We start from the raw sequence: 72,089 nt of genomic DNA, 5'->3' as shown, positions 1-72,089 counted from the left end.
AAAACCAAAATCTTTAAAGTAAATCTCCAACTTATCTCTTGACAAAACAGTTCTTCACTTTTTCTAAAAATTTTGGGCATGTCCCTTGCCTAAAAATCATGGTTTTGTCCCTGTATCAAATTGAATCTGATCCAAACCCGATTTTGACGATTTCAGGGTCCATCCCTCTAGATAATCGAATATTATTTAATATTAATCATGATTTGCATGTAAAAACTTGTAAGCTTGTATTAAAATATGAAATTTATGGGTTTTTAAAAAATTAGGATGTTACAGTTTATCTGAACCACCATATTAAAAACCAACATGGTATTGATGAGCACATCACTTGACCAAACTTGAAAAAAAAAGGACTATGATATATTGTTGGACTCCAATTTGGATGGCATTTGCTCTCTGAGAACTGTGACAGATAGTATTATCCATCTAATGTTTGGTAGCATTTGCTCGCTCTCTCTCTCTCTCTCTCTCTCTCTCTCTCTCTCTCTCTTTATATATATATATATATGGGAAGGGGAACCCCTCAACTAAATTAAACTGCAGCATCTATAACCAATGATGATTGGGCAAATTTTTTTTTATCGATCAGGCTCTACATATAGCATTTTTATCATTTATTTAGTAAGCAACATATTTTAGTTTATGAATTTTTGATATTTAGATGCATTTTTTATGGTGCTAAAAATCAAGGGTTGACAATACTTTGCATTATATTCTTTCAAAAAAAAAAAGACAATACTTTGCATTGTAAAAATGTGAGCAGTCTATTTTTTCATATTTCAAAAAACATGTCATGTGGTAAAATCTTTGTGCAAAGCATATTTCTTATTAAACATATTATAAAGAACAAATATATAAGGTCTAATCAATGCAACGCATTGAAGAGGGAGAGTTGTCCAATCACCATTGATTATAGATGTTGCACATTCCTTTGGTTGCACAGTCCCTTCTCTATATATATATATAGAGATAGATAGATAGATAGATATATATATATATAGAGAGAGAGAGAGAGAAATGAAAAGCTGCTAACTCAAAAATCTACAAACCCCGCTAAATAACTTTGGACCGTCTGATCATTTTAAGTCCAGATTGGTAATATTTATAAAGAAAAAATCATGTGCCCTAACCCTCTTTTCCCTTTCCTATCTCCCATTCTTCGTCCCTCTCACTCTGGCAACTTCTACAATGGCATCCCCCTCCTTTGCTGCTCACTCCGATGACCCCCCGTTCTGCTCCCTCTATCATTTGCCTCCCTCTTCACTGGAGTGAGCACCGAAGAGGGAGGGGGATGTCGTCGGAGAAGTCGCCAAAGGGAGAGGAGGGAGACAGGAAAGGGGAAATAAGGATTAGGGCACATGGTTTTTAGTTTATAAATAGTACAAATATGGACCATCATTTAGCAGGGTTTATAGGTTTTCCAGCTAGCGGGTTTTCATCTCTCTCTCTCTCTCTCTCTCTCTCTCTCTCTCTCTCTCTCTCTCTCTCTCTCTCTCTATATATATATATATATATATATATATATATATATATATATATATATATATATATATATATATATATACACATGTAAAAGAAATGCAAACCTACAAAATGAGCATAATGCTAAATGAAACATGCTATTAGATTTTTGGTGTTTTTTTTATATTGTGACCGTATAGATGTGATCTATATGCTTGGTTTTATAGGAATTACTTCTTAGAGCATTTGATTTTGATTCATGGATAGGTTTTTATATGGATTCAAAAATCGATGGTTGTGGATTCTTGAATTTTTAAAAGGCTTAAAAACACAAGTTTTTCACCAAAAAAAATATTTTTAGACAACAGTCCTAAAAAAGGATTCGAATTTGAAAAAATATGGGGTACATTTTTTAAGATAAATTGTCATTCCTCCTCCATTAAGCAGGGATCAACCTAACCAGGAACTCTTTGATTATTATTTTTATAGCAACAACATTGCGAAAGCTCGTACCTTATATGCAATCCTATGAAAAAATAAGTTTGGTGATGGAAACCACCAAGTCTCAAAAAATACACGAAACAAGCAATATATGAATGTTAGGGCTATCAAAATTTAGAAAAAATGTATGGAATAAACAAAATACGAACTGACAATAGAATACCAAACCTCATCTTGAGCTTAGGTATCCCTTTCTATGATTGACGAACATGAGGGAGCACAGGCGATACTTCGGCTAGGCGTAGGATTCAAAAAAAGGTGAGACTGGGGATCTGGGTCCTAGGGTAAGCAAGGCCTTATAAAGACTCGAGCAGAGTAAGGACGTAGACACAAATGAACTCCAAATACTGAAATAGGGGAAATGTCTTCCTATTTATAGTTTTTTAGGTAGATTTGGATATGTTTTCTACGTATTCAAGATCTATCTAGATGGATGGCTCTTAAACGGTTACCTTTGAATGAAAGGCTGGGATTGCATGACTTACCCTAAGGAATCATTTTAAAAGGATTACAAGAATTATCTTAATGTTTTGAATGGCCTAAACTCAAGAATCCATAATTTAGGTAAGTTTGATTGGGTCAAGGCATATTTCCCTAGGCAAAACAGGTCTGAAATGGCAGGTTTAAAATAGCTTTCACCATTTTTATCATATCTCTCAAAATATAATTGATATTAATATAATTTTTTTTATTTAAAAGCTAACATGTTTATCTACAACTTTTGTTTAAATTTAAAGACCTAAAAACATAATTTGATAGGCCAAAAATCTGATCTAAGTAGGTCACAATTGAAAATCAGGGTCAACCTTAGACAAACTTTACAATTTTAGCCATAAATCCCTCTCAAAGCATCCATTTTGACCCAAATTTGTTTTGTTTGGAAGGTAAGACATTCTAAAACATTTTTTTTCTAAAAAATGTCCTCTTGTGGGTTAAAATCATGTTGTAAGTTAATGTTTCTCTATTTTAGACCTTAAATGACCCGTTTGAGGAATCCAATCCAAGATCCAATTTTTCAAGATCCAAATGGGTCAAAATTGGGTGTCTATATATGCCCCTCTTTGTTGTTGAGCATGTGAAGCTTAGTCGATAACAAAGAAGTAGACACACTGGCCTTTGAAAAGAATAAAAGATCAACTCTAACAAAGCATTTTCAAAAAGAGATCTTTGACAAAAGACATGGACAGATTGATGATTGACGTTAGCTAAAGACATGCACGTAGCTCAACACGAGGGTCTTTCTTGGATGCCTGGCACTATATAAGTAGAGAGGTCTATCCAAATATAGGTTAGACTACTGACTAAGCTAGTACATTATTTCACATCAGGGTTTTTTCTTGAACTCGTTATTTTAAGCAGGAAGTCTTGTTGAATGAGGTCAGATAAAGGCAAAACAAGTGTCTTGTCGTTAAAATCGCATGAAAGATGGTTAATGATTTTGATAAAGACAAATACTTTTTTTCTAAAAGACGAAGACAGAGACAAGCTTTTTGGGGCAAAAGCATCAAAAAGGCAAAGACATTTTTGACTTTTGATGGAATAAAATGAAGTGAAACATTTTGACTTTTTGATGGAATAAGACAGAGACCAATTTTTTTGAGAAAACAATGCAGAAGACACTTGCTATTAGCTTGCTTGAAGTTGATATTGTTATCTTTGACAAAAATGCATTTTTAGATGTTCCTCACTCTCTGGCTTAATGATCAGTCGTTCAAGGCGAGAGGTCTTGCTGATGACCAACCATAGGTCTCAAGACAAAGAAGAAACATTGTTTCACACGATGGTCTACCCGACGTAATGAGTAGCCATGTAAAGTAAAAGGTCTTGTCGACGACCAACAATCAGTCTCAAGATGAAACAAGCAAGACAAGATGTAGTCAGATAAAGACGTTTTTTTAAAAGATTGACTCAAAATGACACTTCTTGCGAAATCTATGACAATGATCCGAGCATTGTGAAAAACCCAATTTGGATAAAATTGATAAAGATTACAGAAAATTTTTGTCAAAACAATCTTGTTGTAGGACCAACTTATAGACATTTGTGGGTCAAATAAGATTACATGAATGAATGACGACAATATAAATGCTATAGATGAGACAATCAAATCATGATGTTAAAGAACTTCCTGACAAACAAGTGACAAGACAAATGATGCATGACATAAGGCTAATTGTCATGGTGGGATTTATAAAATGCAATGCGCATGATGATTTAAATCTAAGAATGATGCTCTATTTTTTTTAAAATAAAAAAAGGAACTACCCTTTGCTAAAAAAATGTAAAATAAATTTTGGAAATACAAATTTTCATCTAATTGGATACTTGCCATGAAAAGTGTTGTAGACATGACACGAGTGAGTGCATGAGTGTGTGAAACTTGCATTACTCAGTAGCAGTTTGATTTTTTATGAATATTGATTTGATTTCATTTTACAATTTTTTTCCTTAATTGAAGTCATTATAAAATAGACACGCTCGCTCTTCTTCACTAGAATAAATCTTATGTTTGACTTTCGAATTTTGAAGCAATTAATTATAGAAGCACAAGTATAAGCTCATGCTTCAATAGATGTCAGCCTAATCTCACAAAGATTAAGACTCTAGGAACTTTTAAATGATCAAAACTCCTTGGCCGCATAGGCTTGAGAATGAGAGTTCCAATCACATAAAAGCTTGGGACTTTCCAATCTGATGCACTTTAACCTCCTCACTCTAAGACTCACATCAAATTGATCCATATTGAATATTTTCAAGTGGCCAATCATTTTTTAAAGACTTTGAAGAAATCAAATAGGATAAATAATGATGGCAAGGGATGAAATGATAATGACTTTATTTTTTATTTTTTTCAACTTTGGGTTTCATAAGATTTATTCTTCTATTTCATTGTAAGTCCAATCATTTTATATTGTCTTCTAATAAAGGGCTTGACCTTTAAGTTTTTTTCACAATAATAGAAAAAATTTACTACTGCTAATGATGCAATAAGTGGGATGAGGCGCACATGAACTTCTCATAAATGCAATGAATTCATGACAAAATCCATTCAAATGACAAATTTTGCAACGAAAAGGGAAATCCTTTTGAAAATTTTGAATTTTTTTACTTTTTTCAAGAAATTTCCATTTTTTTAGTTTTTCCAAGATTTTTAATTTTTTAGATTTTTTATTTTCTATTTTTTTGGGGATTTTTTAAATGACTATTTATAAAGAGAATCAAACAACTTATTTGTATTCCCAAAAGATGTGGGAATGGTGGACACGTGGCTTTAGAATGCAAGAGGTTGAGAGCAAACCTGATCCAGATGGTGCAGTCTTACCACTTGTGACTCTATAACGCGTGGTAGAGGATGGGGTGCACTTTGGATTTGCCCTGGCAATAAACTGCAGCTGCTTTGAGGATAGGTCCATGACATTTTTCTCTTGGAGTTGACCCATATTTTGATTTTGTCCTCCTTTCCAACTTCAATCTTTTAAAAGATTGGGATTTGGATTTTTTTTCGATGTTGCCCTAGATGTGGCTCTATGAAATGACAGATGATGTCAATCTTCCACATTATTGAAAATATTTATTGACCTTTTGGCTCTCTTGACTTGGCATAGACTTGTTCTGTGTGGTGTAAATTGCAGGTCAACCCTTCACCATTTTCAACATTAGAAGCAGAGGTTCGAGATGAATGTGTGAGGATCTTAGTTACTTCATGAATACTGCTCAAGGTCCAAGTCGCAATCACAAGACTAAGGAATAACATGAGCATAGGCAAGACAATATTGCATCTTTTATGACAAATTTTGAGTTATCTTGAGAAATCTCATTAATAGAGCTTTCTTCTTCCTCAATGGAGATGTGGAATTTCAACTTTTTAAGAAATCTCCACAATATAATATGGATAGTTTATTCCGACATAATCAAGAATGTCTCTTGAGTTGGATGAGTCAAAATCTTTCATCGCATCAGGATATTAAGGATCTTTCTCTTTAATGAGATTTTCAGACACATTTTCTTCTTCCAAAAGGTGAGTGTCAGATGTCAACTCAAGCATAGTATGAGCTTCTACTTTTGAAACCATGGGAGGACCTTCCTCTTTTGGAGCTTTCACAAGGCCTTTATCTTCTAAATCCATGGCAGAAACTTTTTTAAATCCTTAGTAAGACCTTTCTCATTCTCCTTTATAATGACAACCTTAGGGGATGACTTAGGCACAATCTCCTTTTTTGGGACTGGACAAGAAGCATTCTGGACTTGAGTCTCACATTCGTGGACCTAAGTTCAAGCAGACTGTAGTAGTTCTGATTGTTGTGAGGCTCTTTTATGATCAGCAAAGTCAATGTAAACTCTAGAAATTATAGCAAAGCTTTTCAAAACTGGTTCAGCTTTGCGAATCACGTGGACTTCCTCTTCTTGAACGCAACTTGGTTCCTCTTAAGCTTCTTTATTTTTCAAGATAAGTTTACCTTTTTCAATGTGGTCTTGGATTATGTGCTTAAAGAAAATACACTCTTCAATGTCATGACCAAGAGCCTGATGATATCTGTATAACTTTTTTGGGTCCTTCCTTTTATCTGGGGAGGGTTTGACACTTTAGGAAAATCAAAATCATCATGTTGCAACAAAATATCCAAGACTTGAGATTGAGTCTATCGTATCTCGGTGAACTCTCTATCACTAGGCCATCTTGGACTTTGGGCTTGCCCCTGGTTTTGCCTAGGAGACCTTGACTTTTCCTTTTCTTTTCAAGGAGTAGTAGCACTAAATTGACTTTTGGATGACTCGTCCATTTTGGATCTATCATTTTCAGATCCATTATTGACCAGCATCCCATCATGCATTCCTCTTTTGATGTTCGACTCTATCCAAGTAATAACATTGATCAAATCCATGAAGGTCTCACACCTTTGGGTGGCTAAGAGACCCTTGGGGTTGATTAAAGTTGTTCATGATGAGGGTAATGGCATGGAACTCCCTGATTGGATATTTCATGTGATTATACATTGATCTCCACTGGTTATTGAAGTCCTAAACGTCCTCATCCTTCTTTTGCCTAAGATCATAGAGTTGGTTGATAGTTGGCAGAGCATCTATATTGTACCAGAATTGCTCAATAAAATTTTTAATCTGATGGATATCTAAAGTTGAAAACCAAGACAAAGCTTCACCTTCAAGACTTCTCAAGAACTATCAAATCAAGACTCGATCATTGTTGAGGCAATCAGAGTAGGTATCTTGGAACAAAGCAACATGAGTTTTTGGATTTTCTGTTCCATTGAACTTTATGAATTTTTGAGGAGTAATCCTCATAGGCACGTTATCTTGGCTCTGAACAAAGTCCAAAATTTCATAGGGCTTTTGGAAGTCTGATAGATATAGCCTTCTTGGGTTAAACATTCTGGACCAGGCCACTTTGGACTTTCTCCTTGTGACTCTGCTCGAACCATCTTAATTGAGCATCATTCTCTTGAAAAATCTGTGATATATGTTGCATCAAGGTTCTCAGAATAACATTTGAATTTCTCTTCTCTTCCAGAGCAGATATGTTTGAGAGTTTATAGGTTATTCCTTGACTTTTGTCTGTTTCCACATATTGAACCTCATTTTCTTCCTTATCTTTAGATTCTATTTTTTGTCTAATTAGCTTATTCAATTCCTCATATGTGAGATGACCGAGGGATTCGGGCGAAAAGCCCCCCAGTCCTTGAAATGCCTCCTCCATGATTAAGGATGGAAATTTTCAAGATCCACTGAGTAGCTTTCCTAAATTCCTAAACGGATTTTGAGTCGCATACTCAAGTCGATTAGGGTTCTAGGAACTCTGACCCATCTGAGTATTCGGGTTCGTATTCAGATTCATAGAATCTTTTTGTGGAACCAAGGCTTAGGATTTATAAACAAACAAGAGTCAAAGTCAAATAAATAGCACACGAATTAAGATTTTGAAAACAGGGTTCCTAGATCACCTTGAAAGCTTCCCAAATTTATGAGGTCACTTCAAATGGAATCTAATGGGACATATTTTCTACGTACCAAACATTTCATGATATACTCGAACTAAGGTCCCTGGTATTGTTCCTTGAAACAACCTGATATACCCGAGTTGATGGCTCCGGGTAGTAGTAGGGGGATTTGAAGATCCAAATAATGGAATGGGATAGGGTTTTTGAAAAACCAAACAGAAAACAGTAGCCCTACAATCAGAATCCTAAGAGATAGAAAATAAAAATGGAAAGGACATGAATAAAGCAGACAATGTCTCAAACAAAATGAAGTTTTCTAACTTGTCAGGGGTTGAAATATTAATAAAAAGAAAAAGAAACTAGGTGACATGCAATTTTCTTAACAAGAGTTTCTAAATTAGATATCTAAATTCTAAGACAAAAGGAAAGACCCAATCTACTTAAGATTTCTACCTAAAATAGAAAAAAATCACACAGAAAAATGTCATGGTTTTGTATCCAAAATAGGTCTTTCGCACGAAGAAGGAAAGTGAATCGAGTTTTGTATCCGGATATGGATCTTATCCAAAAGATATATTTGAATCTAAATGACATAAAGAGCACAGAAAAATCAGGATGCAAACATGGATTTTAAAATCGGGACCTCAAAATCTAAACAAAATCTGACCCAATCTGAAAAGAAAAAGCTTTCCTCAAAAAAAAAAAATTTAAGTCAGGAAACAGCATCAGAGCTTGCTACTGATTTTCGACTAAAAAAATGGTAGAATTAAAAGAAAGTTTCAATAGAGAAAATATAAAGAACAAAAATACATTTTCAATGGCGTATAGCATGCCAAATTTTAATAGATGGGTGATGAGATTTAACCCTAAAATCACCCCTAAAACAAGTATCAAACAGGCGCAGCTGCCCCTGTTTCGGCTAAAAATATCTATTTTTTAGCTACTTTCACCAGAAATCGAGAAAATAGTCTTAAAAAAAGAAAAAGAAAATTTTGCTACATTTTTAATGCCACTAGAATCACAATGATCCGGTGAGCGGTTGGAGAGATATGCTTTCGAAAAGGCAGACTTTTTAAAAAAAATTATTTCAAAAGAATGAACAAAAATTCATTCGTACCTTATAGAATTTCTTCCTGATGCGAAAGTAACTTAAAAGCCTATTGTTCAAGAGAGTAGTAATGCACCTAACTTTTCTTTAGTATAGATGAATGGCATGAAATCCAACTCTGATTGGGTTAAAATGTCATTCATTGTACAGATGAATGGCATCAGAGTGACCACTAAAGGTAATCTATTAGTACCCTTCACTTGAACTTGCACATAACTGGCACGACAATAAAATTAACTTAAAGATACCTTAGTGAACTACAAAAACACAAAAAAGAGTCATTAGCTCATTGCTTCATTATGTAATGGAGTCAACTAACAAATGAAAATATAGAATAAATAATTGAAAAAAAATATGGGATACCAAAATCATTTTTGTATTTCAAATTTTCCATGGTTCAATTAAACTGTACTTGTTTATAAAAGTTTAATATGTTGCATCAAGAAATATTTTGGACAATCATTTTCCAAAGCATGTGGACCTCCCAAGAAAAACTCATAATTGATTCTCATAAAAGAATCAATCACATGTTATATAAACAACACACAACTTTCTTATCTATTATATACACAAGTCATTATCATAAACAAATCAATCACATATTACAAATAGGTAAATACATGGTAAAAAATCTACATAGTCATCTACGTTCATAGTAAAAAATTTGCATAGACACCACATAAATTTAAAATTTTATGTGCAATTTTTTACATTCATAGTCAATACATAATACATTATCTACATTTATAATCTAAAATCTACATAGTCATCCACAAGGTCCTTATTATATATACAACTATCAGCAAACAATGCCCATGATTGCCTAGAGCTCCTATAATCTCTCATTGTTATCTGACACCTTATTGTCTGATGTCGTTAATACATCCTCAAGATCAAGGGCATCCTCTGACATAGACTCTTCATCAACTTTCATTGTCGCAAGCTCAACCCTTTTTTTCTTCCACTCACAAACGAACGATCTTCTTTTCACATTTATAAACCTTTATCAATTGATGCCTAACTATAGTTACATTAGCCTGAAAAAAGGTCACTCAGTAAATGTGTGACAAATATCACAAAAAAAAATATGATCAACAACATGATGTACCTGTATAAAATTTAATAGTTTGCCTAATCCTAAGTATTGTATATACAAAAAGACATATTCCTCAGTCATACTTGTAACATTCATATACCAAGTGAACAAACATGTACAAAATAAGTTGATAAACATGTACAAAAGTAATTATTAGTTTGATTACTTAGGAATGTTTTTTACAACAGTGGCTGACCATTCTGCGTAAATATTATACCTAATTTATCTTGAAAAAAAATGAACCTATAACACAACATTAAATCGCATGAGTACTTGAACAAAAGAAGCACAATATTGAATAGACAATAACATTACGTATCATATTTACGGTGTTACTATTAACAAGTTCTGTAATCCTCATCGAATTGTACAACCATATTTCCTTTGCTTTCATATTCATTTACCAAAAAACCCAGCGATAATTTCCCCAGTTGACAAGAATCAAAATTTGCAACATAAATCGATTTTAAGAAAGTTGTGCAGTTCAAATTTTATGTTATGTAAGTGTAAACCTTGTCACATTCATAGAATGGATATGGCACACGATCAGAATCTAAGCTTGTGTGTGCCCTGTTTCAATGTAGGAGAGTTTTGAATATTTGCTGTGAATTTCAATATTTAATAATTAATTTTTATTAGAATAAAGAAAAGAAGAGAAACATTGCTTTATAGACTCACAAAAAAGTACAGGGTCATGTAAATGGTCTTCGGCAGATCGTACCCTACTATTTTTTTTTGGTGAAAACTACTAAGTCTTAAGTATGAATTTTTTTAGGTGTTGCAGCGAATAGGTAAATACACTCATGTTATTTTTAAAAGAATCTGCATACGATCAGAACAAACAAACACACTTAAAAAAAATTGTAATATACTTACTTCACTAACCAAAATAGTTTCTTCCAAAATTAGTAGCACTTCACTATATTTTGGCTTCATCATATCCTCTTCAGTCTCAACCACTACAATTATGTCGATGACTGGTTATTGACTTATTTGCTTGCATTGCATTTAGACATCACAAGCTACCTATAATTTAAATAGCAAATATTATAAAATAGAGCATTTAATTGAAAAAACATTATGTAAACTACAAAGGTTTGTTAGGATAACCCAATATCTAAAAAATAAAATTCAATAAGTGCATTCAGCATATACAAAGTTCAACATTTTTATGAAGATTTATTGAACAACTGAGTTTGATGCTTTCAAGAAACTATGAATTCTAAAACAAAATGGACAAGTAGCAAGAATTGTTGTTTGTTGATGAGCTCATGCTTAATTTAGAGATCATGCACATGTATTAGCATAGAAATAAGAGCCTAATTGCAAGCTCTAGGAATCCATGCATGATCCTAAAAACACCTTGAAGCCATCAAAGTATTTGGAGGAGCTCAAGTTCTCATCTCATGGATACCACAAAAGGTAAGGTCTCCAACTCCAGTCTAGAATAAATGCAAAAACAAATGTCATTCATAGAAAAGTTTCATGGTCAAACAGCAGTAAAAATTATTCATATGAAGAATTAATATGCAAATATCTTTATTGCACATCTCTTCATGTAGCAACATACTACTTAAAGGCAAACTCCATGATGCATATTAGTGTTCACTTTTGCAGGTGGAATCAAGCATATAGCCTTCATTTCTATATGCTAATGTTGATAAAACCATCGAATCTTGACATGCAATAGAAAAAAATAAGTAACTATATAAAAAAATCTTTAAAGATCGTAAACCTTAAACGATAAATCCAGTGACAAATATTACATGTTTACATAAGGTAAGATCCACAACAACGAAACATACATAATAAGTTTATAGTAACAGCCAATAAAAAAGAAGAAACTACGTTGTAAAGAAAAAATAATAATACAATAATAGATATATTGTATGAAACTCACTTTAATAGCTAATCAAAGAAGTGGAGGAGAAGGATACGGAAACCTTGCACAAGATAGAGCAAATAACTTTCACGAAAATCGCCGAAAGGGTTAAGGTTCTAGAGAGAGAAGTATTGGGGGTTATCGCTCTTTTCATATACAAATAAGAAAAAAAAACTAACATGCATTTATATAGGATAGAATTTCACAATACATATGCGATGCGAATAAAAATTTCACAATATCAAACTTTCGCAAATATTTTAAAATTTCACAATACTTCATGTGATACTCTTCCACAATTATCTGACTTTTGCAAATTTTATTATTTTCGAAGGTGATCGCGGGAAACTCATCATGAGTTTCGCAAATTGTTTGAAATTTCAGAGTTTTTTTTTTTAATTGCAGCATCAGATGTGATTTTGTTGATGAGTTTCGTGAGTGTTATTTTAACGTAATGACATGCAAAAATCAAAAATTTGCACCTACAAATGGTAAAAATGTAAAAAAAAATTTAAAAACCTACGATATTGTCCATTCTACAGATTTTTGTAAATTGCAAGGCATCTTTTAAAACACATCATTTTTTCCTACAGTAGTCATTTTCTGATTCCAAATAGCATTGACTGAAACCATTCTAAATCTGAATAAAAAATGCTTTGTTGTTCATGTAGTGAAACAGGATGATCACTTTGATAGTATAAATTCCTCTAGGTTGGTATCAGAAAAGGAAAGAGATTGGGTATTAGCTTCAAAATATCTTGATGTGGCTTTACGTTCCAACATAGAATTCAAACAACCAGGAGAGAGAGAGAGAGACCTATCCAAAGTAGGCTACGCTTCACTCTAGAAAGAACTTGGAAGCATACAGACTGTCTGAACATACAGGTGATAAATTGGCTGAACATTTTTATTAGCAAAGTCGATGAGCAAATATCAAAACTGAACCTGTCACTAAGAATAGTTTCTTTTACAATTTCTAGTACAAATAAATATTATGGCTTTCCTCCCCCTCCCTTAAATCCTTCAGGCTTGCACGCCATAGATGATTCATGAATCATAGCGCAAAGCCTTTAGTTTCAAGACCCAAAGCTGTTAAGAGGAATCTGTCTTGGCCATTACAACAGAATGGAGGATAAAAAAAGAACAGTACAAATTTAGATGGAGGCAACACCTAGTGGGTTATTGATCGACCCTCCTTCCTGCCCAAATACCGCAAAGGAGATTTTGGTTTTGTTTCGGAACCAACATCCTTTTCACTGGTCAAGTCTTCTTGTTTAAGGCGAGGCGTAATTCTCAATGGGTGGGCCTCAGTGTTGAATACCCACTCATCGAAGGAGATAACAGAGGGTGGTGAGAAGAGAAGATAAAGATACTTAAAGGTCTCTGCAAGGAAGAAGCTTTGCATCATATTGTCCTTTACTCCTGTATTCACCTGTACAATGGAAAGCACAAGGAAAGAGATCTGATCAATATTTAATTGATTTTTGCAGCATTAATACAAATTTGCAGAAAGGAAAAAGTCACCCTTAAACAATTTGCAGAGGTGCAATTTTCCAGATACCATGGTTGGGGCACAATAATGGGGTGCTTAAGCATAAGTTTTGAAAAATGCAAACCATTTGCTTATCTTAATTAAAGAAAGGTGTTTCTGATGAATCTGATAATCTTCATGTATGCCAAAGCATCCGCAACAAGGGAAAAGAAAATTTTGATGCAGATTAGAGTGAAAATCAGACAGGTGAGATGGCTTACATCCCTAAGTCCAACATAACCCGAATCGACTCTGGAATTCTTTTCAAATGCTTGAAAAATATTCCAACCCCATTCTTGATATGTCTTGTTTCCAGTAAGACGCCAGAGGTACGTAAGTGATTCAACAGTCTCAGGCCGCAATATGTTCCATGATGTACCAACACTCATGTCCTGCAATTTGAGAGTTGGAACAATGTGAACATGACCACATAAAATAATAGCAAAAGTCGAAGAAATGAAATAACAAACCTGTCCTGCATAAAAGTGGTAATTTTCCCCAGCCAATTTTGTAGGAGTGGACTGATAAAAGTTGTAACAAGTCCAAGCAAGCTGCACGCAAATATATGTTCTGAGCCTATGTTTGTTGGCAGAATTTGTGGCCAGAATACATAGCCGGGAAATAACATTTATGCAAACAGATCACAAAAAGGCAAAACAGCCAATTGCTAGTTACATTAATTAAAATTCTTAAAAGAACAGCAAGGGAAGTGGATACATGTAGTTTAATAAGAAACTGATGATTAATCTAACCACTGGAATGAAAATGTTGGCTGTCAAAATCAAATAAAATATTAATGGGGAAAGCATACCTCTTTTGCAAGTGACATAAATTTCTCAGCATTTTCAGGATCATAACCAAATGATCCTAAGGCCAGCATCCCTGGAGCAAAGCATGCTAATTCATCCATCTAGAAGAAAAGAAAAATATCAGAACAGATGACGTGGATATCTATAGACAACTGGCAGTAAAAATTTCTTAAACGTAAGGATATCAAGCAATACACTTACCTTATCTGATAGTGAATCACCATTTTTCTCGCAAATGTATGAGAAATTTGAAGGTGTAGATTTCCTGACCAAGCTCAGCAATCCTTTCATTGAAGTCTCCCACATCTGCCTATGGTCAAAGGCATAAGCTAGTTAACAAGATGATCATGGTCAATAGATCATGATTGGCATTACCAGAAAATGGAAGTCTTCATCAAACATTACTGAGTTACATACTGTGCTTATGTTAAACTTTCAACAACAAGAGCAAACATTTACCTATAATGTTTTACAGCTTCAGTTTTGTTTCCTTGTATCCAGACTTTAAGCAAGTACTCATAGAAACTGTAACATACCAGCAAAGTGTCAAGAACCAGCTGAAATCTAGAAGAATGTACTGTCGATTCTCCACATTTAAAAAAAATCAAAGAAAGAAAAGAACTCATAGTTTCTCCATATTGTCAAAACTCCTACATTCTCCCTTTCCAAAACAAAGAGCTAGTCAAATGTTTCCTCAAGTTACATAAATACCAGAAAGTTAATGATCCAATCCAATGTCATCACATACACAATACATTCTCAGAATTGCTGAAGTAGAGATACTCTAATTTACGAATATCAAATAAATAAGTCCCCATAAAAGCATCAAAAGGATAAACTAATATGAATTCTGGTTTCATTATTCTATGCTATTCATGCATTCATTTTCACGTTATAGACTTTCTTTTCGTGCCACTTCTTAGTTGTCCAACACTCAGCACCATATAAGAGTGTTGGTCTCAAACCAATCTCATAGAAACATCCTTTGAATCATAAAGGCACTCATATCCTATGTCACAAAGACACGGGTACATATGCATACGTGCACAACACGGATTAAAAAAAATCAAAACTGACACGTATGTGTGCATGTGTGTGTATAAAACATACTTGAAAAATTCTAAGTTACCCTCTCATAATTCATGAACAAGTAACAACATGATCAAAGTAATACTAAATTGGACTAAGTTATTGCATGAACATAGTTCACAATAGGTCATGTCAATTATTAAACACTCAAAATCTAAGAAGTTCATGTCGTCCTTAGTTGTCAAAAGAGCTAGGCGAAAGACCCCGGAAAGACCTAGGCAGGACCAAAAGAACAAAACATAAAAAAGTAGAAATATCATAATACATTGTTAAATTTAAGTTGGAAACATATGGCAATGAAGTAGAAGTGTGAACTTCAGTGAAATATATCGCAAACTTCCTACAATTGCATAACATTGAACATTAACAGAAACAATTGTGAATAAAGCAAATATAACACAAAAAACAATTATGAACGAAGCAAATATAACATAAAAACAAACAATTATGAACAAAATAAACATCACATAAAAAAGACAATTAGGAATAACGCAAATATAACATAAAAGCAGAAAATTATAATGAAGCAAATATAACAGTAAAACAATCAATTAAGAATCAAGCAAATATATTATAAAAACAGACAATTAGGAATGAAGCAACAATAACATAAAAACAAACAATTACAAATCAAGCAAAGATACTACTGCAGTATGTGTGTGTGTGTAAAAATACTGACTCGTCCATTACAGATTTATATAATTAATCTGTATATATAAGTGAGTATAAACTAGTGTGTGCATGTGAAAAAAGATACAGAGAACAGATATATATAATTATGTGTCAAAAAAGATAACACACACACACACACACACATATATACATAGCTGTGAAAAAATACACAGTATGGTAGGCTTGACAACAAAATATAACATCCTAAAGTGTATGCATATCTGTTTTCCACACAAATACACACAAGTTTATATAATTAATTAAATATATAACATACATATAACTGAGAGACAGATTATATAACTGAGAAACTGATTATATAACTCACAAATAGATTATATAATATATATCTGTGAAAACACAGATTATATATAAATTATATAATATATATCTGTGAAAACACTGATTATATATTAAAGAATTATATATACACCTGTCCAAATACAGAATATATATATAACTGGAAAACAGAAAAAAGGAAAAAGGAAGGAAAACGAAGAGAGTCGAGGGCGAGAGCTCAAAGGAGGAGAAAAAATAACAGGAAAAAAAAAGAAAAGGGAAGGGGAAGGGAAAAGAAGAAAAAAAGGAAAACAGTAAAAAAGAGAAGAGATTGCGGAGAAAAAAAAGAAGAAAAAGAGATGGTGGAGAAAATGAAGAGAAAGAGAGAAAGATAAAGGAAAAAAGGAAAAAAAAAATATTTGCATACCTCGGGCTTGTTAGATTTAGGTTTTCTGAGGTTCCTGCAAAGAGAAAGAAGACGAGAAAGGTTTGGGCTGAACTCTCATGATTCCCAATATGAGAAAATTGTGCCTCATTGTGACTATTTGTATTCACTTTATACTAAAATACATCTTTACTAAAACACCCTTATTAACACAAAATACAAGACTAATAAAGAGTATTTTAGGAACACAATATATAATATAATAGAATAGGAAACTAAGAACCGTGACGTGAGTGATATGGATATGGATCAAGATCCAGATCCAACCACCTCAAACTTCATGCTCTAATAACCTCCCTCAAGTTGTACATAGTTAACAACCATGGACGACTTGCTTTTTAAATACGAAAACCTATGTCACACGGACTCTTCTAACAGGGCACCGCACCCACGTCACACCCAGGCGGGTGCAACACTTGAACACAACTTCCTTTGTGTTAGATGAAGTCAACCATACAGAGGTCCATTTCTATCCAAAAGTAGATTCAGTTAACCCTAATCAAGTCCATTTTTATCTATATTATATATAAATACATAAATGCACACAAATACACGTAGTGTTAACTTAAAACTGTTAAAAATTATATATATATCCTCTCCGCACCCCTACACCCAAGTTTTTTTAAAGTGCCGCATCGCCGAATCTGCACCCACACCCACATCTGCACCCGCACCTATGTGACATAGACAAAACCTATTCTTTGTGAGGCCTTTAGTGAACAAGTCAGCCACTTAGTCTTCAGTTTGGACATAGTTGGTCTCAATCTCCTGATCCTCCACTTTTTGATGAATAAAATGTTGATCAATTTTGATATGGTTTATCTTTCCATGTTGAATGAGATTTATTGAAATCTTGATAGCTCATTGATTATCACACAGTAAGAGTGACTTGGGGATGACTTCTCCCAAATCATACATGTGTTTAATCCATGTCATCTAAGTTGTAACTGCAGCCATAGAACGATATTCAGCCTTTGTACTAGACCTCGCAATAGCCTTTTGTTTCTTACTACTCCACGAGACCAAATTTCTTCCAGGAAAAACACAGCATCTAGAAACGAACCTTCTCTCATCAGGATCTCCTGCTCAATCGGCATCTGAATAAGTTGTAACCATTGACATGTGGTGCCCTATTTCTGTAAAGCAAGCTATCTTCGGTAGTGCCTTTTAAATATCTTAAAATTCTTTTCACACCCTCCACATGTGATGTTCTAGGCTGATGCATGAATTGTGACACCTGATTAACAACAAAAAAAATATTTGGATGAGTGAAAGTGAGATATTGCAGCATTCCCACTATGCTTCTGAATTGTGTCGAGTCATGAAACAATTCTCCATCATTTGTGCCCAATCTCTGATGAATGGGAACTGAGGTTGTAGCAGGTCTATAATCTTTCATGTCTGTTTTATTTAGGAGATCCATTGTGTATTTGTGTTGAGTTAAAATAAAGGAATCAGCTTGCCAATCTACCTCTATCTCAAGAAAATATTGTAACAGACTAAGATCTTTCATCTTAAAAATTTTGTGCAAGAACTTATTCACTTCTTCAATATGTTCACTACAGCTGTCAGTAACAATTATATCATCAACATAAATTAGTAACACACTAATAAAATTGTTACCTTTGTAAATGAAAAGTGAATGATCTAATGAGGACCGATAAAACCATAGCCTTGAATTGCAACCGAAAAACTCTCAAACCAAGACCTTGAAGCTTGTTTCAGTTTATAAATAGCTCTTTTTAACCTGTAAACATGAGTTTTTGGATTCTTTTCACTATACCCTAGTGGCTGCTCCATATAAACTTCCTCCTTAAGATGCCCATGTAAGAACGCATTATTTACATCCAACTGGCTTAGTTGCCACCCATGATCAACTGCTAGAGAAAGGGTGATCTGTATAGTGACTATTTTGACAACAGGATAGAAGGTCTCATCATAATCATGCCCATATTACTGAGTGAATCATTTTGCTACTAGGCGAGATTTATCTCTCGATAGTTTCATCAGGTTTATATTTTATTTTATACACCCATTTCGAACCAACTACATTTTTATTAGGCAGTCTTTTCAATCTCTCTCATGTATGGCATTCATGCAAGGCCAGCATTTCTTCATTCATAGCTTTTATCCACTCATTTGACTGCACTGCATGCTGAAATGTTTTGGGTTCTTAATGTTGTCCGATTTGAGTAAGAAAGCACTGAAAATCTATGTTGAATTTTTCATAACTCACTCATCTTTCAATCAGATGTCTCACCCTGAGTGATCATCTTATTGACTAAAGTTGTCTCTTTTGATGTGACGATTATTTTTGTTCTTGCAAAATCGGCTGGCTTTGATTACGCCTTGTATAAATGCATCCTTCTTTGAATCTTCCTTATGTGCTTTCTACATTGCCTGAATCAGTTTCTATGTTATAATAAAATTCGGCTGGTGAATCTTCTAAGACATCTTGGCTTTGATCAGGAAAAGATCTAGTTGTTGTACTCTATCATTCATGGCTGAAAATAGGCTATTATCCAGCCAAGGCTGATATACTTCAATATTATTCTTGTCCTGCAAAACATAATGACTGCATTGATCATTAGAAAAGTTGCACTCATCAAACACAACATTTCTAGATATTTTAATTTTGCCTGACCTAGAATCATGGCAGTAACCTTTGTAATCATCAGCATATCCAACAAAACAACAAACATGGGCTTTATCCTGAAATTTGTTTCTTAGTTGGTTGTCTACATGAACATAACATACATCCAAATGCCTTTAACTCGTTATAATTTGGGTGCTTCTTGTATAGCATAAAATAGGGAGAATTGTTTTGTGAAAGTTTCATGGGCAATCTGTTTATGACATACAGTTGTATGAAATGGCTCGGTCCATAACTTTATGGGAACTTTACTCTCATGAATCATGGACATCACACTCCCTACAATATGGTGATGCTTTATTTTAACAATGTCATTTTGTTGAGGTGTCCGCAGGCATGAAACTCTTCGACCAATTCCATTATTCTGTAAAAATTCAACAAATTTCTTTAACGAGTATTCACCACCACCATCACACTAGAGATTTAGAATATTTGATAAAAATTGAGTATGAACGTAGGCCCAAAAGGTTTTAAACACACCAAAAACATCATACTTATGCTTTAAGAAAAATATCAAAGAGTAACGAGAATAGTCATTAATAAATGATGCATGTTTGCTACCAGAAAAGGAAAGAAGTGGAGATGGTCCCAGACATCAAAATGAATAATATCAAAAGGTCTTGAAGCTCTTTTATTATATGAATTAAATGGCAAAACATGGCTCTTACAAACTTAACAACTAGAACATAGTGTTAAAACATATGTAATAATATGTAATTATACATCTATATATATATAAATATAGATGTATATTCACCATAATACCTGATAGGGGTATTATGGTCTTTTCACAAGTACCCAATAGGGGTACTTGTTTTATTTCTTTTATTTCACTGTTTTTTGTTTTTTATTTTTTAAATGTAATTTTGGATACCGAAAAGGGGCCCCACAATGGAGTCGTTGGGGCCCCCAACGGTCACAATTGTGACCGTTGGGGGCTCCCAACGACTCTATTGGGAGCCCCTTTGGTCTCCTTTTCTTATAAATAGGGGGAACCCCCCTTGTATGTTGTATTGCTCTTGAGAGCTCCTCTTCAATAATAGTGATATTATTTTTCATGTGTGTAGCCTTTTTATAAGGCCCTTCGTATATCCCTTAGTGGATTTCCTCTCTTATGCTTGTTGCATTTGTCCGTGTGGGACATAGTGAATGCTTTAGCATTCTTGGATTCTTCCGCATATTTCATTACATGGTATCAGAGCCATACGATCTTCTAAGGTAAAATCGTGTATCTCTCTACTTCCTTTTTTTTCTCACACCTCCATTTTGTAGCAATGGAAGTCAAGATCGATCTATCATTCAAGCTCAATGGGAAAAATTACATGATGTGGGCATCCGCAATGGAGAATAATCTCAAAGGTAAGAAGCTTTGGGGTTATGTAATGGGAACCGTTCCGGAACCCCAACTTAAGCTCACAAAGATGGAAGAAGATCAAGAGAAAGCACTTGAAGGCGATGCTCGTCTCAAGGCTATTAAAGATTATCATCACCAAATGGAAGATTGAGAGAGAAACCATGCAAAAATCCTAGCATGGTTTATGAATAATGTTGAAATTAAGGTATGTGCAAATATTGCAAAATTCCGCCGGGCAAATGAAGCTTGGTTTTTTATGAAGGGTATGTTTACCCAAAAGGATCTTGCAAGAGCTTATTTTTTGCAAGAAAAAGTGAGAACCACAAAACAAGGTGACATGAGCATACAAGACTATTATAGTGCTTTAAATCCTCTGTGGGATGAATTGGCTCTTTTAGAGCCTAAATGGGTGTCTATGGAGGATGTGGTACTAAGACAAAAACAAATTGAACAAGATAGATTGTTTCAATTTTTATTTGGACTTCGTCCCGAATTTGAACAAGTTAGATCCTCACTTCTCCATAGATCTATGTTTCCTCCCTTAGAAGAGGCTATTGACGAGATTACTCAAGAAGAGACTCGGCATAATATGGGTAAAAGCATTGATGAAGTTCTTGCCGTATCTAAACCCGGCAATCATGTCAAAACATACAAACCACCTCATTTTGGTAAGCAAGGGAGTGGTGGAAGAAAAATGATTATATGTCATCATTGTTATGAGTCGGGGCATATTAAACCCGTTTGCCCAAAGCTAAATGGAGCATTCAAGCCAAAGGTGGCTTCCGTTGAAGAATCATCCACCAAAGAAGATAATGGCAAGAACGGGGATCTCAAAGATACTCTTGGACAAATTTCCTTGGCTCTCCAACAAATTCTAAAGGCTACTTCTTCCACCTCCGGTGCCGCCATTGCCTTATCATCACCTCCCGGTACGTACTCTTGGATTTTAGATTCCGGAGCTTCTTTTCACATGACTCCTCATGAAAATGCATTAACCAATGTGCACACCAATTCAAAAATATCTTGTGTCTCTACGGCCGATGGAACTTTTCTCAAAATAAATGGTGTTGGAACTCTTGATTCTAAAAATGTTCAAAATTTCTTTGTTCCAAAAGTTAGAATAGTTCCAAAATTAAATCTTAACCTCTTTTCCGTCTCTCAAATAGCCGACCATGGATGTGAAATATCTTTCTCATCCCAAGGGTGCTTTGTGCAGGATCTCCGGTCCGGGAAGCGGATTGGGCAAGGCCATAGGAAGGGAGACCTTTATTTTATGGATAACTTAATGCTTCCAAATACCTCATTTTGTACTTATGTCCAAGACAAAAATATTGAAACTTGGCATAAAAGGCTTGGACATTCAAGTTACTCTAAAATGTATCTTTTTCCTTTTGGACACAAGTTTTGTAAAGAAAAAGATATCAATTGCAAAGATTGCATTTTTGGAAAAATGAAGTCTACTCCTTTTCCTATTAGAACCTTTGTGACAACAAGACCTTTTGAATTGGTGCATTCCGATGTTTGGGGACCATCTCCGGTTCTATCCAAAGGTGGTTATTCGTATTATGTTACTTTTATTGATGATTATACTAGATATGTATGGATTTATTTTCTTAACTTTAAATCGGAAGTTTTTAACTTCTTTAAAGAATTTCATGCAAAAGTTCAAAATCAATTTCAAAGTCAAATATCCATTCTTAGATCCGATTCGGGTGGAGAGTACTTATCAAATGATTTTCAATCATATCTAAAACAACATGGCATTTGTCATCAAAAATCATGTCCAAGAACTCCTCAACAAAACGGTCTAGCGGAAAGAAAACATAGACATATTTTGGAAACCACTAGATCCTTACTCATTTCTAAAAATATTCCTAAAAGGTTTTGGGCCGAAGCCATGTTAACCTCCACCTATTTAATCAATAGGATGCCATTTTCAAAATTGAACAATATCTCTCCTTATGAAAAACTTTTCAATATGACACCCGACTACAATCGTCTTCGTATTTTTGGGTGTAAATGCTTTGTTCTTTTACATAAAAGAGATAAATTGTCACCTAAAGCAATAGAATGTGTATTTTTAGGATATGGTGAAAATCAAAAGGGCTATAGATGCTTTGACCATAAAAACAATAAATTATTTGTCTCCAAAGATGTGACCTTTTTAGAAGATGAAAATGGATTTGAAATATTGGAAAAACCAAATGAAATTGATTATATGCTTATCAATGATCTTTTAGAAGATTCAAATGATGACTCTTTGAGTCATCCGGAAGTTTTAGAAAATACTCATGATTCTCATGATAATGATGTATCACCAACTAATGGTGACAATCTCCAAGTTTACACTCGGCGTGATGAAGCCCAACCTATTAGTGCTTTAGAAAAATTCTTGCGGCTTAATGAACCCCTAGAAGAAACCTCTCTTAAAGACTCTTCACCCAAGACAGATTTGGGTAACAATTTATTTGAAATTAGTCGTTTAAGAAAAACTCCACCACAATGACCTAACCTACTATGTCAAACATTTGACTAACTGGACTTTGAAATACTGAAAACACACGTAGAGGACTCAGGCTTCGAGTGACTATCCAATGTAGCTCGAACAGTCAAAGGATCTTCTTTGAAAACGTACATGTTGTCACATCTTTCTCCCTCAGTGAACATGTTCCTCGTTTGAAGATCTTTGACATACATAAAAGATAGAGTAAATTCAACATACAAATTGGTATCATCAACAAGCTTAGAAACACAACCTATATTATTTTTGATATTAGGGGAACACAATACATCAGAAATTGGACAGAATGTGATTTAGACAAAGGAAAGACATGGCGTCTACCATCTCCAACAACAATGTTATTTTTACTAGAATAAGGAATCGGTTTAGAGAATTTACCTGTGTCACTTATGACATGGCTGACAGCTCCTGAATCAACGTACCAAATACCCTGATCGTTTTGCTTGAAACTGGGTTCGAAAAGGGCAGCCAACAAAAGCTCCTTGTCAGGGTCAGTTTGCTCCTTGTTTTGCCCTTGATCCTTAGGTAAATATTTGTCTTTAGCTTCAGGATTGTACCTCGGATCATCTTTGAAGCAACACTTTGCTTGTACACATCATTTCTTCTTGCAAATTCAGCATGTAGGAATGTTATTATTGAATGCACATCTTCCTCCTAGAGTGATGTTGGGAGTAAGAAGAATACTTTGGCCTCCTTGATTGTAACCTTTGCCTCTACCACGTCATCCTCCACATCCATAGCCCGAAAAGGATCCCATAAACAACACATCATGAGAATCTGCTTTAGTCTTTTCTGTATTTGGCATCCCCTTAACAACATCCCAGTCATCAAAAGTATAAATTGTCCCAGTATAGTGTAAAGTAGTGGACAACACATGCAATTCGGGTCCCAAGCCAACTAAAGCTTGCTGGATTTTGTCCTTCTCTGACACTTGACATCCATTTGTAATAGATGTGATCTTGTTGAAATATTTCATAATAGACATGGATGTCTCCTTCTTCAACATCTGAAGTTCTCTTTTCAAATAAATGATCTTGCCTCTGAAATCTATGAGTAGGCATGTTGTAATGTATTTCATAATGTCATAGCCGTGCAATCATCTGGAATTCCCACTAATACCTCCTGAGATAGGGCTGAAGTGATGTAGGCTACTAAGGCTTGATCCTTCATCTAGTTGATAAAATCTGGATTCCTAACGGTCTTTGTTGCAGTTACAACCCCTTTGTCATCTTTATCTTTTTGCATAAGAAACTCAGATGGAGCAGCAACTGATCCATTAAGGTGACCATCGAGATCCCGACTCCAAACAAAAGGAATAATTTATCTTTTTCAGGTAAGGTAATTAGAGTTATTCAGTTTTTCAAAAATTAATTGGCCAAGAAAGTTAGTAGAGATGGATCATAAAATTAACGACACTAATTGGCAGCAATAACAGTCACATCATCTTTTTTTTTTTGCAAAAAGGAACGTGAACAATAAATCAGATATGCTGCTGCAAATAGAATATCTTAATGAAATCACACGTCAAGGTCAACTTGGAATCCCTTTTTTTGTTGAATGACGCAAAACAGGAATCGCTAGCCTTAGGTGACGTCAATCTGTTTTTCAGATCTAATAAATCTAGTTTGACCAGAAAGATGCGACCCAAAACACAAACGAGCCGAAATTTATAAAAAAGATTTCAAATCCAAGATCTTGGGAAGAAAAGAAAGAGTCAAGAAATACGCATATTTGATTTGTAGGAAAAGAAATAACGAGAAAACAAAGATAAAGAGAGATTAGGGAATCAAGAAATACGCAAATATGATTTAAGAATCAAGAACCAAGAGAAGAGACGTAGATTTGAGAGAAAAGGAAAGAAAAGAGAGGAAGAGAGAAAAGAATAGAAGATTTAACCGTTACCTAGAGAAAAAATGATTGAATCTTAAGGTTACAAGATTTTCTAGCCCCACTCTAGATCATGGCTCTGATACCATGTTAGATTTAGGTTTTCTGAGGTTCCTGCAGAGAGAAAGAAGACAAGAGAAAGGATTGGGCTGAACTCTCACGAGACTTTATATTCACTCTACACTAAAATAATCTTTACTAAAACACCCTTATTAACACAAAATACAAGAAGACTAATAAAAGGCATTTTAGGAACAGAATATATAATAAAATACAATAGTGAATTAAGAGACGTGAACAGTGACATGAGTGATATAGATCTAGATCTAGATCTAGATCAAGATTCAGATCCGACCACCTCAAACCTCATGCTCTAATAGGGTTGATGGGTTCCTTCTCGCTGGCAGCGAACTAAAACCCTACCTCTCTCTCTCTCTTCTCATTGCCTTCGAACAGAGAGAGAGAGAGAGAGATAAGGGCATCTAGCCTTCCCCCTTTACATTTTCCCTAAAGGGCAACAACTTTATTATGTTGATCAGGTTTGGACATGTCCTAACCTGGTCAACAAAGTCAAAGAATTAAAAAAGGGATGCAAATGTTGTTGGCTCCTACGCGAGCACAGCTTATGTGCCATGATGGCAAGCTAGGCGGGCAAAAAAGGGCCCCATCACCCAGATCCATAAACCCAAGCAGTGGGGTTGTGCTAGGTGCTGCCTTTGACAACTAAGGCATCGTCAATCTTAAATGTCTTTGTTTCCACCATCAACATTGTTGTAAACCCCGTGATTTAAAAAAAAATGAATCCAGGTTGGATCCAACCCTAACCCCCCCCCCCCCCCCCCCACACACACACACACCCTGTGTTTTCTATTTAAACCCTGCAGAGGGGGTCCCTTTAAAAAAAAAGAAGAAACCCCCTTGCGTCTCTCTCTCTATCTGATTACCCCTCTCCCCTGCTCTTTCTCTCTCCTCCCCCCTGTGCTCATCTTTGCCCCTCTACCGATGCTCACCCCTGCTCCCTCTCCCCCCTCGATGCTATCTCTCTCCCACCTGCACTCGCTCCCTCTCTTTTCGTTGGAGCCGCCAGCCCTTCGCTGGAGCTGCCTGACCCCACAGGTAAACAGCAAGGGAGGGAGAGACATTGGGGAGGTCCTTGGGGTTTCATGCTGCAACCCAAGGAGCCCCAACACTCTCGTTTTCTTTTTTCTTCTTCCATGTTGCCGCCCCCAAAGAGAGAGAGAGAGAGAGAGAGAGAGAGAGAGAGAGAGAGAGAGAGACATTGGGAAAGGAAGAGGGAGGAGGGTTTCTAAACCCACCGCCCAAGGGACCCTACACATGGGTCTTTGGCCAACGGCTAAGGATCCAAGACCCTAGCTGGATCCAGACCCGCCAATGGGATTCCAGCTTAGCCTGGATCCGAACCAACCTGCCAACAAGGTTCCAGCATGGCCAAGAAACAAAACCAACCCGCCAACAGGGTTCTAGCTCAGCTAAAAATAAAAAAATATAAAAATAATTAGAAAAAAATTATTTAAAAAACTACCCGAAAAACCCACATACACCCGCTGATGACCCAAACGGATCCTAATGGGCCATCGGAGCAAAAACCTAACAAAGAAAATTTTACAAAAACTCAAAATAAAAATCTAACTATTCAAAACCTATTTTCGAACAAAATATTATCGAACACGCTAAAAAAGAAATCCGAAAATTCTCAAAAATTTCAAGAATAGGCATTTTGGACCTGCGGCTTAATTTACGTTGGGCGTGAGCTAGGTTGGTGCGTTTGGGTTTGCCGTTATTCTTTTCCCGAATGTGTCTTCATCACGTTCTTCTCGAGCTTGCCCAGATGCGCTGCATCACAAGTACTCATATTGACTTTTGAAAACAAAAACAAAACACGTACACATAACTAACATGTGCCAAACACTGGATTTTTTTACATTTTTTATTTTTCATGATTATTCTTGTAATAGTGTTAAAATATGTGTACTCGTACACATATATGTATGTTGAAATATAATCCTTAAATGTACATATATATATTTATATATATATAAAGATACGTATACATATATATATATGTATACGTATCTCTATTTATATATATATATAAATATATATGTTTTCTCTTCCTAAAATACCCTCAAGGGTATTCTTGTAATTTGTCATTTTACGCATATTCCAATTGGAATATGCATTGTAATATTCCTTTTATTTTCTGTTTTTTTATTTTTGTTTTTCATATTCGTACCATATTGGGGGCCTCCCAATAGAGACGTTGGGAGCCCCCAACGGTCACAAATGTGACCGTTGGGGGCTCTCCAACGTCTCCTTTGGGAGCCCCCAAGGTGGTCCCTTTTTGTGCTTATAAATAGGGGTTTTCCCCTTTGTTTTCTTCACTCCAATAAGAAGCTTTTGCTCCATGTAATGGGTGTTACACCCTTATTTTCTTCAATGATATTAACTTATGCCTTATAGGCATTTTTGCCCCTTTGTGGGTTTATGTGTTAGCACATTATGTGCTTTTGTTTTCCCTTTAGTGGGTATATTCGCACTTCATGTGCATGTGTATTGGTTCATTATTGAACTCAATATATTCAAAGTCGCTTCTTTACATAGTATCAGAGCTAGGTTACGATGAGGTTGTCTCTTGGTGCAACGGAAAGCGTGGTGCTCAAGAAATGGTGAAGTATTTATTGTTAATCTCCTTTTTAGAAGTTTTCGGTATGTATCTCTTTTCTTAACATATTATGCATTATGAAACTATTTTTCTTGCACATTTAGTGTTTTTGATAGTTGAATCATTTCCTTTCACATTTCGCGTATTCGTATATTTTAAAATATCTCCTTTTAAATTTGGTAAATTTGTTTATTATAATTCTTGGTTATATATTTATCGATTTCTCATCACATATAATAGTAATTTATGTTTTGCAAAATTGTTTTTCAATTATGTGAGATTTATGATTTTTCATAAGAATTTCGTGATTAACCTATAAGTTAACTTTTTATATAATTTCTTGCTAAATTAATGATCTTTGCTTAAAAACTCTTGTGTATGGTTTTTAGTGCATTTTTTGTGAAAACTTATATAATTCTTGTATAAGTTAATGATCTTTGCTAAATTTTTGATATAATTCTTGTATGAGAATTTCTCATATCTAAATCTTTGTAGTTTACTTTTTTATGAACCCTAAGTAGTTCTTGTTAATGATAAATATTTATGAACTCCTAAAAGTCTCTCAATGGTTTTGGTTTATTTAAAGAATTTTGAAAAATTATTTGTGATAAATATGTTGTATGAACCATTGTGTTCATTAGGAAAGATCTTTTAAAAATCTTTTCACACTATATAGAATGCATAGTGTATCTATTTCATCCTTTGGTATAAAAGATTTCATTAATTTTTTATTTTTCTTCTAATGATGTTTGTTTGTATTTTTCACATAAGGTTTCAAAACCTCTTGATTGTATCTCTAAGGATGCCTACATTGGCCATAATATGGTCTTCTTTGTCTTAAATTGCATTTATCAAGCATTTAATTGCATAATTAAAGCCTGAGAGACTCAAGCATTTGTTCCTTTTTATGAAATACATGCATTATTGCATGTTTGCCTTTATTACGCTTTTTGTGTATTTTGTTCAAGTGATTGTGAGAGTGTCTTCGTACACTTCTTTTATAAAATATTTATGCTTATATGCGTATTGTCTATTCATAGACATTTTCACATGGTACTCTCTTTTCAATAAAGAGATGTTTTTATTGCCTTCTTTAGGGCTTGTGTTTGTTTTTATCCCTTAATGGACTTGTAAGATTGTTTCTTTTATCATTATAAATGCTTCCGCAATATCTTGGTACATGTTGTCCTAAATTTGCACATTTAAGATTATTGTCATTTTACATCTTGGTATACATATAATTGCAAATTATAAAGGCTTGATTTGTTTCTTGGATTATTCCAATTCCTTTCTCACACATGACATAGCTTAAATATTGCATGTTGTGTTTATTAAGTCTTTTTATAATGATCATGATTGAAAATAATTTTGTATATATGCAACATTATTGTTATATGGCATATTGTTGTGATTAATTATGTTGGACCTTTGATTCGGCCCTCTTTGTAAAATCACATATTTGGAAAATGTTTTCCCTAAGAGTTCATTGCCCTTTTATGGCATTTATCTTCTATCCATCACAAGGTATATGATGCATCAATCCTTTTTTATGGCCCTATTGTTATATTAGAGATAATTGTTAAGGTGAGTTATGGGCACCTTGTGTTATGTCATTTTAGATTGTCCACTTGCCATATTATAGATGGTGGTTGAGGTGAGTTATGGGCACCTTGAGACTCTAGAATGATTTGGTATATAATCTCTAATTATGAGTGTGTCACTCGTTTGATTTTGGCCATTGATCTTATGGATGCTCTTATTTATATATGTGATGGAAATATGGTGTTTTGAAACCTTAAATGTTTTAAGGTATATTAAAATCAAAGTTTTAGGGATTATTGCTCAACCTTTTATTGTTTATGAAACTTATGAGTGCATTTGCACATTTGTGATTTCGTGCTTTTGTGCACAAGTGTTCTTGGTGTGCGTATGTTCACACATTTATTCTCAATAATATTGTTCTATCGGTTGTAGTATCTTGTTAAAGATACTTTTACATAATTTATTCCAAAATATGGGTATTCTTTTTTGAAAAATATTGTTCTATTGATTCAAGGTTTTATTTATATGTTTGTCATTACAAGTTTTATTGCCTCAAAAGTCTTCTCATTTTATAACTCATATCTAAGTGTCATCATATGTAGACAAGAATTTTATTACACCTTTGTGTGTTGGTAGCCCTTTGTTGGTTTTTGTTCTCTTGGTCTAGTAGCTGAAGACACTTGTCTTGAGTGTTATTATATGTAGACAAGGCACGTTGATTCACACCATGGTGTGTGATTTTAGTCCATGTTGGCATTTGTGTCTTTGTTCTAATCGCTGAGATGTATGCCCATGGTTGGCTTCTTTCACTCAATTCAAGTGTCATTTTATGTAGACAAGAGATGTATTGTGTTTTTAGCCCATGGTTGGCTTGATACTCTTGTTCTAGTAGCTGAACATACTTGGTCTTGAATGTATTTTTACGTAGACAAGAGATGTTTTTGGTCCATGTTAGCGTGTATTCTCTTGTTCTTATCGTTGATGCACTCATTTCAAGTATTATTACATGTAGACAAGAGGTTCTTTTGCACACCTTTGTGTGTGTCATTTGGCCTTTAATAGCATTATATTTATATTCTTGATCTAGTAGCTTATACACTTGATTTATGGAGTTTGAAGGACTAATGAGGTAGTTGCTTGTAGTGGATGAACTATTATTGAAAGTTATAAAATTACATTCATTTTTTGCTTTCTTTTTACAAGTGAATCATATCTTTGATATGCATATTTTAAAATCAAATCAATATTTTGGCATTTAATCTATATATTAAGTGTTTATGGTTTTTTGACCACTTTTTTATATGCAAAATGAGTTTTTTTGTCATTTGAGTGAGATTTTCCTAAAAGTGTGAGGTTCTCTACTTAAATAACACTCATTATTTTGCCTCTTAAATGGATTTAAAATCTTTTTGAAATCTTGGGATTCATACACTCTTTTTATGCTCTTGAAGCATTTCCCTCTTGAAATCGCTTTCAAAGAAATTGCTAAAATCAATAACCCTTGTCTTTCTATATGTTTGGAGCATGTTCATTAATGTTTCTTTTAAGTGTTGATTCATTTCATGATAGTATATGCATATGTTCATTTTGGCCTTTTAGGCCCTCATTCAATGAAGTTTATATAACTTATGCCTCTTCGTAGGCTTCTTGTGGTGCCCCTTAGTGAACCATTGTGTTATTCCTCATTATGGGGTTGTGTTTGTCCAATGTTGGACCTTATGAATGCGTTATGCATTTTTGCAATTTGTTTCCGCCCACTATTTAACATGATATATGATTTTGAAACCTTGGTTTTCTAAACTTTCTTTTCATGCTAAAGTAATTATCCTATATTGTGTTTCAAATTTCTATGAATAAGTTATAATTTTGCACCTTGTTAGGAATGTTACATTTGAGTAAAGTGCAAAGATATTTTTAACTTGTTCTTTGTTATTCCACAGGATCTTGGACATAGGATAAAAAGAAGTACCCTGGATGGATCGGGAAATGTGTTCACCATTAGAAGGCAATTGGAAGAAGGCATTTTCAAGTTTCAATAGCATCCTTACCAAAGCCTCTTGGAGTCTTGCCCTTTTTTCAATCTTTTTGTTTCCCCGCAAAGATTGAGGGGGGTGTTAAAATATATGTACTTGTACACATATATGTATGTTGAAATATAATCCTTAAATGTACATATATATATTTCTATTTATATATATATATATAAATATATATTTTCTCTTCTTAAAATACCCTCAAGAGGTATTCTTGTAATTTGTCATTTTACGCATATTCCAATTGGAATATGCATTGTAATATTTCTTTTATTTTCTATTTTTTATTTTTGTTTTTCGTATTCGTACCATATTGGGGGCCTCCCAATAGAGACGTTGGGAGCCCCCAACGGTCACAAATGTGACCGTTGGGGGCTCTCCAACGTCTCCTTTGGGAGCCTCCAAGGTGGTCCCTTTTTGTGCTTATAAATAGGGGCTTTCCCCTTTGTTTTCTTCACTCCAATAAGGAGCTTTTGCTCCATGTAATGGATGTTACACCCTTATTTTCTTCAATGATATTAACTTATGCCTTATAAGCATTTTTGCCCCTTTGTGGGTTTATGTGTTGGCACATTATGTGCTTGTGTTTTCCCTTTAGTGGGTATATTCGCACTTCATGTGCATGTGTATTGGTTCATTATTGAACCCAATATATTCAAAGCCGCTTCTTTACAAATAGTTTTTATTTTAGATGTTAGCTTGCAACTTATACTTCAGAAATTTAAAGCTTATATATAGTAAATATATTTTGCGTATAAAATTATTAAATAACAACTCGTATAAATATTAATAAATTAAACACTTAAAACATGTCCTTATGTCACAATTTTCAAAAAAATCACATATTTGAATGTCATTTCCATATCATGGCTGCGGCTGCATCTCTGTGCATGTCACATAGGTAGCTAGTTTTTGCAATACATTTAAACGTTTTTCTCTATTTTTGAATTTATAGAAGGTACCCAACTATAGAAGCCAATGATGAAGCATAACTTTAGTATCTTCGGACGTTAAGGGATCTTTTCCAAAAAAACTACCTTTTCATCATTATTACAAAATAGAAAGAGATCTCTAGCAACTTATCGGTGATATTCCAAGTCAAAACACTCTCAGGAACACAGCATTTTAAACAAGGATTGGATTAGTGACTACACAGAGAAGTAGACAGACAGGATATAATGTGAAGTGAGATATGAAAAGTTTCATATATGCTCTAGAGATCTTTTAAAACAAAATGCATTATAGAAATATACATAATTTGTAATGGAAGTATATCCTAACAGATAAATTTATGTTATTAAAATTGGACCAACCTTTTTTTATCAGTTCAACCCAGAAACCCAGGTTAGCTGACCCAATTTACAATGTAATGCTTTACATATCAACCAGGCTGAACAACAAATCTTTTAAAAAAGATTAGCAATATCAGTCACAAAAATGGCATGTGGATATTAGTGGATTTAATCCACAAACTTAGTTATTAAGACTCAACATGTCCGAAGCTCTGTAACCCTGTCTGACATAAACACTTGTATTCATGGCTAGGTAATGCAGGCTCCTCGAATACCTTAGGAAACCATTGGGTCAAGTTGGGATGTACATCGTAAAATCCACAAGGAAAATAAAAGTAATTGGAGCAAATAGTTCCATAGATTCCATAATATGTGCATGTGTGTGTAATCATGATTCACTAATAGACCAAAGAATAAGTAAGCTGACCTATTCACATGTTGATCATAAATATTTGGAATTCATATAATGCAAGGAGACATTAATTTTGCTAACTCCAATGGAAGGGTGATCTCAAATCATACAATTTTCGGCGCATATTGAAAGCTAGAATTGCAAGAATGCATGAAATTTCAAACCCACTCCTAAATCAATCAAACACAAATGTTGCAACCTTATTCTAGCAGTATAAAAAGGAAATGAAACAAGAACTCAATCAACCAAAATAAGCAAAGTAGTGGCCTAGAAACTTAAGAAACATGCAAAAGGAGAACAACCAACGTAGATTCCAGAGAAATGTACAAACAAAAAAAAATACTAGCAGACTTTTGTACCTATCACCCATAGCACCAAATGTGATTGTTGAATATGATGTTTGGCCTGTGTGAGGATTAATGTATATCGGAAGTAAACCATCACGAGGGTAAATTTTCTCAAGCTGTTTGATGACATTTTCCACCTGCATAGGAAGGATGGAAAAAAAATGTTCAACCTAAAGACAGGTAAGTATGAGCTGTAACGCTCCAAAAAAAACAACTTCAATCAGGACTCCTTTTATAATAAATCTAAAGACGTGGATATGGCACAACTCGTTGATGTAGCATGCAAAAACATTAATTGTCCAATTGTAAGCCAAAGAATCAAACAAGGTACACCACATTTTTCATTTCTACCTTCATTGCATCCAAAAAAATACCAGAAAAAAGCATTTCCCTAATCGCAAGCCATATGAACGTGATCAATTGTCTAGTTAACAAAGAAAAACTATGGATATCCAAATGACAACTTCAAGAATCCAGACTTTTAAGACCTTTTCTTCAAAGCATTTCTAGTAAGCAGTTAACTCTTCAATTGAACCAAGCATGTACAATTTTAACACATCCATTTCAGCCCATTCCCTTGATCCCATAAACTTCTTTAATCCTCTCCTGGAAAGCATTCAATGCACAAGAGTAAACCATGAAAAGCTAAGACCATGGCCAGAACAAACCTTTTGCTGGTACCTTGGGTCTCCTGTCCTCTGAGATAAAACAATGAATTCTAGTTGCTCAGTTCCGGAATCTGCTAGAATGCTATTGCCCTGTCAATAAAAAAATCATAAAATTAAAACAAAATACTTGGTTAAATAAATATAACTGCCAAAACATAAATGACAATTTGACAAAACAAACATATCAACTTTGACCTTGCATCAAACAGATGAACATAATGACATGCACCATTGGTGTCACTGGAAGCAAAGGAGCAGCACAACTGATCCTTGTTATAAAGAAAATACAATGAGGAAACATGCCCACAACATCCAAGTTATCATTTTTGAAACCATGCTCAACTACATGGCCTCGAGGACCATGTTTCTCCATTCATCCTGTCCAAGTCCAAACACAAAGGACTCCACATTCTTCTGTGACACCTATATTTGCCTTCCTCTGTCTTCATTGGACTTCCCCATCTTCCTTTAATCCACATTTCACATCCCCCATTCATATAAACATTATCCCAAACCCCATAGAATCACACATGAAATTAATTCCATGTGTGATTAATCAATATATGATAGCACTTTCTAGGATTTTGGTATCTTTTAATGTTTGCACAATTCTCTATATTCTATTTACTAACATTTTTTAGGATTTGAATGTCTCTCATGAATCCCTTTAGAAAAAGTGAACTAGAAAGTTTTAGGGGTCCCCATAAGATCTTGTTTCTTCAGCATCTTTTCTTTACCATTTTATCAATGCTTTACAAAGACTTTTTGACAGTTTTATATTTAGATGACCAGCCAAAGTTTAACTTTTTTTATCTATATTTTTTATTTTTCTAAATACTCCCCTTTTGTAATGCTTTCTTTTTAGTATGATACAGGAATTTTTTATTTCTATTCTAAAGATCCAATTCCACTCCGATGATTTGATGTGACTAGATTTTAATACTTGAATTAACAGAGAATGGTTGTGGTGGACATTTTACAGAAAGCACACTTCCTGTAAATTTGGCTGAACAGCCTTGGTATTGTGCACATAGTAACACCACGACATTGGCTTGACTGAAACAAAACTTTGTTTCAGTTAATATACAACACTCTGGTGACACAAGAAACAAGCAGTACCAAATATATTGCAATCCTTAAAGGAAGCCAAGACAGACACCAACTTAGTTTTTGCATCTAAATGTAGATATTAGAATAGAAGAATCTGAAGAATAGGGTTTCCTCCAGATGAAGGTTTATTGCAAGAGAAATTACATACAAAATTCAAACCTTCCAGATAGATGAAAAGCATAAAGAGAAGGTTTTGAGAATGGTAAAGGTTGAATTGTACATGGTCTCCCTAAACCCTTCTCCTTTTTCAATTTTTCTCTTTTTTTAAATAAAAGAATATACAGGCCATGGGCACCAACCCAATGCCCACTCCTAATGCAAGAACAAAAGAGGCAATTGAGAACCTTCATCTCAACAATTTAGAAAGCATTAATCTTCTGGGACAACATCAATAACAGCCACATATCCGGCCACATTCTGTATAGAGGATGAGGCATGGATGGAGGTGAACACTGTAGTCTGTACACATGGTCGAGTTCATGCAGTTGAAATTAATAGATGCTATAGACAAAGAAATATAATATCTGTGAACGAGTAATTTTTTTTCAAGAAGAATCTTCAAGCCTTCTACCGTGCCAAAAGGTCCCACAATAACATCAAGGGCTTTTTGGGGAGAATTTACAAATAGTGGCTTTCTACGAAAAATCTTGGTTTTACAAAAATGAAAATAAAGAATTTGAACAACGACTTAAAGAAAACCCATGCAAATGTTGCAACACTTACAATATCTTTATCTTAAACTTTTTTCCTCTGTTTGTTGTGATATTTTGGTGTTCTTATTTTATTTGAAAAGTCTTTAAAATTACAAGAAATTGAGAATATTGCAATATCTTGGAGATTATCCAGAGAGGAGAAAGAAATTCAAGAGAACACCTATAGATGAATATACCACAAATTAAGGTGGAAACATTTGGAGGAGAGCATCTAAGAACATAGACGTCATACCAGCCATGAAGAGAACTAAAATTTTGTCAACGTCTGTGCAACCAATAGGTAACCAAACATGACAATTTATGTTCAAACATGAAACATAGTCCATTTATAGAACCTAGATCTAATATAAATTAAGGAAAAAAGAGCTCAAAAAAATTGCATGACATAGATAAGTAGAAAAGAAAGAAGCTACCCCACTCCATCCTGAATTATATGCATGTCCGCTTGCCAAATTAATCCGGTTATAAGGAATTCCTGAAGGAGTATTCCAAGCAGGAAGCAACCTATCGGCAATGTCTTTGGCTTTTTGAAGAAATAGCTTGTCACCCGACAGGTCATATGCACTTAAAAGTCCACCAACAACTCTGAAATCCAGTGGTGTTGGAAACATAAGACACTAACTTAACAAATGAGAATCAGATCTACAATGCCTAGTAATGACATTTCAGATCCCTTCACAATAACATAACTCTACACTTTAGATATCCAAAAAATAACTGAACTAGAAAATTAAACCTTATAATGCAACCTTATGGTTGTCTCAAAAACACTAGCTTCACACTGCTTATTGAAGTCCAAAGATTGTGCAACCCACCTGTAGTCAGAGAAAAAAAAATGAAATATGTACAACAGAATATCAAAGAGAAAAGGCTACAAAAATATAAATGGCTAATACCAGAGAAGCAATTCACTCAAATGTTCAGACCATAAAATTTCATGCTTGATCCATATATAACCAAATATGAAAGATAATGAAGTATTACATCATCACTCAGAAAAGCCTAGGGAGGTCAGAACTGGAATTTTGTAATAGTTCAACTTGCAATGTGGGTCGTCTTTTTCTGAAGAGAATCACAAAAGAACAATTCTACACTTGGTTATTTGTTATTTTTTCATATTTGTTCAATGAAGCACAAGTAACTAATATTAGTGTTGAAAAATAAAAGGGCACCAATATGTGACAAAAGACTTAGGAAGAACATGAAATCAATAACTTGAAGACATTCCCTGTCCACAATTCACGAAAAAGGTTTCTTACGAAGACATTCACTCCACATGCTCACTCGACCCAAAATTAGAGAACAAGAGTCTTAGTATCTGATAGGATTCTTTTTGCATGCAATGCATGAAATTTTGTTCTTCAATTGTATCACTCATTTACACAGGTGAAGCTAGGCCTTGTACTACAGGAGCAGCGATGCTTTCTTTCATGTTGATCCATTTGAATACATATCAGGGTCCCATATTTAGCACCCCATCACCATATTTACTTACTATTGGACTTAATCCAAAAAAGTCAGTCCACTGATAACAAGCAAACTTTAAATGACTTAAGTGAAAATGGTTAAGTAGGGATTGTTAAAATAATTACACTTTGTGTGTATGTGTATATATGTGTGTGTGTGTGTGCATACATATGTATGTATATATATGTATACATACATATGTATATAGGGATACACACAGCCAGGTTCGAGCAGAGCTTGGGCTGGCTTGGCTCGGCTCGAAAAGAAGATTTGGTTGTTCAAGCTCAAGCCAAGCTTGAACAACCTTTGCCTAGGATCGGCTCGAGTCCTGCTCGAGCTGAACACCTTTATAAAAAGGTTTTTAAATTTTTTGAAATGTGTGTCAAAAGCCTTTTTCGAAAGAAAGGAAAGCGCTGGGATTTGAACCCATGCCACTTCTAAAGAAGTCCAACAACTTACTCATTAAGACCTCTCTTTTTGACCATGTAAAGAAAAATAACATACATATATAAAATCTATCTTCGGTATATAACTATGTGAGCTGAGCTTAATCGAGCTTACCAAGCCTATCCGAGTTGGACTGCCTGTTCAAGCTCAGCTTGTTTACATGTACCAAGCCTCAACCCTTGTTCAAGCTCAGCTCATTTATTTTTTTGAACGAGTTCGAGCCGAGCTTAAGCTGGTCGAACCCGAGTTAGCTCGGCTCATTGTGCATCCCTATATATATAATATAACATATTTTTTTTATCGTATGTAATATTTTTATTTTTTGTTGGTCAATGACAGTTGACTAGACTAGCCGTTAGACTAGGTCTAACGGCTAGTAGTCCCCATCTCTCTTCTCTCATTACTCTCTCTCCTCCCTCTATTTTTTGTGTATATATAGAGGTTCTCCCCTCATTGTAAAGTATGCTTATTGCATACTTTATGAATCAATAAAATATTATTTTTATATTGTGATCCTTTTTTGGTGTGTGCCCATAGTGGCTCTTTGTGCTTGTTCATTTTGGCTTCTTTGGTGGACATTTGTTCTTGCTTAAAGGCTCCTCTTTCTTTACATGGTATGAGTCATAATGCTCTTGATCTTTGAAGTTGACAATCACATTGTTCATGTGCTCGTGGATCACTTCTAAAGTGTTCGTAGTGCGGTGTTTGTAGTGGCTCAAGTGGGTCTCTCTCTCTCTCTCTCTCTCTCTCTCTCTCTCTCTCTCTCTCTCTCTCTCTCTCTCTCTCTCTCTCTCTCTCTCTCTCTTTGGAGGACAAGGAGAGTGTCACCGTTGTTTCCATCAAACTAAATGACACTATGTAATGTAGTCTTCATTCATAAAACACCATATTTGCAGCAAGGACTTAGGGGATTAGTGAATGGATCCAATCTGGAATCTAAACTACTCTTCACCAAAGTTGAGAACAGGAAGAATGTTGCACTTCAAGATTACAAGAAGACCAAGGTCATAACCCATTATGAAAAAAAATGAAATTAATGGAGAATGGGACACACAAAATATGTCTTGACTTATCGATAGCGTAGACATAAAGAAATGTACTAGCTTAGCTAGCATGCCAATGATGCATGGGACTACCTCAAAAATATGTATTCTCTTAAAGATATTGCACATGTGTACAATCTACAAGATAAGATTAGAACCATAGCTCAAGGGGATATGAGCATTAGAGAATACTATAATGTTTTATCCGAACTTTTGCAAGAATTGGCTCTTCTTGAACCAAAGTGATATTGCCCTTTCGACATAGAACTCCAAAAAAAGCAAATTGATGCAGAGCATTTCTACCGATTCATAAATGGGTTGCAACTCGAGTTTGAAGTCACCAAATCAGTTCTTCTCCATAGCGGAGAGGTGTCCTCTATTGTTGATACGATTGAAGAGCAAATATAGAGGGAAATATGTTGAAGAGACACTCTCAAGAATGATGATGAATCCGTCTTGGCTGTATCTAAGTCAAGAACTTATACTCGTACATACAAGCCACCTCACTTTGGGAGACAAGGCAATGAGTATGACAACGAGAGAAAAATCATTTGTCACTAACCAAGACACATTAAACCCTTATGTCCCAAGTTGAGAAAAAAAGATGAAAAGAAGATGGCTTCGGTTGGTCCACCTCAAGAGATTAAGGACATGAACAATCAAGACACATCCGTTGAAAGCATGTCACTATCTAAATTGTTGGAGGCACTTCAACCCATTCTTAAAGGATCATCTTCCTAAACCAAAGTTGCGGTCTCATCTTACTGTGATCCTGATAAGCCTTCTTGGTTTCTTGATTCTGGTGTTTTATTTCATATGACTCCTAACCAGAGTTACCGGAAGCGCCTAGGTAAGTGGGGAAGCGTGAAACGTCGCGCTTCCGAAACGTGCGGGGAAGTGCCCTTTTTTAATGGGAAGCGCGCTTCCCCCATTTTTTTAATTTTTTGTATTTTTTATTTATTTATTTTATTCTTTTCGCTTCCCCCTCGCTTCCTAGGTCTCTTCCGATTCGCTTCCTAGGTCGCTTCCGAGACTATTCCTGATTCACTCCTAAGTGGTCCCACGCTTCCCGCTTCCTAAAATTTTGAAAGTGCCTCGCTACCCGCTCCAGCTTCCTCAACTGGCAACCATGCTCCTAACCTTGATATTTTATTCGAGTGTCATACTAATTCAAGCATATCTAATGTCTTCACTATCTCTTGAAATCAAAGGGATAAGGAATTTTGAAAGAAATCTCCAAAACGTTTTCAATTCCAAAAATTAGATACATTCTTAAACTGAATTTAAATCTTTTGTAAGTTTCTCAAATATCGAACCATGGATGTAATGTCTCATCATTAAATGGTTGTTGGTTATCGTCAGTCACGGAAGCTGATTTAGAAAAGAGAATAAGGTCTCTACTACATGGACTTTTTGGAAGTACCCAAAAATATATTTTGTTGTAATGTTTAAAAATTAGGTTTAAATTTGTGGCATAAAAGATTGGAAATCCAAATGTATCCAAAATTCCATATTTTCCAAATTTGAAAAAATTTTGTGACATTGACAATTTTATTTGTAGTGATTGTATTCTTGGAAAAATAAATAAATTGACATTTCATGAGAGGACTTTTGTTTCTACTAAACCACTTAAGTTAGTCCATTCGGATGTTTGGGGTCCAGGACCAATCATATAAAAAGGTGGATATGCATATTATGTGATATTTGTTGATGATTTTTCTAAATATACTTCGATTTACTTCCTTAAACATAAGTCTGAAGTCTTTTTGTATTTTCAAATTTTTCATAACTTAGGCAAAAATAAGTTTAAATTTGACATTTGTATCCTTCGCAGTGATTCAGGGAGAGAATTTTTGTCAAAAAAAATTGAAAATTATCTTAATTTGCATGGCATTACACATCAAATATTTTGTCCACACACACCACAACAAAATGGTTTGGCTGAAAGAAAACATAGACATATTGTGGAAACCACGAGAACTTTACTTACTGCAAGTCATGTACCTAAAGTTTTTTTGGTCGAAGTTGCTTTAACCGCTATCTTCTAAACAAAATGTTATCTTCATCACTACAAAACACATCCCGTGTGGAAAAAAATTTCAAACTTACTCTTGATTATTCTAGATTACGAGTCTTTGGATGCAAGTATTTTGTCTTAACCAACAAAAATGACAAGCTTTTAAAAATAAAAAATTATATGTTTCAAGAAATGTCTTTTTTGAAAAATGAACTTTTTTATTGTTAAAAATCGAAGTAATTGAGTATTTTTTCTATTTGATTTCATTTCAAAGCATGATATTGATAATTGTGATTGTGAGTTTGGTCATAATAATGGCAATGAATCAAGAGATGAAATTATCAGTGAAGAGCAACCCCATGGTGATAAAACCTATTTGGAATACACTAGACATAGGATTAAAAAACTCTATGTGCACTTGAGAAATATTCAAGCATTGAAAATGAACATGAGATGCAATCTAGGAGATCATCTAGAGCACCAAAGCCCCCAAAAAAATTGTATCTTATGAGTCATTTATCCTACGCAGAGATGTTGTTGTTTTGGGATGAAGGCGTAGTTGTTGTTGTTGTTGTTGTTGTTGATGAGTAATTTATCCAAATACAAGGCATGTATTGAGTTAATTCATTCCTACGCAGAGCTTTCATTTTATGCCCAAGTTAAAAAAACATTATGAGTGGGTAGAAGACATGAGAATAGAATAGAATTAGAAACCTTAAAGAAAGCCAAAATTTGAATACTTCAAGATCTTCTACTGGGAAAGAAACCTATAGGATGTATGTGAATATATAAAGTAAAAACCAAGAGTAATAGAACCCTTGAGACGTATAAAGTCATATTAGTAGCCCAAGGATATTATCAAGAATATGAGATAGGTTATGAAGAAACTTTGTCCATGTTTCCCGAATGACCACTCTTAGGACCTTTATAACAGTTCCTTACATTAAGAATTGGCCCATATACCAAATGGATGTTAAGAACACCTTTCTTAATAGAGAACTAGTTGAAGAAGTGTACATGAAGGCACCACTGTGTATGAGCATTCTTGAAGGGAAGGAACTTTTCTTGAGTAAAGTCTTTTATGGCTCGAAGCAAGCACCAAAAGCATGGTATAATAGATTTAATAAGGGTATGTTTGATATTGGTTTTAGATCTTGTTTTATTGACACAACTTTGTTTGTTAAGGAATTCAATGCAAGAATTGTCATTCTACTCCTATATGTGGACGATATGATCATCACTGGGGCAGACAAACAGAGTTAAAATATTAAAAAAAAATTAAAATAATTTTGAAATGATTGGTTTAGGTTTTTTAAGATACTTTTTAGGAATTAAAGCTGGAATCCTACTCCTAGAGGGTATGTGTTATCTTAGTTTAAATTTGCTTATGATATTGTTTTCAGGTTTGGAATTACGGATGATAAGAGAGTTGTTATTCCTAAGGTTACTAATGGAGAACCTCTTGAAGACCCAACGCGACAATTAATTGGATCACTCTCTTACCTATCAATCGCTAGACCAGACATAGCTCGCATTGTTCATATAACTAGTAAATTTTAGGATGCTCCTACATCCATTCATATAGGAACAGTCTTATGAATCATTAGATACATTAAAAATTCTATTTTTAGAAGCCTTTTTTTATCTTCTTTATCTACATTGGATTTAATTGCTTATATTGATATTGATTGGGGTGGTGATCCTAATAATAGGCTCTCAACCATGAGTTTTTGAGTTTTTCTAGGTAAATCTCTGATCTCATGGAGGTGCAAAAGCAATAGGTCTCACTTTCATCAGCAGAAGATGAATACCGGGTCATGGCCATGACTACGATGGACGTGGCCTGCCTAAGAAGATTGTTGGTAGACATGAGAATTTAAATAATAAGGGCTTTGAAAATGTGTTGCGACAACAAGAGTCTGATCTACATTGCCAGGAACTATACGTTTCATGAACGAACAAAACATATTAAGATGCACTGTCACTATATATGAGAAGAGTATCTTCAAGGCAACATTAATCTGCCCTATGCCATATCAGAGTATCAATTGGCAGACCTCTTCACCAAACCCAGTGTTGCAAGTATCATATTGTATCGTATCGTACGATATGCATCGTTACTTTTGGATTTTGTGATACGATACACACTCGTATCGTACCAATATCGGGTGTATCGTATGATACACCCTTGTATCATGTCGTATCATACTACGATACACCTTCGGTGCACTTTAAAAAGGCCGAAAGTTATTTTTTTATTTTGGATTTTAAATACCTTTTAAGGGTCGATTTCTCTAATTGTCTAGAGGCCATTAGAAGTGCATTTCCACCATTTTTCCCCCAAAGTGGGTTAAGGTAAAAAAATTTGCATTTTCACCATTTTTTCACTCAAGAAAATGGGTTAAGATAAAAAATAATTATTATAAGTATAATTACAAAGCTACTCTCTAAAAAAAATCGCCTCAGGGGGCGTTGCCCCCTACACCCCCCCCCCACCAACTTACCGCAAAGTTATCTACGAAAATTAAAGATTTATATCAAGGTAGAAATCAAGTCCCACACTCCAATAAAGATGGCATAAAATGATCTGACATGGCAATGGTGCACTCAAGTAATGAGTGATAACTGATTGAAAATTGACTGCAACTATTGCCATAATATTTTTGTTTATGTAATATGAAAATATGAGTCTTGTGGCATGTTCTTAATTGCAAGATATTTAATATTTTGCATTGTTCCTGTGAGATATGCATGCAATATTATCTATAATTCTATATTAGTTGATGTTTGATGATGTCTTATGCGGCTCATAGAAACATAAATGCTTTATATGTGATTTTATGGTTGTATTTTGTGCATTTCATCATTGTTTCATGTGATTTGATTTTTTTAGATTTTTTGCTAATTTTTTCTGATTTTCTTGAAAAAAAATTAAAATTTTTTTATTAAATTTTACGACACAGTGTTACTTTGGGCTCGACTGATATTGGTAACGATACGATACTTACAACCATGACCATACCTCTCTCAGCTCCTAGGTTTCACTTTCTTCTTGGCAAACATTTGGTCATTATAATGTAATTTCAAGGGGAGTGTTAAAATATGTACACTTTGTGTGTGTGTGTATATATATATATATATTATATGTAATATTTTTATTTTTTGTTGGTCAACAAGAGTTGACTAGACTAACCGTTAGAGTTGGTCTAACAGCTAGCTATTCTAGTCATTAGACCTAGTCTAATGGCTAGTCAATCTAGATGTTAGACTATGTCACATGGGTGCGGGTGCGGGTGCGACACGGGTGCGGCGCAATTTCAAAAATTTTGGACACGGGGACTCAGCTCTATATATATATATATATATATAACAATAATTCTAGTAAACAATTAAAATTAAGGTAAACACATCTATGGGCCATGGTTAAAGGAAAAAAACTTTAAACTATGACCTTGTGAAATGGTCCATAATCTGTACTGGTCCAATTTTTGAAATGACCCCTTTATTATAGCATTCACATCTTTGTGATCTGTTCAGTTTTGACATTCAAATGTTTAAACTTTATACGTTAACAGTTGCACAGACTGTGCAATACAGTCTGTGCAATGCAGTCTGTGACTGTGCAAACTGTGCACAGTCACACAGACTGTGCACAGTCACGCAGACTGTGCAGACTATGCACAGTCACACAGACTGTGTGCAGTGACTGTGCAACTGCATTGCATAGTCTGGTTATATATTTTAAAAAAAAAAAAGGATATGTAAAAATTGATTTTTTTTGTTTTTTGTCCTAAAAATGAACATTTTTGGACTCAGTCAAAGTTGACCGAGTCCAAAATGTGGACGGACTCGGTCTTGACTCGTTGACCGAGTCCGACTCGACGTTGACCGAGTTCGACTCGGCGTTGACCGAGTCCGACTCGGCGTTGACCAAGTCTGACTCGGCGTTGCCCGAGTCTGGGCCGAGTCCGAAGCCGCACCCGTGTCGGGGCGTGTCGACTCGGGTGTGGCACCTCCCTAGCCGAGTCCGTGTGACATAGATGTTAGACTAGGCCTAACGGCTAGTAGTCCCCTCTCTCTTCTATCATTACTCTCTCTCTCTCCTATTTTTTGTGTATATATAGGGGTTCTCCCCCTCATTGTAAAGTATGCTTCTTGCATACTTTGTGAATCAATTAAATATTATTTTTATATTGTGAGCATTCTTTGGTGTGTGCCCTTAGTGCCTTTGTGAGTGCCCATAGTGGCTCTTTGTGCTTGTCCATTTTAGCTTCTTTGGTGGACATTTGTTCTTGCTTGAAGGCTCATTTTTCTTTACAGGGACGGGGTCTCCAAGCCCAAACTACATGAGTAATGCACAACAGAATAGTAGCACTAGAACACTATCAAGATTCTCACAGCTTGAGTAAATACTTCATAATTCTATACAAGTAAAACAAATTCTCAAAGCAAATTTGACATTGTTGAAAAATAAATTTGTTAATAAACATAGAAGATGAATGATGTAAAATAGAAATTTTAAAATCTTATCCATACATATGGTATCCTCCTCCATGTCTTCAGGGGGGCAAGCGTTGTGGAATGAAATCTTTATAATAAATTTTATCATAATCATAGAGACAAAATAACGCCGCCTCAAATATTCCATTATTTATAAAAAAAAAGGTGATTTTTAGCAAACACATTGCGTGACTGCCCCCAACGTCCCATTCCATTTGGCTCCACTACTTTTGATGCATATAGAGGACACTAGAACAACAATTTTTCAGCCCAACCTTTCTTCCTAATACGTGCATGTGGCATCACTAATATCATTGTACTACATGAACATCACTGATCATGATTATTGTTTGACTAACGACAAATCAACCATTGTTCCAAGTTATGCACACAGCCGCACACACAGAGGCATGCTGCACACATGCACCCCCACCCCCCACCCCCACCACCACACACACACACACACACACACACATGCACGCACTCACATGTATAAGAAAAATATTAAGGAGTATTTGGTAGGAATATCAAAAAAAATGTGTTAGTTCAATGAAAACACATACTTCCTAGAATGACACAACATACTTGCTAGAATGACAAATCGGGCTAGTCAAAGAGAATGGGACAACATATAATCATATATTACAGCAGAAGGAAAGTTAAGGGAAAAGGCACTGAACACTTTGTGCACTGCATTGATTTAACCTGGGAACGCACAGGGAAGATAGATATGAGCATGAATGTTTTAAACGAGTCATAAAGCATAACTAAAACACATGCTTATCATGAAAGCTTATTATGAAATTAAAAAAAAAACATTCTTAAATTCCAAAAGCACCAAAGTCATCAAATATCTATAAATGTAATTATTTAGATTAATGATACCACCACGGTGGTCACCCATGTGGTCAGCAGGGTCATGTGTCAAGCTGAAGGCCCAGGATTGAATCCTGCTGGAGCATGGGGGCTGTCATTGCTTTATCACAGTTGGGGCAGGCTGGGTGGTCATGTCCTCAACCCAGAGTTTTACCTCGTAGCCTCGCAGGGACGCGGGCCCATTAACTGACTCAGTTCTAAGTGAGGGTTTTAATTCGTCATAAAAAAAATAGGTTAATGATGGACATATGGAACTTGTGGATCTGCCCAACCTCTTCCAAATTTTCAAAAAGAGCTATGATTTTTATCACAATTGAGATGTCCATCATTTCATTCTAAATCAGTGACTGGCTGTTTTATTCAAGCCTTGCTCCGCCGTTGGATCACTCATTTCTGGAATAGGTTCACTGGAGATCCCAATATTGCTCCAATAATGGCAAGTTTAAAATCTCAGCACAATTCACCAGCTCTATGATGTTATCATTTTCTTGATAACCCGCAGAAATATCAATTTAAAAATCAGCATTTTCTGTTGGTTATTCACCTACCACAGAAATATTGATATTATGCATCCACAACAACAGCATTCTGGCCTTTTAAAGCAGTAAGAATAGAAGAAAAAATATGATAATAGAACTAGCCTCTTTGAGAAGGCAAGAAATTTAAAATGCATAAGGTAAAACAAGTCCACAGAAAATGAAATAAACTCAGATAAGATAATGATTGACTAGAATTTCATTACAAACACAATAATAATGTTTTCTTTTTCTTTTGAGGAAGAAGAAAAAATTTATTGGTATAGAGAAGCATAAAAGATAGAAAGTATAGTACAGTTAATAATAACAATAATAATAATTCTTATTATTATAATTATCATCATAACAATAGTAAAGAATAGAAGTCAAATTAGGCACCAGTACCATGTAGATCATGACTTGTCAAATAAGTAGTAGTTTATGGGACAATAATTCAATAATTCTATATGTATCGTAGGAAAACAATCACTACCAGAATAAGTTTGGAATTAATGGTTTACATGATACCAGGGCATATATTAATCCCTCAGACATGATATTGCAACTTTTGTAATTCCAACTATCAAATTAAGTTAATAGCCTTTTTGTCAATGATTTTTCTCCTAATTTTGCTAAGTTTCTCTTGTTTTACACATATAGTTGGAAAAAAAATCAAGGATGATTGGTGCCACAATCAACCTGTTAATTTTGGAAACTAGTCCCCCACCACTATCTGCTATCACGTGTAAAGTCATGACAGTTTGCTCTCACTGACTCCTCCATCTATTTGTCAAAACCCAGAATACCTTTTTTTTGGCAATTGAGAGGACAATATTGCAGGATTGACATACGATTTTATTGTTGAACATGCTGTCACTACCAGAAAATCAAACTATAAAGAAGAAAAATAGAAACAAATAATCACTAGAAAAAGTCTGTACTGAAATGAAAGGCAGAACTTAATAAAATAGAATTTCTTAGAAACAAAGTAGATAAAGCAGCTTTCGAATATGCTGCACATAATATGCTACAAAATGTTTTGTTCACAATGGAAAGAAATATGTAGTACAAAAAGAATTAAGTGATAAACTCACTCTTTAGCTTTCTGGAACTGTTTGTCTAGACCCATTATGTACAATGTATCAAGAGAGTCCACAATTGTTGCCCCAAGACCACAAAAGCTATTAGTACCACTCATGGACAATGGCTGGAAACATCAAATAACAAAATAAGATTAGTGTTTATAGATTTCAAATTATAAAGAGCTAATTCTTCGTGTGCCATTAGCAACATTAAAGATTTAAAAAACCTAATATAAAAAATGCTATCATAAAACATCACCTACATGAACAGAAGAGTTTCGCTATAATAGTGATTCTTACCTATTTTCATAGCGGACCACTGGGACTATTTTTCCAAAAAAAATTTGAGATTTCGAAGAAGGGGGTGCTTTCCATTAAGCAATGTTAAAGCAAATCAACCTTGTTCATAGAATATTCTTAAAAAGAGATCTTGCATGGGTTAGTTATCTTTATTAAGGTTGAGCATTTCCTAGAATGGAATGCATCATACATGAACAAATTCTTACAACATACATATATACACAAATTCATACTACATATATAAATCAAATACATATACACTTCCACAATTCTCTATAGTCCAGCAAACGCCCCACACATGCACACCCAAAGCACATTGGCAACGTAAAAAAGGATTTCATGACTTCTAATATTTTTCATGTTCCACAAGTTGCACATGCTCCTGGTATTATTCTAAATATGATATCTGCTATGTCACATGGGTGTGGGTGTGACATTGCAATTATAAAAAACATGGGTGCAGAGATGAAGATGTTACATTATGAGGTTCAACATCCTCCATCACTTATTTAAAGGTCGCAAACAACTCATTTTTCATCTTCACTCTAACAAACATATCAATAGATTTAAAAAACATGACAACTTTAAGACAAGAAACCAAAAAAAAAAAAAACATTTTGTTGTCTCCTGTCTATCAATCCATCTACCAAGATGGTGCAGCCTGTAGTCTTCCAAGACTCTCTAAACTCACCACACCACTGCTTCACTTCTGCAACAACTTGCTTCAAATTCCTGCCCCTCAATGCATGATAGAAAAAGAGATCTTGTAACCAACTCATATACTGGCTATTGCATCAACCATAGCCTGAAAATGATATGAGTTTGTAGCGTTGAACTGTTGAAGCGCTAAAAGGTGTGCAAGTCTCATAAAAATTTTGTTGAACTGCTAGATCTGACTGCTCAATCATTTACTTGGAAGCCATGGCAGAACGTATATCTAGTTGGGCTCCAGGGGTCATCCTACACGAGAAATAGGTATCAATCCCATGACCTAGACTTACAAAGGTCATCTTTGTTCACCTCCTTCCTCCACCACGGACGCCAAGGGGTGGTGCATGCCCAATCCCAATATTGTCAGACCCAACTTCTAACTTCTTGCCCTTCTGTTGTCGTATCATCTCCAACTCCTCAGTGGGGCCACTCACGTTGTCAGTTACTTCCTCATGTGGCAATTTTAGGTCTTCCAAGGGCTAGGACATATTGTAACCCTCAATTTTTGTCAAGTCCTTATATTTTCTCCTTCTCTTCCTCTGAGATTCCTTCAATAGCTCATTCATTTTCCATTTCACAACATCTAGCTGCAGCCACATTTTGCTTTGTGCATCCTCGAAAGACCTCCATGAATCGCAATTGCTCCAGTTGAGCAACCTGTTTTCTTCATAAACCGGTGCACGATGATCCCATGTCAGGTCTATTGATGTAGCCATACTCCAAACACCTTGAATCAAACACTCTAAGGCTCTTATTTGAGCATTAGAGAGCAAAAAAATGCTTGTATAGGATGGCAATGGGTGGATTTAGAGTAAATCACACCATTATGGCTCAGTTTTAAGGGTTAGAAGCCAAAAAACGAGAGTGTATGATGGAAATCAGGGGCTTTAGTGTAAATCATCTTTCTAGAGTTCGGTTTGTAGGACGAAAATGGGTGAGATTTGAGGTGAATCACCCTTCTAGGATTCGGATCTAGAACAAGCCCTAATTTTTAGGGTGAATTTGGTCTCAAAAATGAGTGTGTAGGCTTAGAAACGAGGTTTGGGGAAGAATACAAAAAAAAGAGGTAACCCCTGTGGGCCAAAAATGGCCCCATAAGTGGTCGATTGCCACTTTTCTAGTGCTGGCGAACTTTAAAAAAAAAGTGAAGTTGACTTGAACGATAAAGGGTGTATCGTATGATGCAGTATGATACGATCTGTATCGAACAAATAATTGTATCCTTTATGATATACATGCTATATCGTATCGATTTATCTACCGATATATTGATACTCTGTATCATATCATACAATACAATACTATATTAATAACATTGTTTGAAACATATAAGGCCCCTTAGGGTGAGTTCACGTTCATTCCTAACGAGCTTGAGGGTGATTTGGGGTTGATTTCTTGCAAGAAGATGACGATGATGATCATAAACATGATTAACATTATCTAGTTCGTTTCGTGTTTGAATTTTGAAAAAAAATGGTCATGTAAAATTTCTAAGTATTGAGAAACACTTTCTGATTTTGCTTTTGTTTAAGTAAGCATGCACTATTATGAAACTTGTCACTTGTTAACTAGTTTTGTTGTTTAATATGCATTTTATTTCATAGTTTAGATTTTTCGTATGATATGCATGCCATTCATAGCATATTATCTTGATTACTTAATGTTTGATATCTTATGCAACTCATAATTGTTTGGTATGTGATATTATGGTTTTATTTATCATTGTTTCTTGTGTTACTAATTTTTTTGGAGTTTTTCCTGGTTTTTTCTTTTTTGAATTTGTTGGGGTTTTTTATTAAAAGTATGGTTTTTTACTATATGATACATATCTTATTTTGGGCCCAGCTGATATGGGTTACGATACGCTTTTTACAACCTTGCTTTGATATGTGCCTACCACCATCATACAGGGCTTTTAAAGGGTTTTGTTACATTTTTCTCAAATTTGACTGTACAAATGTGTTCTACATGCTTGATTTTATAGGAATCAACTTTTGGATAGTCTGATTCCAACACACAGGTAGGTTTTTATAATGTTTGAAAATCAAATGGTTTAAAATTTCTATAAATATTCAAAGCTTAAAATTCACATTTTTTTATCAGAAAAACATGATCCAAGTGTCATTTCCCAACAAATCAATCATGTTGAATGCATCTGCAGGGTCAGATTTGCAAAAAAACAAGTCGAACACCTCCATTCGCTCGTGGTATATATATATATATATATATATATATATATATATATATATATATATATATATATATATATATATATATTTTATTTATTTATTTATTTATATATATATATGAGGCTTGCATTATCCTTTTAATATTATAAAAAAGAGTTGCATTCTTACCACTTGTCTTCTTGGTTTTGAACCCTAAGCTCAATATTAATGGAAAGGGAAAATGTTGTTAGAAAAAAAAAGTGGAATTGAAAGTTTGAAACTAAATACAAAAATATGAGCAAATATTGTAATATAGTTCATCGACAAAATTGTAACTAAATACAGCCACCTTATAGAGCTAAGATACAATTAAATCAAAACAATGAAAATGTAACTAAGTCATAGATTCTACCAACTTCTACCACAAACCTTTTTTTGTTTGTTTATGCTTTTAACTTGCAATTATTCATTCAACTAAGAGAAAAGAAGGAAATTTTAACTGCTAATCCTCAATCTATAACCCTATTGTCCTAGAAATCATCATTTAAATGAAGACCTCTTCCGACACCTCAAGTTTATCTCCAACCAAATGATGATTAAACACAAATAATTAATCTGCGTAATACACAACCCCTTGCAGAAGAGAAAATACAAAAACCCAATATGGCAGCTAGGATCACATATGAGTGGTCAGTGGTCACCATCTAATCTGGCAAACTGAAAGAGGGAATTCAAAAAGCCTGCAAGAAGTTTATGTATCTGTACATCAATTGAAGGACCATGCTATCAAGGTCAAAACATGAAAAGCACAAATACAAGTAGGCCAAAGTTACTGAACACTTGGATAACATAGTCAACAGCTTCTTTGAATAAGCAACAGAGATCAAACAACAAAAAATTTATATATTTGCAATTCAATACCTTCTTAATTAATCTAAAAGGGTTTCCTTGTATAGAGTTAGGCATACCTGAAGTTCATCTTGGCCCCAAGCATATTTCTCATAGCTGGTCCATGCATGAAGCATAGCTTCTTTAACCTTCTCCCTGCGCTGAACGTCAAGGGGATCATCTTCTTGAATATGATTCTCCTTGGTTTTACCCCTTGAAGTTTCAAATGGAATCTCCTCACTCGATTCCCCAAGGCGAATCTTCAATTCACTTAGCTACAAGAGTTTGAAAATTTTCAGTTACATTTTTATGATCCACAGTTGGAAGAATTTCAATTGCATCCATATGATCCAATTCATCTAAATGAATGTGACTTGATATGTATATCAACATTCAGTTTCTGCTAAAGGAAATGATGATCACTATACCTGATTATGTAGTTGGCCCAATTCTTCCTTTAATGTCGATACCTCAACCTAAAAAAAGACACAACATCAGTCAACATTACAAGAAACACAGACAGAGATGAACCACCGAGCACGTCAGGTATCAGCACCAAAAGTGAAAATAGGAGATACCATTCAGAATTCAAATGTCAAATTGTGCATAAAACTAGACCATAAAAAATGAAAGATAAGAAACATATTAATATTTGTCTAAAGAATCGCCATTAAGTATGTGCCCTCCAAATGAATTAGAGAACAGTGTCCAACAATACTGGTGACTATGAGAAGAGCTTTAATGCAGAAACAAGTCCCTGCAGCTGAAGCCATGAGAAATTGGTAGACATACATGATTCATAGTGAAGTGATACTGAATATTTCAAGCATTCCCAAGGAACAGTAAATGGAAATGTCAAGAAGAGTCTATGTTAATCATATGTTTCTTATGGGGCTGCTAATGGCATGTGTGTTTTCTCCAGCTAGATGACCACATCCCTTAATAGTAAGTTCAAAGGCAGTGATTCCATTTTTACAATAGTTAAAGCCATTCAGATGACCAACTAACGGAGAAATAAGACATGCATAACTGATACAGAAAAATGCTTGCCTATGATGAACAAGAAAATTTAAGCAGGCCACCGAGCGTCATGACTTGCCAGCACCTTTACTGTTGCTATATGAAATTGATCCTAAATCAATGGATTGCTATACAAAATTACTTGATCAACCCAATGCTTTCCAACTAAATGAAACTTGGTCGCACGAAGAGGGCCAGAAGTCACAACCCTACGTTAGGTCGGAACTATGGCAATTAAGAAAAGATGAAGAGTAATTTAATAAAAATTTGACAAACACGATTCCTGATAAATAAAAAATACGATCATCACTCAACATAGAAACGAAAAAAAATCAAGACACTGGAAACCAAGGCTTCTGGAGCTGCAAATGCCGCAGGCGACTCAGACGCCCAGTGCGCAATCTGCTAATTCTAACAACTGCAGCACGTTCGCCTAGCAAGAGAAACTCCATTTCTTACAAGCGCCAATCCAACAAGTCCAGCCCCATATGCCAGCTTCTACGAACCGAAAATCTAGCCTATCGCGCTAGATCTGACGTTCACAAGGCTGATTTTAGCTTGATTGTAAAGCTCACCAAATCAACTAACAGATCTAAACAGTAAACTATCGAAAACATTCGAATCAAACTAGTTCAATTCACTCGATCACTGTAACAATCACCAAAACTCTAAACTGAAAAAAAAACTCACTTCCGTCATCACTTCGCTTGAACAAAACCCTCATTCTATAGATCAAAATCACCAAAACCTAATTAACCTACCCGTATAACACATAAAAGCCGTTAATCACGTGCTATGCAACCATAAAAACCCAAAAGAAATAAGAAAAAAACGAAAAAACTGTAGATTCACTATCATTTGAGCGGAAAACACAAAATCTGAACATGTGAGAAAGAGAGAGAGAGAGAACCTCGTGCTCTCGGACCAGCGTCTGGCGATCCCAAAAGAGGAACGTCAAGCAGACGAAGGTGATGAACAGGGCGGCCAGTCGCGTCGGCCTCTTCAGGTAGTACGATGGCAGCAAATACCGCCACCGACTCGATGAAGACGACGACGATCTACTGCGAGCCATTTTTATCTTGTTCCGTCGGATTCTTAGGAAAACGAAAACAGAAGAGAACGATTCCCTCGAAATCGAATCCCTCCTCCTCCTCCTCCTCCCACCCTCTCTTCTTCTCTATACCTACGTTTTTATCTTCTTTTACATATTTCCGTCCACGAAGAAGTCAAGGGATCCGCGAGCGGCGAGGAAATCGGCGATTAATATTTTGCCTTCGGCGTGAAGCGGAATCCACCGGGTCGTCGCTTTGACGGCAGCTCTCCTGTTTTCATATGAAATGAATGGATCTTCTAACATTCGTAAGCCCGATATTAACCTTCTAGAATTTTAAAGTTCGAACTCAGCAGGTTCGTGTCATAGTAGATACCATGCAAACCTCCTTTAACTAAAAACTTACATAAAGTTTCAACAAAAAAGATTCATATATGAAATGTGAGGATCTTCTAAGATTCACAAGGCCAATGAAAACCTTTTAGAATTTAAAAGCTCAAGCTCAACAGGTTCATGTCATATATTTGTTGACATTCCAACCTTCACGCAAATGTCATGCAAACCTCTTTTAACTAAAAGCTCACATTGAAGATACACGCCCACAAATATAAGTCATGACCTTTACAAATGTGTATTGTGAATGTCCTTAACTTTGCATGTTTTTTTATTCGAGCTCAACAGGTCCGCATCTTACATTTGTGGATGTCCTAACCTTTGCGCTGATAACGTGTGAACTGTTTTTAAATAAAAATTGTATAAAATCGAGATGTTCACAAATGTGTGTTGTGACTTTTGTAAATATTGTATGTGAACATTCTTTAACATGTGAATGTCATTTTGTAAATATCCGTACGTTCATATGTTTTCTTATTCATATATAAAGTCATTAATGATTCTTTTTTTTGTTTCTCGCTATAACCCTAACCTATTTTTCTTTTTTCTTGCAACTATTCTTAGGCATTTCAGCTTATAGCATTTCAACGAGGTTGCAACAACTTTTTAATCAATCTTTTCTATCTTTCAACACCAAAGACTTAAGACAAAAAGTGAGTTGCATATGTTATCTTGCACTTTTAAGGGCTATATATACATATTTATTGGTCTTATAGTATTTATGTTTGGTTGTTGCCGTGAGTGATTTATGTTTGTTTACTTATGTTTTATATAATATTTGGCATCAAATTATATGTTAATGGTTATTTTGTTTTAGAATAATGGGGTTAGGGTTGACTGCATTCAATTGGCGTAATGGGGTTAGGGTTGATTGTGCACAAGCATTCAACTGTAGTAATGGGGCTATGGTTGAATTGACTGGTTTTCAGTGTGAGACAACAATCGTGGTTGGTATAGGCAGTTGTGTTAATTGAATGTATAAAGGCCATATGGGTGGGCTTTTGTCAATGTTGTCAGTATCAGTATGAGCCATGTATCATTTGGCTGATTTAGATGACCGGTCGATACTGAGACTCAAGTGAATAAATCTGTATTGGCCAAAAAATAACTAAAAAATATTACATGTCAATCAGAATGTGACACGTGTTAAAGCTATTAAAATAATATTTAAAAATAATTTAAGTTTTTTATATTTATTAAAAAATAGTTGAATCAAGGGTAAAACATATCCATTTTCTAATAATATGATATGTATCGGCTGATTCAAGCTGATACACATCGATACTAACAACACTGACTTTTATTACATGCTATTTTTCTTTGATGAATAATATGTTATGTGGTTGGTGTATAAATTTAATGATAGACTTAGAAAGGGTTAAAGTACACAATTGTTTCATTGAAGGCCCTCATTGGAGATCTATAATGATGTCAAAAAAATAGTAGCTTTAAGAAAATTATGGCCTTGGTGTCTTATAAAACTGGATATGTCGAAGAGTATTTGGGATTTCAATATAGTTATTATACATATATAGAAAGTTAAAAAAGATTGGTACTCGTTCTAGATGATAATGATGTAAACTCTATGTTATGTAGTATAGATATTTATTTAAATGTTTACATCGTACTACATGACAAAGTTAAACAAGAAGCAGTAGAAAGTGATTTTCAAAAAAATAGTTGATGAACGAAATAGCCATTGAAGAAATAGTGCTTCAAACAATAATAAAAAATGCATGAAGAATATGCATTTGTCTCAGGCAATAATCCAACAAACATCAAACTCCCCTAAACAGTTGGCAATATGATTGTTTCTAACATGCACGCAGAGGGCATGCAGTTGTCCCAGCCAATTAGGGATATAGATGTTGTACTTACATGCAATAATCAACTTGGATAAACAATTAATATTCTACATGATCAAAGGATGTATGAAGAGAATGTGCAAGTACATCAACTAATCAGTGTTATTGATGTTCAATATAATCATGCAAATAACATCCAACCTTCTAAGGTAGATGGAATAACGAAGTATAATTTGTTGGACTACGTAATTTATGCTTGAGATGTTGGTACTATGATGCATATGTTATTTTTATGGTTAATCATGAAATTTGGAAATGCAAGAATGATGCAGCAATGCAAGAAAATGACAAGATAAATATAATGCATTGTAATTTAGTTTGTGTATTTTAACAATCAATTAGTAGTAGCAACGATTTTCTAGACATCAAAAAATAAAATAATGATGATAACTGTAGTGTGTCAGATAAGGGTGACTCAATCAATAGGAGAAGACCAAGGCATAGATAACATGAGACAATTAATGGTGGATGCAAATAATGCAAAAATGATAATTAAAAAGTCTAACCCATGGTATATTGTGTAAGCTATATAAGCATTTATTGGGCTATATGTTCAGTCGATTCTCATATAATAAAAAATAATTAAAAATCATTTAAGCAAAGGCATTAAAATAATCAACGAGTTGCATAATGAAAAACTTAATGACCGATAATCTTTTCAATGGATAACAACATACTCAAATAATAGAGACATTGTTGTTGACCAAAGGTTTAATGATTTAAAGCATTGTCATAAATTTTTGAAAGATCATATGATCATGCATAATTATAAAACAAATTTCTTGAAAAACTGCAGTAATAGAGAGACTATTGTATGCACGAGAAAAAACTCATAAACTATGGTTGATTGCTTTTGGAAGATCCATTGCATAATGGTGCACAAATCTGTGTTATTTCAAGTAAAAATATACAAAAGAGAGTATATTTATAGTGGTTCATTGGGCAATCTTTAAGAGAAAAAAGTGTATTGACCGTGCATTGCATGTGTTATTCGCAAATACATGCATGATAACTCAAAAATTACTCTAAGAGAAATCATTCATGCCAATAGTCATGAGAAAAGTGTAGAGATTAGTAACAAACAAGCATGGCGTGGACAATAATAGATGAAAGAAGTTCTATATTGTAATGCCTCAAAATTTTACCCAGAATTTTCAAGATTTTTTTTATAAGCACAGTGAAAATACTTAAACTAAATTAGTGAAAATCTTGGGCGAGTTACAGGAGTTAGCATCTATCTTAAACATGAAATTAAATTATATTCAACATACACATTTTAAAATAGTCAATACAAAGGGTTTGTCAAATTAAAAATTAAGAATGTTAAAAAAAAAAAAATAGTCATCATCCCAGATTATCAAGAAAGTGTGGATCACATGGCACCAACCGCAATATCGTACAACCACTCTAGATTGATTATTCCTAACCTGGAAAATTATAGTAAATGCAGATCAGTCTTCACAAGTCTCAATAGAAAACTTTTCCCAAAGCATGCAAATAATGTGCCAACATACAAGAGCATGTAACATTTGGAATTGACATTAAAATCATTCAAGGCAAGTGTAAATAAACTCACAGCATATCAAAATTGACAGTAAAGCATGCATAAACAACTAATTATAGTAAAGTAACATTATATAGGTACTTTTAAGCTTTACTTGATTAACCTCCTGCAGGTACCCACACTTCAAATACGTCAAGACAAATGAGACCACCTGGGGGTTTATTATGCTTGGATGCTTCAATACCCCGATGACTAGGAGTGGCAAAACCTGACACGACCAACCCGCCTCTTAGGCGGGTTCGAATTGGGCTTAAACTAACCCGTTCAATAAATGGGTCGACCCGCCTAACCACTTTATTAAACGGGTCGGGTTCGTGTTAGGGGTATGCCAACCCGACTGACCCGTTCAATAAACAGGTTAGGCGGGCAGGTCAACTCGCCAACCCGACTCGCCAACCCGCCCACCAACCCGCCCGCTAACCCGCCAACCCGTCAACCCGTTTACCCGACCCAACCCGTTTATTAAATGGGTTGATGGGTCATGTCGGGTTACTCGTTTAATAAACGGGTCAGGTTCGTGTTTGCCACAACCGACTCGTTTAATAAACGGGTCGGGTTCGGGTTGAGGTATGTTGACCCGCCAACCCGACCTGATTGCCACCCCTACTGATGACTATCGGAATTGGATTCCTAAAGGGATGGTATAATGATTGAGAGAAAACCCTTAAAGGTCGAGCTAAATAGGATGCATCTGACTTTTGTAGAAGGTACATGACATACCCACCTAAGACAAAATTTGGTAGTCCGGGTAACCTAACTCTGTGGGTAGGGAACCATCGAGGCATTGTCGCTTATAGCATAATAACAATAATAGCCCAACAGTGCTTGTACCACCTACCCTCTTTAAGGTAGCGCAAGTCTGGATGAGTATTTATCTTTTTAAGTTATTTCATAATGTTTCACGCGATATTTCACATATACTTGTCTCATTGGGCATCCAAGGCTTTAAAAGCCCAAGTACCTTTCTAGGGTACACAACATGCCTGTATCCATGACAGAGCAACAGACTACACGAGTGTGGTAGTCAAACCATTTATTTTAGGTACATTACGATAACCCATCCAGTAAAACTTGTGGTGCATTTAAACCAATCGAGTGTTGAAACAAGCAAGACATTAATTTAGGTTATGTGTACATGCAAATTATTAAATTTCATAACTTAACATATGTATCATACCCCGTTGGTCTTTTTCAACCATATGCCCAGTCTTGAGCAAACAAACAAGTATGCATGTCACAATGTAGCATCAAAATGCATTCATGGCATGTCACACATACAAAATTTCACAACTGCTCGTGTGGCACTATAAAGGTTTTGTGAAACTTGCATGCTCAGTTTCGAGCTTTTGCATAATCATGACCTTGCAATTTCCATAACCAGACAATTATCAAGAATATGCATTTAACAATAGGTGGTCCATACACTGGACATGGTCATGACATTCATATGGGAAATAAATTACATTGATGACATTTCATTCTTTTGGAAAGCTAAGTAAAAACACAACATTCTTTTCATGCAATAAAATTTGCATTTTTGGCGAAAACATTCACATGTACCACATTCAAATACCATAATGGTCAGAGCAATAAAGTAACCATTCATTTACAATTTTACTGGGTTTTCAAATGGAACAACCTCTCAATTGAGTGCACAACAAAATATTTGATAATCCAATCATGCTACCAAACCATACTCATAATGAGCAACCCAATTCAAAGATGTTATTTTATTTTTTTACAAAAATCCTATGATTAAAATTAGTGATATATATATATATGTATGTATTTCACACACACACACACACACACACACACACACACACACACACACACACACACACACACACACACACACACATATACATTGACTGGGTTGTGGCGGACCATTTTCGGTCCAACCGCGCATTTATCCATCTTGTAACTGTGTTAAGCACATTACCGTTACCTGATATTATTATTATTATTATTATTTTCTCTTATGTTTTTTTTTACTATAGTCGAGCTACGATAGACCTGTGGCAGGCCTGCAACCTACCGCTATCATGACAATGGTGCACTAGTAGGGTGGCGCACCCAATCGGTCGCCCAAAGCAAGGCAAGCTGGGGTCGGGCTGACCCCCAACCTGTTGCACCCATATTGGTGTTGCGCTTCGCTAATCATGGAAGACTAGGGTCAGTCAAACCTCGTCCTGCTGCATTCAGTAGAGCACAACACCCTTCTTTACATACTGAGGGCAGGCAAGTTGAGGGTCGGCAAATCTCAGTAGGTTGTGCCAGATCAGGGGCTGAAAACAACAACGATGCCAGCAGGGTGCGGCGTGCCCTGATCAGGGCGCAATGCACAGTAGCAGTGCCTAGTAGGGTGTTGCATGCCCTGTTGTGCCCCGATCTGGGTTGGCTGGCCCAGGTTATGTCGGGTCAGACTAACCAGATGGATCTGGTTTGACTGGCAGTGCTCCGAAGAACACCTGGAGGAAAATGGGTCGGGGTCAGACAGACTCCTGCCCATTCCCAAACACCCTCTCTCTCACACACACACACACATAAAGAGAGAGAGAGAGAGTGATGTAGTTGCTCACTTGTTAGGTGCTCAAACGGAGCTCACTCACGCTGAGCGTCCATCACACGACATGATGGACGCTCAACATCATTTTTGCACAAAAAAACTTTTATTGGCACTATTTTATTGCTAACAAAAGTGTTTTTTGCACAAAATGAGTGACCTCCATTTGAGCACCTAACGAGTGAGCAGCTACCAATATATATATATATATATATATATATATATATATATATATATATATATATATATATATATATATATATATATATATATAATTTTCTCTCTTATTTAACTAAATCACACGCATATTAGCATGGTTCGATCGCATGTGATATGCCATCGATCTCCCTGACGATGGTGGATTGTTGCACATATTGAAATGTGTCCCAACATGATGCTATATGTTGGCCCAATACTCACGCACGATGGTTCAAGACCCTACTTCAAAAAATGATTGGATTGATATGATCGTGCAGTTGGTCGACTCTAGAACGTGCACCCTCCTCAATACAAGGTCTGTTAATAGAGTTTCCACACACTTGTTGTGTGGAGAGAGAAGAGAAGTGATAGAGAGATAGAATTAAAAGAGGGAGGGTGAGATAGATTGTGATTGGGAGAAATATAGAAAGAGAGAGCGATGGATTTGCATGTGAGGCTCCACACTATGTAGGGTCTCACACAAAATAAGAAGGAGAGAGGGGCACCCCCCCTTTCCTTTCTGGTGCTCTGTGAACACCCCAAATTCTTCAAAGTTTCAAAATCTCCCCTTTTGACCCTAGGACCCACCTTCTGAGTCAGTCACAAGAGCAATTGGGTCAATTTCTAATTATTTATCGAATTCACTTCCTTGTTGAAGGTCCGAAGCCCAATTTCATTTTCTATACTTGACTCAATCTCGGATCCAGATCAAATATTCAAATCCAATTCTGAGCCTGATTCTCCTGTTTCCAATTCAAAAACTAAAAATCCAAAATCAATTTTTCGAATGGCTCAGATATTTCATTCAAATCCAATCTTTATTTTTATCCACTTCTCATCTTTACTCAGTTCGGGATTCAAACTCGATATTTACTCAAAACCTCAGATCCAAATCCATTTTAAAACACAAAATTTTAAAATTAACTCTGTTATTTCACAAACCCTCTTTTTGAAAAATCCTCAAATTTCAAAGCAAATATTTTACAAAATCTTTTTAAAACTTCGTCTGGATCCCCTCCCTTGTATTTTTAGGTTTTTCTTTTAAAAATATAAAAGAGGCGATTTTAGAAAGTAACTTTGCCCTCCTTTTGAAAATCCTCGTAACTAAAACCTTTTTCTTGAAAATTTTTAAAATCTAGAGGGGCCATTTTTGAAAAAGAGTGTAACGACCTCTTCCTATATAACAACCATCGAAGGAGAGGGAGAGACCATCTAGCATTTCAAACGGGCATTTGAGCCTTGCAATAAGCTCTTTTGATTTCTCCTATTCTCCCTCTTTCCTTTTCCCCTTCCTCTCTTCTTCTCTCACCCCCCTTTTTTTTCTCCTTCTCTCTGTTTTCTCTTCTTGTTCAGTGAAGGAACTCGATCCAGCCACAACATACAGAGGAAACAACCCCTTCCCTTAACCGATCCACGGTGAGTAGCTTCTCTCTTCCCCCTTTCTCTACTTTTCTTTCTTCTCATCTTATTCTCTTTTTCTGCTACTTTATGTTTTCACAAATTTTCTTTCTTTCTTGTTCTTCACTATTCACTGAAAGCACACTTTGCAGTATCGATCTGCATATTGCAATATTTTTTTTGCTCTCATTTGCATATTGTTTACATTCCAGCAATTACATTCTACTCATATGCATACCATTCTTTGTTGCATTCCCTTCTCATTTATATAGTTTAGTTTATGTTTTAATTCAACTTCACCGTAGATCCATATCACATCATCCGTTGCATTTGCTTCCACCTGCATTATCGATGGTTTTGCATCACTAGATGTTGTCTGACTTGCATAACACATACATCATAATCTGTACATCGTTTTCCCTCGTCATCTCATTTCCTTCATATTCCATCGAACCCAACATCCAAACCAAGACTTTGGAAGATATTTGAGCGATCAGATTTATTAATCGAGAATGGCTGATATGATATTCAAGCCAGCGCAAGTATGCATATTATTAGACAAATCCAATAGATCACTGCACAGGGCATAAGCTGGACGTTGTGTCTAAATGGATCAATGAGCTCTTGCTCATGAATGTCTACAAACATTCAACATAAGTACATTAATATACATTTGATCTTCCTAAATATCATGGAACTTTAAATTGTTTGAATCAGCCCTGTTCAGGAATCATTAAGCAACCCTCTCAATTTGTTTGATTTGAAGATTGACTACATTTCTACTGATTTTAATTCAATGCCTCTGACATTTGCTGAGCATCAACATTTCAGTTGAGAAATGTTTCTCTACTGTAACGAAAATGCTTTGATTTACTTATAAAATTTCAAAACAGCATATGTTGTTGATTTGAAACCAGATATACACTTAATTCACTGTGAAATTTTCTGGTTTCACTATGAAATCTTTTGTTTTCTGTATTTGACTTGCCGTGAAGTAGAGAATCCTCTGCACCTACAGTAGAATAGTTGTTGATCTAAAACTTCTGGCCACTGTGAATCTGATCTGATTCACAATGCCTACCATGAAATCCTTCTTGTATTAATTTCTCTCTGCATTATTGTCTTCTGTTATATCTAAAATGTATATCATTATAGAAATGAACTACAGTTGAGCTAAAGCAATATCATTCGCATCCATCTCCTTTCATTAAGCACTATCTACTGCACTTCCCCCTTGTCGCACCATCCCTTTTGCTTCTTGACTATTACTTCATCACCGGTTGCGTTCATAGCATTATCATCATACGATCCAGTAGCATATAAACATCTATTGATTGTTACATTTTTTGATTCAACATTAACTGGAGTTCATTGGCATCAGCTTGGCACAACATCCTTTTGCTCATTATATTTCATTCTCTACTGAAACAACATGTCATTTACTGCATCCTCCTTTTACTTTAGATTTGTTGCATGCTCATCGTTGCATTTCATGGGTCTATGGAAGTCATTTATCATTTGGATTGTCATTTATCCATTACCGCATAATATGATGCTAGATCTGATATTCAAAAATTACATTCACATCGTAATATTCATTATGTTCATGTCATAATATCACATTGTTCTATTCACTATGTTCATTTCACTGTAATACATATACATTACAATATCTTTCTATTTCCTGTTTCCTATTTTTCTGCATCTCTTGCAACACATCATCTTCACTCACTGTGTCATTTGCACCTCATAGTCTCCCATTCTCACAGCACTTCATTTATCGTGTTACCTGCACATTACCTGTACACTCCAACACTTAGCCACCAGCATATCGCTACCTGCACATTACTTGTACACTCCAGCACTTAGTCACTGCATACCTGCACTTATCAATAGTCATTAGCATTAGTCGCCCCAGAATTAACAAGCATTAGTTCATAATTATTATCAGTAGTCGGTTAGTCCACTTGTTATTAGCTAGCATATTAGCATATCATTAGTTAGTTCACATCAGTTAGTTAACTAACTATACATACATACTAGTTAAGTCACCTCAATTAGTTAACTCACTATACACACACTAGTTAGTTCACAGCATCACATTCCCACTGTACTCCACTCACTGCATTATTTCCTTACTCATCAACAATAGCATCTCTGTTTGGGTTTCAACACTTATTGTATTTTGCATGGCCACTGCGCTTCTTACATTTTACCACAGCATATTGGTATACCAGCATTTCGGTTTCAGCATTTGTGCAATGCCTACTATTTTGAATTTTTATAGCATTTACCCTTCTCCAATTCAAAATTTGATGTTGTATTTGGGGAAAAATCACAAGAACATAACATCAATGTTCTAACAAAAGAAAGTGATGATTTTCTGGACGACTGACAGGATTTTTTTGGAAATATAACTTATCCCGGTCTTCAGCCATTTGAAACTAGTGCTCACTCTGCAATTTATGATGGTTATTACCTTCACTTCAATCCATTAATTAGTGTGGTTCCTGGGTTTGTGGCTGACATATTTCAACTTCTAAATACGCAGTTTCAATCACGACAAAATTTTAATCTCTTCAACACTCATATGCGCATCTTTGGGAGAGAGTCCAATTTGTGTTTCAATGTTTTACATTACAGAGACTTAGATGCATATCTCACCTCCTTATTCTTTTTTTGCCTTTCCCATTCCTCCGCCTCCTTCTTCATTTGCCTTATCTTTCTTTGTCTTTCCTTCTCTTCCTCGTCCTCCTTCTCCTTCCTTTGTTGTTCCCTCTTCTTCTCATCATTCTTCTATTGCCTTTGCTTCTCCTCCTTCTCCTTATTCTTCCTTTGCTTTTCCCTCTCTTCCTCCTCCTCCTTTTGCCTTCGCTTCTATTCCTCATTCTTCTTATTATTCCTTTATTTTCCCCTATCCTCCACCTCCTCCTTCCTTTGCCTTGGTTTCCTTTGCTTTTTTTTCATTATCATCCTCCTTCCTTTCATTTTGCTTGTCTTCGTCATCCTTTTTCTTCTTTTTCATCATTGGATTATCATCTTCAATATCTGACGGATTAGGCTCTGATCTATACTTTACCAGCAATTGCTCCATTTCTTTATCATTCTCAATCTTTATTATTTTGTAGTATGCTTCTACTTGCTCATACAAAGCATACTCTTGAACGATTACATCAAGAGTTTTTTCCGCTGACGATGAAGCATTTCTTCTCTTAGGAATGTAAGCCATTAGAAACCTGCACAACACAAAAACTTACCGAGACGACAAAGGGTGCTCCGACGAAAGAAGACGAAGCGTTAGAATTTTCGTGGAATGTTTAGGAGGAAATATTGCGAAGAATTCTTTTTATAGCCGAGGAGTTTAATGCTTATGGGACCCGCCAAAGATTTTTTGTCAGTTCACGTCTTATAATAAAAGATTTTAAAATGACATCGTTGTCGGTCACATGATCTGCCTTTGTTGCAAAAATATTGTCATAGTATAACGCAATAGGATCGATCCAATATCATACAAATCGATATGGAAATTACTGTTGATAGCATATAAATCGATATACAGAATTAGGATAGAAATCGATATTTAGAATCAAGTCAATATCTTAAATCGATATTAAGAATCAAAACAACATCTTAAATTGATATGAAATTTCCTTTTGATATCTTAAAAATCGATACTTAGAATCAAAACAATATCTTAAATCGATATTAATAATCAAAATAATATCTTAAATCGATATACAAAATCATGATAGAAATTGATATTATGTTGAATTGTTGTATCGATGATTAATATATTATGCTTTGTCTATTGCGATTTATACATTGAATATCCTATTGTGATTTGCCTTTATGAGCATTGTCTAAGCGATTTGCTTGATACCGATTGTCCTTTCGCGAATTAATTTTATGAGCTTTGTATAAGTGAACATGTCCTACCACAATTTATACAATGACTGATTCATAAAAGGCGGAAAGGAAAATACAATAAACAAATCGACGCGATGTTTAGACATAGTAAACTATAAATCGAGTTAACTTCAACTTTACATTACAACCACATTCATTTACAAAATATATAAGTGTTGCACATTCTTTGCTTCTCACGCAAATATCCTCAGCTGAACATTCTTTGCTTTCAGAGTGTTGCACATTCTTTGTTTTCAGAGATCCTCCAATGTTATCACTCCTGGCACAAAGTTCATATTCCAGCTAGCAAGAGCTCTAGAGAGATATATATGCGATCGGCACATAGAGCTTTGCAGCAGGAAATGAGCGCACTCTTGAGAATATACTCTACAAACCAATGCTCAGGCACTCACTACTAGAAGAAACCGATACTATGTGCATATTTGTCATGAAGTATATCGAAGGTAGGCATATATTTTTCTAACTACGAATTATGGTTTGCGAACAATGGAGGGCCTAGCAGTAGGAATAGATCAAATAGATGAACATCAACATCACCCCATGTCTATCATGCAGAATATTTGTGCTTGCTCCGGTATGGCGACAATAATTGAAGATGATTATGGTCGTTATATTCTATGTAAGCTTCGATATACTTCACGATAAATACGCCATAGTCGTATATGTCATGAATATATCGATGTAAATACAGAAAATAACAACCATAATCATCATCGAAGATTATACAAATCTTTTCTCACGGCGTGAAACAACTATGTTATCTGCATCAAAACCCATCTATCAAGCATAGGTAGAAGGAATACAGAAGAACAAAGAAGAAATAAAAATACAAGGGAGAAGAAGAAGAAGAAGGCGAAGGAGAAAGAAGAAGAAGAAGAAGTTGCGATGCTGCAGAAAAGACGAAGATAGGTTAAATAGATTAGGGTTTTAGACATGGACAATGGGTCGGGTAGGGTTTTACATAGAATAGGGTTTTACGCACGTGTACACAAATCGATACGATGTTTAGACTTAGTAAAGTACAAATCTATTTACAACTTGATAACTATTAAAAAGTTATAAATCGCTATCACTGTTATATAGAAGAAGTGTTCTATCACGATCTGTACAACAACATACATTAAGTTAAAGTTACAAATCGTTATCACTGTTTTATAGAAAAAGTGTTCCATCAAGATCTATACAACAATGGACCTAAATCGTTAACGATTTGTCCTATAGCGAATTTTGTTTACCAACTTTGCCTATGTGAATGATATCCTATCGCAATGCTTTTATGAGTGTTTTCTATATGAACGATATGTCGTATAACGATTTACCTAATGACTGATTCATAAAAGGCAGAAAGGAAATAGCTTTAAACAAATTGAAATAATGTTTAGACTTACTAAAGAACAAATCGACACGATGTTTAGGGTTTAGGATTTAGGGTTTCGGGGTTCGGAGTTATGGTCTAGGTTTTAGGTTTTAGGGTTTAAGGTTAAGGGTTTAGTAATTTATTAAGGGTTTGGGGTTTGGCGTTAGGGTTTAGTAAGATATTAAGGGTTTAGGGTTTCAGGTTTAGGGGTTATGGTTAAGGGTTTAGGGTTAGGGTTCGGGTTAGAGTTTAGGGTTTAGGGTTTAGTAATATATTAAGGGTTTAGTGTTTTCCATTAGGGTTTAGTAAGATATTTAGGGTTTAGGGTTTAGGGTTTACGGGTTATGGTTTAAGTTCAGGGTTTAGGGGTTATGGTTTAGGGTTGGAGTTTAGGGTTTAGGGTTAGGGTTTAGGGTTTAGGGTTTAGGGTTTAGGGTTTAGTAATATATTAAGGGTTTAGTGTTTGCCGTTAGGGTTTAGTAAGATATTTAGGGTTTAGGGTTATGGTTTATGGTTTATAGTTTATGGTTTAGGGTTTATGGTTTATGGTTAGATACTTGTAGTGTGTAATTGAAACATGTGCGTGAAGAATAACAATTGTAGGGACATGAGGAGGTCATTTGCGTGTTCAAATCGTTGCTCCTTTAGCGATTTCTATGGAAATTGCTTTAAAGCATCGTACTTGTAATTAAATAGTTGTCACGTGAATCACTATCATCAACAATTATAAATTGTTATTGCATCAAACGTATAAATCGTTTTTAATTTAAACGTATAAATTGTTGCTTCAAACTTACAAATCGATATATAAATCACACCCTTCATAAGTACATATCGTTGTAACGTTTGGGCTTCAACAGTAAACCTCGTTGTACGATTTAGCAAACTTGAGTACAAATCTTGGTAACTTTATATATCATAAATCACTATTGCGTTAAATGTATAAATCGTTGTTGCTTTAAACGTATAAATCATAAATCGTGTCGATTTGGCTTTGTTACCAAAATATGTGTCATTCAATATCTGTGGATCAGGCTTCACAATTTGTATTTATGATTTATGAAGTTACCACGATTGCTGTTGTCCAGGGTTTGTGAGGCATAATAGTACTTACGTTTATCGTATCGATTTGTAATATGAATAAGTGATTATGTTGAATTGTCATATCGATTTGTAGTATATTATGCGATATGTGCATCGATGTGTGTGTTCAAATCGTTGCTCAGTTAGCGATTTCTATTAAACTCGTTGCACATTACTTGAAGTATGAATCATTGTAAATAGATATTATGTGTTTGCTAGTGTCAATTATTACGATATTTATCGTATGAATCACGTCAAAACATGTTAATACTATAAATCATTACCTTTATTGGCATGATAAATAATAACTCGAAGATAATTACAAATAACTAAATCATCTTTCTTTTGGCAGGGTCAACCCATTCTTTGTAAAGATCTTCAATTATTTCTCTTCGATGAGTATGTACAACCACCAATTGAAACAATATTGAACATAACAAACATCTGAGAAACTGTATCAATTTGAATGGTGCAGTAGGCTGCCATTACGAATGAGCTTGTTTACTTGCAAAGGATATGTGGGATCTGACCCCTGATACAGAGTTGTTGTTAGAACTTCTGCAGAAGAACATAGAGCTACCAGTTGCAGAGTATACTTTTGAATCTGCTCTTATTGATTTAATATCTGATAGATCCTCAGTTGCACGACAAAGGGTGGTCCGACAACAGACGACGGTAAAAGGTGGTCCGACAGAAGACGACGGTAAAAGGTGCTCTGACAACAGACAATGGCAAAGGGTGCTCCCACAACACCAGACGACGGCAAAGGGTGCTCCTTCCGAGGTGTAAGGGTCATCCAAAATGGAGAGGGTGACATATTTCAAGGTTGAGACTCTTCAAGCAGAGGTGTTGCTTAGGACGAAAACAAAAGGTTGTCCTCCATTTTTTGGCTGGAAAAGACTTTGGTACATTACTCGAAACATCGTTTCATGGCGCTAATGGCGGGAAAGGATACTTTAGTCTTTGCAAACGCACCAGACTTTGATGCTAAGTGATGCAGACTGGGAAACAAGCCCCACGTGCTTACATATGTGACACTCATTCAAACCCAAGAACATACACCCTGCGTGTTCTTGGGGGGGGAACATATAACCTGCTTCACTGTTTTTCATGTGTTGAATTTCAGTTGAAAATTCGGATCCGATCCAAGTCACATGGACATGGCTAAATGGACACTACTCCCTGCCTTCTAGACACGAAGCAGATCCAGTGATCGGGCCCGAGTACTTTACCGAGTAGTTGTGCCACACAAAACACAAAAAATTGCTTCGTGTAGCAATTTTCTGCGTTTTGTATTTTGCACAGAAAATCGCTGCATGTGCTAGCAATTCTGTGTTTTGTGTGGCCGGAGTACTTTGTAAGTACTTGGTCTTGATCACTAGATCTGCTCCACGGGCTGAATGGAAGCCAAGGCTCCCTTTTTCTTAAAAATGGGTTTATGGAACTGAAAAGAAAAAGGAAAGAGAAAAAAAGGAACAGGATCCGCTGTGCCACTAGATGCATGTTGGAGTATCCCTGACATAGGGCTCTGTTTGAGAGCCGGTAGGTAGGGGTGTCAATGGGTCCGGTTTACCCAAACCTGACCCAGACCAAACGCTATAGAGTCTGGTTATGGTGGCAAATAAGAAGACCTGGTCTAGACCTGAAGGTCCGATTTGTACATGGATCCGTGTATAGTTTGTAAAATTTTATACCAGACACAGCTCGAGTTCTAATTAAAACCCGCAAAATTTTAATGTAAAAATGATAAAAAATATATTATTTTATTGGGTATGGTTTGGGTCTGATATGTATAGTTCTTATCGGGTCTGGGTATGGTTTCTCTTAAAGTAGACCCGAGTAGACCCAGGCTTGGACCCGATACCATACCCCAAAATCTGGTCCAAGTCTGATATCACCTGAGTCGGAACCAAACCCGACACTTGACACCCCTACCGGTAGGTAGCTGAGAAGACAACCATAAAATCTGCAAGTAAAAGGATTTGACATTTTTTATTAGGCTGTTTGGGAGCTCCCTACAAATTTTAACCAGATATCACCGAAACGTATCCAAAGCTGTTTGGGGCATTGTCAAATGCTCTCCACCAAAGAGGGGCTTCGCTTGCCCAGTAGGAGCAGCTAGTGCTAGGCACCTTGTGTTGGGACGTTGCAGGTTCAAAACCCAATGATATAGTTGCACAACTGGTAGGGGTCTGCTTAACCCCAGCTTGCCCTTAAAAAAATTGTCTCTCCGAACCATTGTTGTTAGTAACTTAGTATCGTTGTGAATCGGGCCAATTCATAACGTATCAGCCCATAATCAAAACGAAACAAGTTGATTTAGCTTTTTTTTCTAATTTCCTAAAAAAAAAAATCTAGTATTCTAATATTTTACTGACATGTGTCATCTGCTGGTTAAAAATGAGTGGATTCACCTCCATTTAGTGCAGAATCTGAATCAGATGATTCCTTGAATCATTTTGAAAATCCATTCAGTCTGATACGATTCTGAACATTGTTTCCAACGCATTTATATTGATAGCTGGAGGACTGTCATTAGATGGTCATTGGTGTGGTAGTTTTAAGCTGGCACCTCCCTTTGGTGGCAGTCAAGATTTCTTTTGGAAAAGAAAAAGAAAAAAAAAATCAACTGCCACCGAAGGGAGGTGGTTTGTGATTTATGAAAATGAAACCATTAACTGCACTCTGAAGCCAGAACACCTTCAAAAAACCACTTTTCTACTCTTCCAAACAAGAATGACTGCAGATTCCCCGGCTCCTCTGCGATGGTTGGCTCCCAAACATGGTCTAGATTCACGCGTGGAAATAGGGTGTCAACGGGTCGGGTTTACCCGGACGTGACCTGGATCAAACCCGATAGGGTGCTGGTATGGTGACAAATAAGAAGACCCAATTAGCGAGCCAACCATCGCAGAGGAGCCAACCAAATGGCATATCTAGAGATAGCGAGCGCAGCCATCGCACAATGGGATTTGATTGCTTCAAGGTTGAAGTTAGGTCATTGTGCTATGCCTATAGAACTAGGACTAATTGAGCCACGCCAACGGGGGCTCCGCTTGTCCGGCAAGAGCAGTTAGTGCACGTCACCGTATGTTGTGAGGATGCAAGTTCGAATCAAAATTATATATGGTTGTATAATTGGTATGGGTCTTAGCCCTATCCAAAAAAAAAAACTAATTGAGCCACATTTTCTGTAATACTAAATTTTTTTAATGATTAATAAATTCTGAAGAAAATTCAAGTTTTTTATTTTGATCTATTTTAGATATGAGTTATAGCCCAACAACCTAGATTTTTTAAATAATTATTGATCCAAACGAGGATTTGAACTTATATTTAAAATCTTGATGAAATCAAGTAGAGAATTGCTCAAAATCCAGAATTTAGAGATATTTTTGTAATTAATTAAGTTGTCATAGGCAAATAAGTAATTTATCAATCCAGTGCATCCTTTGATAAAATCCCCAACTATATAAGGGTAAAATGATATTTTTTCTTTAAGAGACATTTTTAAGGAATTAATAAATTTGTTAGGGGCAAAACAATAATTTGCCACTCCCAATGACAGGCCCAACAATTTTCTGAACTGTAAAAGGGTAAAAGAGTAACTT

At 35.2% G+C, this 72,089-nt stretch overlaps 1 protein-coding gene across 1 annotated transcript; it reads right to left on the bottom strand.

The window, feature by feature from the left end:
• Window positions 1–12,882: 12,882 nt before the first annotated feature.
• Window positions 12,883–54,275, bottom strand: LOC149837230 (mannosyl-oligosaccharide 1,2-alpha-mannosidase MNS1-like). The gene is made up of 14 exons (XM_090005902.1): window positions 53,987–54,275; window positions 52,485–52,532; window positions 52,137–52,331; window positions 48,002–48,114; window positions 36,792–36,857; window positions 36,456–36,627; window positions 34,220–34,309; window positions 33,564–33,688; window positions 14,802–14,867; window positions 14,544–14,652; window positions 14,345–14,443; window positions 14,004–14,084; window positions 13,755–13,925; window positions 12,883–13,434 (listed from the first exon to the last, which is right to left on the bottom strand). The coding sequence occupies exons 1-14, from the start codon at window positions 54,146–54,148 to the stop codon at window positions 13,174–13,176; spliced, it is 1,758 nt and encodes a 585-aa protein (XP_089862028.1). The 5' UTR covers window positions 54,149–54,275; the 3' UTR covers window positions 12,883–13,173.
• Between the last annotated feature and the right edge of the window lie 17,814 nt (window positions 54,276–72,089).

The sequence above is a fragment of the Nuphar pumila genome, chromosome 5, assembly GCF_984573655.1.
Source record: "Nuphar pumila chromosome 5, dmNupPumi1.hap1.1, whole genome shotgun sequence".
NCBI lineage: Eukaryota > Viridiplantae > Streptophyta > Magnoliopsida > Nymphaeales > Nymphaeaceae > Nuphar > Nuphar pumila.
This window is presented reverse-complemented; position numbering and strand designations above follow the sequence as displayed.

Coding starts and splice junctions, on each gene's coding strand:
- LOC149837230 (XM_090005902.1), bottom strand. CDS start 54,148: ATGGCTCGCAGTAGATCGTCGTCGTCTTCATCGAGTCGGTGGCGGTAT. Junction 52,533..53,986: donor CGCTGGTCCGAGAGCACGAG/GTTCTCTCTCTC, acceptor GTCTTTTTTTAG/GTTGAGGTATCGACATTAAA. Junction 13,926..14,003: donor ACCACTTTTATGCAGGACAG/GTTTGTTATTTC, acceptor CTCAAATTGCAG/GACATGAGTGTTGGTACATC.